At 37.8% G+C, this 72,089-nt stretch overlaps 3 protein-coding genes and 1 non-coding gene across 4 annotated transcripts; all 4 read left to right on the top strand.

The window, feature by feature from the left end:
* The first annotated feature begins 14,365 nt into the window (after positions 1-14,365).
* LOC113360251 (proline-, glutamic acid- and leucine-rich protein 1-like) lies at positions 14,366-16,219 on the top strand. Its single transcript, XM_026603781.1, has 7 exons — positions 14,366-14,431; positions 14,553-14,681; positions 14,868-15,116; positions 15,168-15,278; positions 15,378-15,601; positions 15,713-15,799; positions 15,985-16,219. Exons 1-7 carry the CDS (start codon positions 14,366-14,368, stop codon positions 16,217-16,219), a joined length of 1,101 nt encoding a protein of 366 aa, XP_026459566.1.
* Positions 16,220-22,497: 6,278 nt separating this feature from the next.
* Positions 22,498-28,822, top strand: LOC113357863. Its single transcript, XM_026601349.1, has 8 exons — positions 22,498-22,681; positions 23,389-23,441; positions 24,576-24,630; positions 26,805-26,890; positions 26,981-27,048; positions 27,145-27,233; positions 27,748-28,364; positions 28,531-28,822. The coding sequence occupies exons 4-7, from the start codon at positions 26,834-26,836 to the stop codon at positions 28,344-28,346; spliced, it is 813 nt and encodes a 270-aa protein (XP_026457134.1). The 5' UTR covers positions 22,498-22,681; positions 23,389-23,441; positions 24,576-24,630; positions 26,805-26,833; the 3' UTR covers positions 28,347-28,364; positions 28,531-28,822.
* An 18,425-nt stretch (positions 28,823-47,247) lies between these two features.
* Positions 47,248-48,823, top strand: LOC113357862 (elongation factor P-like). The gene is made up of 5 exons (XM_026601348.1): positions 47,248-47,547; positions 47,679-47,785; positions 47,966-48,043; positions 48,186-48,287; positions 48,383-48,823. The coding sequence occupies exons 1-5, from the start codon at positions 47,307-47,309 to the stop codon at positions 48,584-48,586; spliced, it is 732 nt and encodes a 243-aa protein (XP_026457133.1). The 5' UTR covers positions 47,248-47,306; the 3' UTR covers positions 48,587-48,823.
* A 127-nt stretch (positions 48,824-48,950) lies between these two features.
* Positions 48,951-49,022, top strand: TRNAH-GUG. The gene has a single exon. It is a non-coding gene; the product is annotated as a tRNA-His (tRNA).
* Positions 49,023-72,089: the final 23,067 nt, after the last annotated feature.

The following is a 72,089-nucleotide window of genomic DNA, read 5'->3' as shown; positions in this document are numbered from 1 at the left end:
ATATTCAAAAGTTAAGTCTACCATATGTCTTTATTGAATTGATAAAAGATAGAATGAACTTTTGACAACAAAAGTTAAGACTATTATGTCATTATGAAAATATTGATGGAAGATAGGATGAACTTTTGTTTGCAAAGACTAAGTCTATTATACATCTCTATGCAAATATTGATGAAAAATAGAATGAATCTTTGAATATTCTGTAGTATTGATCTTTCCCTGATCCATTTCTTATGAATATACTGTGTGTCTCCATAAGTTCTCTTATGTTGAGCATTTCAAATTAACCATGGGTTGTCTTGTGGTTAATTTAATTGAGTACTTTGGATCACAAATTCATGTTTTCATGTTATTTGTTACTATCCAAAGAAATCCTTCTTTTCGCGTAAACGTAAGGTCGCTCTTGTTGTTCTTTCGGAAATGACATTTTATGGGGGAGAGTTCTTCTTGAACTTGTGCTTTATTGCGAAATCTTTGTAGGAAGTGCGGTTGTGGAATATTGCAGGAGTTTTCTTGTATCTTTATAAACTCCTTGATGAATGCATTTAGTTTCGGCTATATGATTGCATCTAAACAAAGTTGATATGTTTCTTTCTTTCAGTCATGAAGTGTCTCTATGAAAATTTCATGAGGATCCCACTAGTTTTCATACCATTGCCAATTTATATTAACAAAAAGGGGAAGAATTAATGTGTAGTTCACACTACAAATACATATGGTTTACGGATAATTATGTAAAGGGGAGTGGTTTTCATGTCGAGATGGAGTAGTGACTAAAGGGGAGTGATAATATCACCATAGTATTGTTGTCAAAGTTTTGATACAATTGAACTTTGATGTTGTGTAATAATACTATGACACTGTATAACAATGATTGAGAGCAATTGTTTTATCATTGTTATAGCTACGGAACTTCAACAACTATGATGATTAATAGAACACCTTTAGAATCATGGAAGACTTGGAAGTGACGGAGATTTCGAGTAATGTTGAAGAACCAAGGAGATCAAGCATTTGGAAGAGAAGCTACACAGTTTTATTTATTTTGAAATCCATATGTATTGATAGTTATATCACTAAAGTTGACAAAGGAAGATATTGTTAGAGCACTGCTTGGTCGAACTCGCAAGCGTTTCTATCTCAAGATTGTTTGTCAAGTTTAGTGATCAAAACTATAAGTTTTGATTCTAGTCTACTTATAGTAATGTCTCGGACTAGGATAGATTGTGTAGTTGACCTTTAGACTTCACGGCGTTCATCAATTGAAGAAAAAGAACTACTAAGGAGAGCTTGTGGAACTTCATAGACAAAAGGTATGTGGACACTGAAACTCATCTATCACTCATAAAGTCTTTTCTACTCTATCTCCCTTCTTGAGACAAAAGTCGTATTACTGTATAGTATTCGATTATACACATTTGATATTTCGAGTTGAGTTTAACTCGCTTACATATTTCTTGAAATATGTATTGGTAAGCTTTCGCTTTAACCAAGTTTATCTTATATTCTTGAGTAAGTCAAAAGATGATCATGTGAAAATTGCCAAATAACATCTTACATGATTTATGTGATACAGTCATTTGATGTAGACTCTGAATGTTTCGTATTGATTATTTCAATATCTTGAAAATCTCTTTGATGCTAATAGTTAGTGAAAACAACTATTCTCATCCTCTAAGATAGTTTCAATGATTGAAATGGAGTTTAAAACGACTAACCATGATTGGATATAGCATAGTATGCGTACTTTCATATATGTTGTCCATATCCGAAACCATTGTATGCATACTGTTTGGTTTGGTGAAAGTCCGGGAACCATGGTATGCATACCCGTATACTACTCATTGGTTAAGTGAAGTCCAAGAACGTAAGTATGCGTACCGGTATGCGTACTGGCGAACCCAAACTCAGTCTGGCCACTTAGATATGCGAACCGGTATGCGTACTTGAGCTGGTTAATTAATTTCTAAAATCGGTTATTTATGAACTAATATATAATGCAATCTTTTGCTAACCGCGGCTATAATGTTCATGAATTGATTCAAATGAATCAAAATTGATTTTTCTTCAATTTTGTCTTGTATATTTCGACGAGATTATAAACAATTAAACAACTCCATAACTAGTTTAATTTGAGTCATTTGAACTAGTTATGATCAAGATGAATATGGTTAATATGAAAGTTCTCATATGGCTACCTTCGGTTAACTATTGTTGAACCAACCGTGTGCACATGTTTAGGTATGGTTGCCCTTATCTAAATGAAAGCATATTTCATTTGTGTGTAACAAGCTAAGACCATCTAAAGATGGAGAGATATTGGTTTGGTTTCAAGCAAACTTAGCTTGGATCTTAGATCAGGTTTCATCTAACGGTGAATATTGATTGCTTTGTTTCAAATCTATCAAACCCTGATTTGAAAACTTTATATAGGAGAAGTCTTGCAACTGGGAAACCTAATCCCCACACCTCTTGTATGATACTAGTTGCGACTGGAGTCGATTCTCCTTTAACCTCAGGTTTTTCATGAAACCCTGTAGGTTAACGACTTACAGACTTCATTGGGATTGTGAAGCCAGACCCAACTATTTTCTCCTTAGTTGCTTGTTCTAATCTTGTTGTTTTCTCTCGTGATTGAGTACTATCTTCTCTAAGATTTTCTCAAGATTTAATCTCTGATAGGAAAGATAAAAAGAAGACACAAACATCTTCGTCTCATCGTTTGTGATTCCAAAGTATCTTGTTTTGCTTCCATACGATTAAGATTATTGTGAGGTGATTGATATTTCTAGGATGCTCTTCGGGAATATAAGTATGGCATATCAATTGGTTAATGTTCACCTTGATTTATCAATAGACGGAACAAAAACTCTTGGGTATTTCTTTGGGAGACATATTTATTCATATCAATATAATTTTCTGTGTGAGACAGATTGGTTTATCAAGTCTTCTTCTTTGGGTCGTAGCAACTCTTAGTATTGGATGAGATCATCTAAGGGAATCAAGTGCGTGGAGTCCTACTGGGATTCAGAGGCGTAAGGAACGTGACTGTACCTTGAATCAGTGTGAGATTGATTAGGGTTCAACTACATTCCAGTCCGAAGTTAATTTGTAATAGGATAGCGTCTGTAGTGGTTTAATACAGTGTGGTGTTCAAATCTGGACTAGGTCTCGGGGTTTTTCTGCATTTGCGGTTTCCTCATTAACAAATCTTCTTGTATCTATGTTATTTCTAGCTTAACAAAAACACCATTCCGAGGCTGTAACAGTTGATGCTCATCTCAGTTGAAACTCCCACCACTTAAAAGACGAGGGTACCCAAATATACCTCAAGCTATTACTTTTCCTTCCTATAAGTCCTTTCCCCGAAAGCGATTGTCTATGGACTGAGTCGAGATAATACAAAAAATTTGTTCACACTTTGTGTGATCGTCTATGGATACGAGATCGAGACAATACAACGAAAAAGTGTGTTTACTTTATACAAAGGTTCGGACTTAACCAAACTCAATAGGATTCACATATCAAGTAAATAGGAATTAACGTTTGTGCAATTTACTTTAATTATAATAAAAAAATTATAATGAGGAAATATAAAGTAAATGACACATCAATATTTTGTTAACGAGGAAACTGCAAATGTATAAAAACCCCGGGACCTAGTTCAGAATTGAATACTCTCAGGATTAATCCGCTATACAAAATAATACCAATATCGTATAGTTGAGACCAAGCAACTAAACCTATAGTTCACCTAGTTCCGTCTGTATTCTCACGCCTCCAACCTGTAAACAAGTCACGTACTTGGACCAATTCCTTTGGTTCGTATTCCAAACAGTAAAGGAACAACAAATCTGTTTGGTATGAACTCTCTTCAACCAAGTGATATGAGTTGCGCAAAGGTTCCCTTGTTTATCTTAACATAAACTCCTTTGCCAGGTTCCAACATCTATCTTATGTTCAATCACCCAAAGGCAATCGTTAAGATTAAGCCAACAATACTCTTAATCCAAAGAATTGTGTTGATGCCGATCTTCCTCAATTAATCAATCCAATCTACCATAAGGATAAACCGATTACTAATTGGATCCTCTTTTTCCCAAACAAGTATTGTGCACACCAAAGATTATAAAAAACAAGTCAGAAATCTTCAATATCTTCTTTGTCTTCAAATCTTCTTAGATCTTCAATAAACACCTGCACACAACTACTTGAATCTCTTATGATTAATCACACACATAACGTAGTCTGTTAACAATGGATTATCACAAGATCGTCTTTAGATCTAACAACATTCTAAAGATCCCTGTCGAAACCTTGAACTAGTTTTAGTGAATCTTATACCAGAAGAGAAGATTCTCAAGCATAAACAAACTAGGTGCAATCAAAGTTCAACCACCGTTAGTCAATAAAATCAATACGAAAACTAAAGATAAACCGCAATATCTAGTTTCCCACCAACGGGTCGCGCTAGAGCTTCTCAAAGTATTTATAGACAAGGAAGTTTGGACACCAAGGAATTTCCAAAACCGAAAAAATATACTCAAGATATTTTTCATTACTATACCAAATTCGGTTTTCATAATTCCTATGAATGCACTGTCCAAATTAATGATCGAAATATCCTTGGAATACCTTTAACTAGTAAATGCACATTACTGATTCTTATTTTCCATTTATAATTAAAAACCCTTAATTAAAAATATTCTTAACTTATTTAAATTCGATCTTGGGATTTAATTCCTTCTTAGACGTTGAGGAATATCTTTGAACAATATAGAATAAGCATAAATGCACTGTGTTCAAAGTGTGTCGACATCTTACTCTTGCAAGTCCTTTTTCATACTTGCTCACTTGAAACCGATTTACCACGCTTCCAAAAAAGTTTAGAATTGGTTCATCTGACTTTCAAGAACTATGCGATTGATCAAGTAACACTCAATCACAAATCATGGGCTTACGGTTCTACCAAAACAAGTTTCGGTTCTACCTCCATGTGAGTACTGTGCATAGTTACACTAGCTTACCAAAGATACGACTGACTAGGTACTAGAATCGGTTCCCCACATATATTTGGTATCTAACTTGTATGCACTGCACATGTCCATAGGATCGGTTCCCCCTTCCCAAAAAACGTGTTGCACATGTTCATAGGATCGGTTCCCTTTTCTTCCATAAACCTTTTGCACCTCATACAAGTATCGTTTTCCCTTGTAATGCACTGCACCTCTTACTAGGATCGGTTCCCCCTCTCCTAATAAGTATTTAGACACTCACAAACCCGATCATACCCCAGGTGATTACTTAAGATCGGTTTCACTAATAAAAGTTATACCAATACATAAGTCAGGCCTCATGTGAATAGTTTTACCAAGAACACAAACAAGTCATGAGCGGTTATATTAATCCCACATATTGGTCGTTCATAAGATTTGCAATGAAGAACATCCCCAGTAACGCCTGGCGATTTCCTTTTCGGTTCACAACACATATCATGAACTTACTTCCTTAAAACACATGTAAAAATATTGTTTCCTAGGATGAAATCCTCACCTCATACCCATACATAATCACAATAGCATTCATACGATTATGTCGATGTATCATTTACAAAGTTTAATGGTTAAGTAAGAAACTTCATATTGTATTCCTTAATACTATGTCTATCTAGAGTGTTCATGCTTCGCAGTTTTATGTTTTCAATATGCACGACTTGAAAGATACGTTAGGGAATGAAACATTTCAAGTCAAATATCACTAACCTCAAGTGGAAGGATGATGTTTTGGTTGTAGCTCCGTACTTCTTCATTTCTTCAAGTCTTCGCAATACTTGTAATGTCTCATCCTAATACTTTCAAGCTAACCTATAAGAAGTTGACTCTAGTACATTTAAATAAAGCGACTCTTAAATGAGTTTTGGTTCACTAAAATATGACAACCAAACTTGACATACCAACGCTTGGTAGGTTCAACCGAGCAATGCTCTAACAACCACCACCTCTACAAATATAAGTTAAAAAGCGGTGGCCTAATAACCACACCGAATATTTCGCTTAGAAATGTGTATGGACTAACTCCGATATACTTTCAAGAGAATCAACTAGACAATTAGACTCAATCTTAAGAAAGGTATATCAAAGAGTTAATATCTTTATATCTCAATTCAATCTGCAATCAACAAATAGAAATATCTGAGACTGATTGAATATAAGAGATGAAAACTTGAATGCTACCAATGACTAATGTTCAAGAATCAATCAATTTCAATCAACAACAAAAGGTTAGATTTCACGATTGATCGATACAACGCAAAACCTGTGATATTTCAATTATATAACAAAATATAATGCAGAAAAGAAATAACACAGACACCAGAAGTTTTGTTAACGAGAAAACCGAAAATGCAGAAAAACCCTAGAACCTAGTCTAGTTTTGAACACCATATTGTATTAAGACGCTACAGACACTAGCCTACTACAAACTAACTTCGGTCTGGACTGTAGTTGAACCCCAATCAACATCACACTGATTCAAGGTACAGTTGTACTCCTGACGTCTCTGATCCCAACATGATACTACACACTTGATTCCCTTAGATGATCTCACCCACAACTAAGAGTTGCTACGACCCAAAGTCGAAGACTTTAATAAACAAATATGTCTTACACCTAAAAGTCTACGGTAATAGATAAATATGTCTCCCACAGGAATACCTACGAGTTTTGTTCTTTCTTTTGATAAATCAAGGTGAACATGAACCAATTGATAACCCAGACTTATATTTCCGAATAACAACATGGAATTATCAATCACCTCACAATAATCTTAATCGACTAGCGAAACAAGATATTGCAGAATCACAAACGATGAGACGAAGATGTTTTTGATTCTTTTCTATCTTGCCTATCAGAGATATAAATTTCAAGCCAATTCTTACAATTGAGCTTATATGATAGAAACAACAAGATCAGATCACATAACTACATAGAAAATAGTTTGGTCTGGCTTCACAATCACAATGAAGTCTTTAAGTCGTTAACCTACAGGGTCTCGTGAGAAACCTAAGATTAAAGGAGAATAGACTCTAGAGAACACAACTAGTATCACACAGGAGGTGTGGGGATTAGGTTTCCCAGTTGCTATATTTATCCTTTATATAGATTTCAAATCAGGGTTTGCAATCAATGTTAGCTTAGTAAAAAAGCATTCAATATTCACCGTTAGATGAAAACCTGATTAGATTCGAGCTAATATCTTTCAACCCTTAGATCGAACTTAGCTTGTCAGACGCAAATGAAATGTAACTTCATTTAGGTTTGAGTAATCGTACCTAAAAGTGTACACTTAGTTGGTTCAACAATAGTTAACCAATTGGTTAGCTATATGAGCACTTTCATATCAACCTTATATATCTTCACCACAATTAGTTCAAATGAATTCAAAAGAACTAGTTAAAGAGTTATTCAATTGTTTAGATCTTATAGAAGTATACAAGACACAATCGAAGCAAAATCGGTTTCATTCACTTGAATTGATTCATGAACTTTATAGCCACGGTTTGCAAAGATTGCGTTCCTTATTACATAAATGTTTAAGTTCATGAACGGATCGATTTTAGAAAGTAACACACTTAAGTATGTGTACGGTATGCGTACTTAAGTAACCAGATTTGAGTTTGTTTAAGTTTCCAAACTCAGCAGAAATTCACGGAGGTGAATTTCCGCCAGTATGCGTATGGATACGCTTACTTCGGTAACTGGATTGAGTTTGTTTCAAGTTTACAAACTCAGCAAAAATTCACGGATGTGAACTTCCGCCAGTATACGTACGGGTATGCATACTTACCCATTCTCCATTAACCAATTGTATACATACAAGTATGCATACTTTAGGTTCCCGGTTTTTGTACTTATATACACCAACGTGCGAACATACTATGCTTATATCCAAAGATGGTTACATTGCTAAACTCTCATTTCAACGATTCAAACTTTCTTAGAGGATGTTATATAATTTTTATTCACAAACTATTTTTCATCAAAACGATTTTCAAGTTATTGAAATGTCAACATGACTTTCGTCACGAGTAAAGATGAACTTGGCTAAAGCGAAAGCTTAACAACACATATTCCAAGAAATATATAAGCGAGATAAACTCAGCTCGAAATAGAAAATGTGTATAATCGAAGTTTATATAGCTATATGACTTTTGTCTCAAAATAGGAGATAAAATAAGTAGACTTTTGAGTGATATATATGTTAAAGTATCCATATACCTTTTGTCGATGAAGTTCCACCAGTTCCTTGAGTAGTTCTTCGTCTTCATATGATGATCGTCGTGGAGACTGGATCTCAACTACACTTTACTATCCTAGTCCAAGACTTAGCTATAAGTAGACTAAAAATCAAGACATATAGTTTTGGAAACTGAACTGGACAAACAAGATTGAGATAGCAACGCTTGCGAGTTCGACCGAGTAGTGCTCTAACAGTAAGAGCTAAGTAACTCAATGCAAATCCATTTGAAAAACAAAAAGTTGTACGCTATGAGAATGACAAGCTTCCATAGTAGTAACATATTGCAGTTGGTTGTGGATGTCACCGACCCCATGAACACCTTCTCGGCCACGACCATTTGTATACGAGGCCTGCAATCTTTCACACGCAATTGGAAATCAGGCCTTGTAAAATGGCACCATCAATTTCCATTGTCTTCTGAAGGATCAAGAATGCCCAGATATTTTCACCTGTCTGCGAATATTTCTCAAACAACTTACTATAACCACATGTTGCATCTTCTAAATTAAGTACTTCGAGCACCTGAAAGGATATTCTTGTACCATATGTATAATAGGTGCTTATAAATCGTCTCAACCAAGTACCATCATTCCCACCAAACATAAACATATGATAAAATAAAACCCAGTGTTGAAAATATGAGAACCCATAAAGAATGATAGCCAATATCTCTAGTGAAGGAACTTGCACTTAAAACCGCATACAAGCAATCGATCAAAAATATCTTCTGATATGCCATACACATCTTGCCTTGGCATATGGAGACTCAATTTAATGATCCAGAGAACATCATATTGTAGCGGCATTTCATCAGGTAGTTTTTTAGCATCACCACCATATGCATAATAATGAGACTTTCTTCTCTATCCAAACAACTTTCTTCTATCAATTAATCTTCCAACAAAAACCAGGACATCGTAGGAACAATCTTCACTGCTTTCACACATAAGAACCGACCCTAAATCCATGATTCCAGTGAACTTATGGGGAATATGAATTAAGATCAAACACGTAGCCTTAAAACTCTTCGAATGAGAACTCCACGGTATGGTTTCACCAATTTTAACAATCTCAGACACATTCGAGTACTCAAACAATAAGTCTAAAGGGTACCCAAGTTCACAGACACATTCGAGTACTCAAACAAAAAGTCTAAAGGGTACCCAAGTTCTGATTTCATCTTAGCAACAAAATCATCAGTGTATTTATCCAATAAATTAGACCCCTTAAACTCTTTTCCACGATCAAATATCAGCGGATCGAGTATAGTCAGTACTAGAATCAGTATCACACATAGAAGTAGTTTGAGTTAGGAGTGTGGAGTATATGATAAATTTGATGAAGTAATAAGGAATTTGATTAAGACTATCATTAGTGATACACTTCCAATTTTAAAACTGCGGAAACCCATTACTGAAATTCGGATTAAACAAGTTGAGATTATTTATCTTGCTACTTGTAGCCTTTCTAACTTGAAAATCCACATTGGAATTAAAAGATTTACTATAAAAAATGTATGGTTAACCTTCCTGATAGGCTAGAAACCTTCAATATCTCTTATGTTTCTAAATTGGAACCACATCACCAGCTCCATCGATCATATGAGGAATTAATCTGACTGCATTGGTGGTTAAATCGTCGTTTTCTTCTTCGAATAAAAACAACTAATTAATCAACTCGAAATTGAGAATTTCATCTTCGGCTTCTTCTGATGAATCTGAAGGGGTTTGACTAAAATCAGTTATTACTTCCTTTATGACAATCTCCTCTCCTCTATCTTCATAGCTTCCAGATCCCCAATTTCTGGTAGTGATTCCAACTTTTCCTCTGCGATAGAAATGAAAACCCTCATCTGTAGAAGATTTAAATCTCGATTTGGTGAGTTCCTATCTAAGAGTAAACGCATAGACTTCATTCTCAAATCAAATAATTAGGGGTATACTGCCTTCCTAGCTTCATATTGAGCTTCTTCTAAGATATCAATCCTAGTGATTAATTCTTCAATTTCTGCTTGATTCTTCATGGCAAGGTCACTCAGGAAAGAGTGCTCTCATACCATTTGTCGCGATCTACATGACAATTGGGTCTCAAGAAGAAACTACCTGATCTCTAAGGATAAAGATGGACTAGGGAAAACATAAGGTTTTAGAGAGAAATTATATTTTGATTACTAATTTTCATGAAAAGGAAATTACAGAAGATTGAAGCTTATAAGGGAAAAACAGCCTCAAGTACCGGCACATGCCACTCACACGCCTACTATTACTAATTTTACTAATTAACATTTGGTCTACCCTTAACGAGTGGGACAACCCATAGACGAGGCATGACAGGTTGATACCAAAATATGACAACCAAACTTGGCATATAAATGCTTTGTGGGTTCAACCGAGCTATGCTCTAACAAATGATGGAGGTCGATCTAGAGAAAATTAATTCTTAAGCAATATATAATACTTTTACAACTTAGTTAATTACAAAGGAAAAAAAGAGAGATAGAGATGATGAGTTCCGCTGTGAGGTAGGTAGTGAAGATAATGGAAGAAGATAGAGGGATATAAATGCGTTTGGCTCGTTTTGGTATCACTAATAACGAAGTCTTATTCACGATCAAACCGTCCATTCACCTTGATCACTGGCTCAAATCACAAGCGTTTCTGGCCATTTATGATTAAAAACCCAATTTTTCTCTAGTGATAAACACTGTTTTAAATGAAGCTTTGTTGCAAGAATGACGGTTGCTAACAGACACGAGTAATCTATAGGGTGCTTGGAGTTCGTGTAAAAATAATGCTTGAAGTTCAACGGATTTTATAAGTCTTTACGGTTTCCAGTAAGGTCCTGTTTTGCCTATTTCTATTAATTTTTAAATATTTAGAGATTTTATCTTCCCTTTAATTCTCTAAAGTGGGGCCGCCAATGGGTACCCATTACCCGGAACCGAACCCCTTCGATTCGGGTCCAGTTCTAGGTCCTAAAATTGGACCTAGTAACAACTTAGTACCCGACGAGTAATTCCCCTATTGGACCCTAATGTTGATGAGTCCAATCGGGTAATACTTACCCAATTATTCATCATTTTATTCATCTTTTAGCGAAATTATAAGTATTTTCCTAGTTTTGGTTTTTTCTTTCATTTTTCATTTTTTTTTAAATTTTATTTAGTACATAATAAAGAAATAATGATAAATTTTGTTAATAATTAATAATAATTTGTAATAAAGAATTTTGTTTATATAACAATAAGAAGTATTACATTAACTAGTTGGAAGCCTAACAAGCTAAGTTCCAACAATATACTACTACATTAACTGAACAGGTTGTTTTGCTAGCCTACCAGCGAGCCTCATAGATAACCTAGCCAAGGGAGCCGAAGCGGATGGTGGGGCTGAGATTGTGTCACAAGGGGGAAAGCTAACTCTACCTTCCATGTTAATTCATGCAATAAGGAAATAATAATAACGTTTTGTAAAAATAATTTTAATTCAAGCCAAAAAACGCAAGAAATTAAATTTTTAAGATTTTTTTTATAATGGGAAAAAACGGTTCAGTCCAAAACCCCCCTCAAATATACGGATTAGTCCACACCGATCCGACTAAGAACACATTAGTCCAAAGTTAATTTGAAAATATGTAAAGACGCTGCTATCCTTCACACGCGTCTCATAAAGCACACGTGCATCGAATGGAAACTATTTGGTAATGACACAGTTAACGTGGAAGAGACACGTTGGTTCGAAAAAGAAAACTGAAATTAAAAACTGAAGAAAAAAACGGAAATGTTAGTAATTCATTTAGCATAAGAGAGAAGATTAGAAAAACTCAGAGACAAGAAAAACAAGAGAGAACTTTAACCTAAAATCAAAAATCCAAAATCCAAACCCTAAAGCTTCGAAATCAAACCTTAAATTTTCGAAGAATTGATGAATACAGTAGCAGTAACATAATGGTGATTGCTAAAAGACCAGTTGCAAAGCGAAAATCAACAGAAGAATCTACTAATACACCAGCAATAGTTCAAGAAGATTCTTCAAAATTACCACCACCGAAGACGAGATCAAATCTGCAGCAATTTCAACATCAACTGTGCAAGAGGATTCTTCAAAAGCACCACCACCTAAGAAGAAATCAAAATCTGCAGCAATTTCAACAGCAACAGTTGAAGGAGATTCTTCAAAAGCACCACCACCTAAGAAGAAATCAAAATCTAAAGAAGTTTTATCAACAACAGTTGAAGGAGATTCTTCAAAACCACCACCACCTAAGAAGAAATCAAAATCTATAGCAGTTTTAACAACAGTTGAAGGAGTTGGTTCAAAATAAAAAAAAGGGTAATTCTACTTCAAACTCTTGTCCATCTATTATGTTTTACCAGTGTACAGATCTGTACACAGTCATGCTATATCAGGTTTATGTGTTCTGATGTGTATGTTTTCAGACTGTTGTCCATCTCTTGTTGTTGGTATGTAGAGATATATACACCAGCATGCTGTTGGAGGCTTTGTTTGACGGTTCTATCTATTTCTTTGCAATTTTTATGTGGTTTGTTGTTGGTGTGTATAGATATATACACCAGCATACTGTTGGAGGCTTTGTTTGACAGTTCTATCTATTTCTTTGCAATTTTATATGGTTTGTTGTTGGTGTGTAGAGATATATACACCAGCATGTTGTTGCAGGCTTTGTTTGATAGGTCTATCTATTTGTTTGTAATTTTTATGTGGTTTGTTGTTGTGTGTAGAGATATATACACCAACATGATGTTGCAGGCTTTGTTTGACAGTTCTATCTATTTCTTTGCAATTTTTAATTGGTTTGTTGTTGGTGTGTAGAGATATATACACCAGCATGCTATTGCAGGCTTTGTTTGACAGTTCTATCTATTTCTTTGCAATTTTATGTGGTTTGTTGTTGGTGTGTAGAGATATATACACCAGCATGTTGTTGCAGTGATTTGTGTTTAGATTTCTTGTTTATGTATGTATATTTCTAGACTCACATAGTGTTGTATGTTCAGATTTTCTTGTTTATGTTGTTTAGATTTATTGTTTATATTTAGATTTCTAGATTGTTGTGTTTTGTAACTGTTTTTTCCTGACTTGTGGTACCAGTGTACAGATCTGTACACCAGCATGCTAGTTCATCTTCATATTTCCTGACTTGTGGTTTGAAACTGATTTCTTTGGATTTTTGTACGAGTGTAATGTCTTTTACACATGTATTGTTCTTATTTGATTAGTGCTCTGTTAAATACTTGTGTATACATTGTTGTACACCTATGTGACTATTTTGTAGTTATGAGTATAATGAATGTATTATTCTTCTTGGTTCATTTTCTTAGATACCAACAAACCTTATAGGTCAAGTTTCCATGCGATCAGTAACTTTGTGAATACAAACCTTGAGGAAGATCAAAATGAACGAGGAAGAAAAGTATGGTTTACTGATTATCAATTACAGAAGCAAAAAGAAGGACCATTCTGTCCTGTTGTAGATATCTTTGTCCACAAAAAAACAGATCAGACAGATGGTAAAGATCCAACTAAAAAGAGAGATGATATATGGACTAGGAACCCAAACTCAAACTTGAAAATTGTGAGACAGTATCGCCATGAAATTTGTCAAGAAGGGGGACATTATTTCATGTTTGACACTCCCAATAAGAAAAAGAAAGTGGCAGTAAAGAGTGAACCTGAGGATTTCTTTCTACTTTATGGGATTAAGATGGTGGCAGGGGAACTTGAAAAAGGAAGATGTAAAACTGCAGCAGAAAAAAGATACGGTCCAATGATAAACAGATTGCCTCTTAGGAAATGAAATGAGCTGGGAAGAAAAGATGTGGAGGAGGAAATCATACGTATCATGAAGCTAAACCCAAAATCACAATTGGAGATTCAAAGAAACGCTGAAGACTTAGTGGTGATTTTTACTATGTACTTGTGTATCACTGTGGTTTTTTACCCAAGAAAATGGAAGTATGATTAGCAAGAACCAGTATGCACACTTTTTTGAGTCTTTCGATAGGATGATCAGGACTTGCTGGCCGGTTCATATACATGAGTATCTTATGGCGTGCATTAAGAAACATATCGATGCACCACTTAAAGTTAATGGTTGTGTGTATTATCTGTTGGTGAGTTTACATGTGCACACAGTTATACACCTGATATATCCATTCACCATTTTAAATAATTATGTTAATTGTTTGTTCCTTTATATTAAATTTCTAACTATTCACCTATTTTCTAATGCAGCATTGGTTTGCTGAACACAACAAAAGCATGCAGCTAAGCAATGAGGAAGGTGTGCCAAGGCTTCTCAGGTGGATCATCAACGACGTCAGTAATACAATCGAGAAAGACCTGAATGACGCCATGAAAAAGGTATCTCAAAAAACTTTCTCATGATAGTATATGTACATTGATATACACCTTTAATAAGGTGTACATGATTGTACATTGTTGATAGATTTTAAGAAATTTGTCTTGTGTACAACAATATACACTCTTAACATATGTGTAAAAAATTGTACATATGTGATCAATGTTGATACTTTGGCATGTTTTCAGATGCAACTAGGATGGGTAAAGGATTACACTGATGAAGAGCGATTGCTTTTGGATGAGTACCGGAGGCAGAAACAAGAAAATAGCATAGATGCGATGAAGGAAAAGCTGCGCATATCATATATGCAGAGAAAGGAGTTGGATGAGGAGCTTCCCGAAGTTCAGGAGAGGCGAGAAAGGATTCTTAATTTCATCGAAGAGAAAAGACAAAAAGTTAATGAAGTTGATCTAATGAACTTGACAGAAAGAGAAGTGAATGATTTTCGTAATCACACTTTGGATGAAATCTTTTAATTTGCAAAGGAAATACGGATTGAAACTGAGGAGGAGGAGGAGATTGAGGAGGAGGAGGTTGAGGAGGATGGGAAGGAGAAAAAGGAAGATGAGGATATTGAGGAGGAGGAGGATGACAAGGTTGAGGAGGATATGGAGGAGCACAAGGAAGATGAGGAGATTGAGGAGAAGGAGGAGGAAGAGAAGCACAATGAAGATGGTGATATGCATGATGATAAGGATGATGATGACAATGAGGGTAGCAAGGATAATGATGACAAGGAGGGTAGCAAAGGTGGTGATATGCATGATGATAAAGATGATGATGATGATGAGCGGGGTGGCAAAGGTGGTGATATGCATGATGATCACAATGACAAAGAGGGTAGCAAAGGTGGCGATGACGAGCATGGAACTGAATCTGAAAAGAATGAAGTTCCGTCTGAAACTCCTGAAAAGCGAAGGTATAAAATCACTTTTTTTAAATGTGGCAGTTATTTCTATTTTATGTGTGTAGATAGTTGTACACCAGTATGATACAACTCATACCTTTTCTCAAAACTTGCATCTTTTAGCACTCCTCTGTCAAAGACAAATGAAGAGAAGGATGGCAAGGATGGAACAAGGCAAGGTGTTGAGTCTGGATATGCTAAGAAGCCTAGGTATGAAGAAAATGATCTCAGCTCGCATTTCTTTTCATTTTCTGTATATGTGTATCAAGATGTACACCTTAATGATTTCTTGTGTGTGTGTGTGTGTGTGTGTGTGTGTGTGTGTGTGTGTGTGTGTGTGTATGTACAAATATGTACACTTTTGTAGAAACTAACAAAAAATGCATTTTTTTCAGCACTTCTCTGCCAGAGAAGTCAGATGCATATCAAGAAGACCAGGATGCCACATATACATCTGAAATTGATGAGGATACGATAATCGCATGTGAAGCCATATCTCAGCTGGACCCTAAAGACATGTTGCCGGTTGAAGAAGATGTGCTTTTACTCACAAAGGGAGAAGATCAACAGAATGATCCTTATGCATCAATTGAGGACCTTCTAGACAACTTGTCTGAAAGTTTTTCATAAAGCTTGAAAAGGTTGTTACAGAATGAAAGCATCTGACGTGAAGGAAAATATGGCAACCGTGATCCACGAATGTCCAAGCTTTCAACTGTTGAGCCAAGAAGATCCAAAAGAAGAGTCGTCGCAAAGATCATTATCCAATGAAGATGTACGAGAAAGGGTCTTTGATGAAGCAGTGCAGTTCATCCAACATCATGGAGATGCATTTTTTAGCAGTCAAGAAGTAGAAGAGCAGAAGACACCACCAGCAAAGAAAAGAGCTGGGAAGATGAAGGAAGCAGAGATGTTGAAGACAAAAGCAGCTGGCAGGTTGTCCAAGACACCACCAAAGAGAGCTGCAGAAAAACTTCCTCCTGATTTCACTGCCGAGGGTAAAAACAAACAAGTTAGGATGAAAGTGGATCAAAAAGGCAAGGGGATCCAAAAATAGGGAGAAGAACCAGGCTATCCTGCGCCAATAAAGAGAAAGGAAAATGAGTATCATCCTTTTCGTCCACTGCCAGATGTTCGTCAATCAGAACTATACCAAGCCATGGAACCAGGGCAGGACAAAGAAGGATACAAAAATTCTTCGACTATGCAAGCCTGGGGTAAGTTCATAAAAACAATACCTCGCACTATACGAATGATTGAATCTTATTGAAAACAAGTTATGTGCACCACTATGTACACCATGTTAACATTTCCTTTATGATTCTGCAGCTCTGTAGCTTGGGAACTAACAACGCTCCAAGATCCAACAGTCAGGGAAGAAATTCTGATTGTGGGAAAAGTACTTCGTGAATTGATGTTCAACAAGTATCTGGACCAAGAGGTACTGCAGTTCTATGTCCATCGACGTTGCAGAGCAATGGTCAGAGATAACATTTGTCATCCAGATGATCAAAAGTACATGGGATGTGAAGTAATGATTCCTACTGCATGCGTAAGTTTCTCAAAAACAAATCAAAAATGTCATATATAGATACTTTAATGATGTGTACATACTAGTACACCTGATTGGCATGGCATGTTTTATGTGTTTGTAGATTTCTTTAGGTGTGGACATAGATGTACACCAGTATTCTATATGATTGACACATGCTCTGTTAAGTGTTTGCATGGATGCTTGATTGTTAGATTTTAGTTAGGTGTGTACGTAGTTGTACACCTGTATCATTTTTCATGGATACATCTATGTCATACATCTGTTTGCAGGCCTAAAATGTTTGATATATGGTAGTATAGATGCTTCTTAGTTTTCTTGTCTAATTTAGGTGTACCTAATTCATTTTGTTGATTGCAGTACTATGTGAAGAACAATATCATGAGCACTGTAAAAAATCTTTTGGTTGATTTCATACGGGACATGCCTGACAATCTGGAAGTTCTTGTAATCCCCGTCAATCACTCTACAGAAAAAATGGCAGTAGGACTTCACTGGTCACTTCTGAAGTTTGATTTTGAAGCTGAAGAGTGGAAGTGGTACAACTCGTTTCAGTTAAATGAGGACTATAAAGAAGATGCACAACAACTGGCAAATGTGGTGCAGTTGGAACTCAACAAAAAGATAGCTTTAAATGGTGAACCACCTATAGAACCGCATGACATAAACATCATGCAATGTCCTGCTCAAGGAATCAATCCATATTGCCTAATATACACTTGCTACTTTATGAAACGAAGTATGAAGAAGAGAAAGAGTACTGAAAGAGATCAGAAGGGGGCCGAACACATTTGTCAGGGAATGAGAGCAACATTGGTGGCCAAGATGCCGAAAAAAGTCGGAGTGTATGAAAAGGTGTGGGATATAGCAACTGATGACTATCACAAGGAGTGGCGCTTGAGTAAAGAGATGAAACCATTGAAGAGGAAGAAGAGTTTATTTTAAGCTTCATTATACAAGATCACTTTCTGAATTGCTTCTAAACATTTTCTATCTTTCAGACAACTTTTCAAATTTCAGTTTTTATCACTTTGTTTATAACTTATCAACACCTTGAATTAATATTTTTATTAGTTTCAATATTGATGTTACAAGTTTATGACTTATCACTACCATTGAAGTGTATATTACAGGTTTTGAAATCTTAAGGTGTACCTGATTGTGGACATTTACTGACAGAGCAGAAAATGTTTAGAAGGTGTACATAAAGGTACACATGTACTGACAGATTTTCATACTTTATCAAAAGTATAAAAATTGAAGACATAAACCTAAAAATATTACTAAAATTTTTATATCATGCAAAACTGAAAACATAAAAATTGAACATCGCAAAAGTAATTACTAATTATACAGATCTGAAAAACATAGAATATTACTAAACAAAATAGACTAGTAGCATCCATTGTACATCAAGGTGTACATAGTGGTACACATGTAAAAATACAGGTAAAAAAAACTGAAGTTCACAGGAAGGTGTACATAATGGTACACATGTCCTGGCACTAATTATCCACGCCAAAGAAAATTGAAAAGACATTACCAAAAGTAAAGACCAAGCACATAGAAACTTTTGAACAAATGAAACATAGAAAAAAGCATAAAATCATGGGGCAGGTAGCTCTATTGTGGTGACCAAGCGTGAAGCACTTTGTGCACATCATATGCCTCTTTTTCTTCTCCCAAGCACCCTTGATACGTTGTGTTTTTCGTCTACCAGGTGGAGGAACAGGAATAGGAACAATAATTCTATCACTAGGATCATAAGACTGCGGCTTGTCATAATTGGGGATTGGAAAGATGATCTCCTGGTATATCCCGTTGTACCATTCAGTGGTGAAGTATGTCTCAACAAATGAATAAATGTCCTCCCTCGTAGCTTGAATGGCAGCACAAGCATGTGCACAAGGAAAACCATTTAATCGCCACCTGTGACACGTACAAGTTTTCTGCAATAGATCTACACAATGAGACCGGGGAGACTTGACTTCACACAATCTTTCCATGGATTCAACAACAGTCCAAGTACGACCAATGTCAATGTTTTCCTTTAGCATAACCTCGTATACGAGAGTGAGCCTAGTATTGAAATTCTCAAGACCTTTTACCCTTCTCTTAGAATTCATCTTCGTAACCTTCAAACTAAGATAATGAAAACACAAAACATAGAATCAAAACATGATATAGAAGAAATTCAGATAAAACAAGTATACAACAATTTACACATTAAGGATATCCATGTGTACAACAATGTACACACAGTTGCAGAATCACAGATATAACATGTGTAAAAGTATGTACATATCAAGGAAATCCATGTGTACGACAGTAAAAAGTAAATGAATGAAACACTAAACATAAAACTCACCATATCGTATCGAGAAGAGCAAAAGCAGACAGCTTTTTGAACTCAAGAATCCATTTATTGAATGACTCGGAAATAGATGAAGAATGAGCAGCATATCTGCATTTAGGGAAAAATGAATTTTCCCATTTCTCCTTTGAATAGTCCTGATATAATTAGAAACATGTCTACATACAATTGCATGCATTCCCCGCAAAGCTTCTTCAAAGTTCGCTGGTGTGTAAGAATATGCAGCTTTGTAAAAAAAATCAATAGCGTCCTTGTTATTCGCATCACCTGATCCAATATGGAGATTGCACTTGATGTGGTAAAAGCAATAACTGTGATATGAACCAGGAAATACTCTGGGAATGCCTTGCAAAAGTCCTTCGTGACGATCACCAAGGAAAACAATCTGACGATCATCAACCACTTGTTTAAGATTATCCAGAAACTAAAACCAATTGTCTTTGTTTTCAGAAGACACAATAGCAAAGGCATATGGGTAAAAACCATCATTTCCATTTACACATGTTGCATCCATCAAAGTATCCCTGAATCTACCAGTAAGGAAAGTGGCGTCCAAGTAAATCATGGGCCTGAGATACCTATAGCTATGCTTGCAAGCACCGAAACAAACGAAAATCCGCTGAAATATTCCGGTTTCTTGATCAACTTCAAGTTTCACAAAGCTATCAGGATTAGTTTGCTCAATGGATTTGACATACCAATTTAAATCGCTATACGAATTCTCGTCGTCACCATACTGTTCTTCAAATACATCTTCTTTCCCTCTATGGGCATGGTGATACTTAATATTGGACCCATAAGTCTTCTTAAAAAATGACATGATCTTTCTGGGTTTTAAAGTGGTATCACCATGTATATTGTCAGCGATCAAATGCTTACATAACTTGGTTGTCACCGCAGGACTCTTCAACCTCAAACCTACACCACAACTACAAAAAAAAAAAGCTGAAATAAGTAATGGCACCACAATGTACACCTAATAAGATCTCAAAACCAACAACACATATGCAAAAAGAAAGCACATACAAAGCAAGAATATGAAATTTACACCTAAAAAGTTGGAATAACTAATGTGCACCACAATGTGCCACCTAAAAAACCTACAACAAGTAATGTGCACCACAATGTACACCTAAAACAATTCTACATATTAAAGACTAAAAATAAATAACGTGGATCACAAAAAACAAGAATAAGTAATGTGGACTAATATGAACACCACTAACCTGTGAGCATTAGAATCTTTCAGCACAAACCGAGAAATGTCACCATTCACAGGGCCAAAGTGAATCCTCCAACCACAACCATCATCACCGCACATCGCAGTAAAAAGAGTCTTGTCATTTTTAAGAATAACAACCTTGTGACCAGTAGCCATCTTGTACTTACCAACAACAATCCTTACAGCTTCAACACCACCCATAAATTCTCTACCAATATTGTCAAAAATATAATTCCATTCATCGATAATGAGAGGCTTGGAATTCTCCGCATCATGATCGACCATCCTTACAATCTTAGGACTTTCACTTACACAAGAACGAGAAGTACTGGCACCAGAACTACTGCTACAACCAGAATTAGAACGTGAAGTATGCTTCAGAATCAAATCGACATTCAAATAGAAATCTTCATTGTTAAGATGAATAACGAGAGCAATTAAACCTTGCAGTTGTATATCACCTTGTATAAAAACTACCTGATCACTATCCATATAGGAAAAACGTATACTCCAAGGAAACAAAGACCACCACTGCATAGAGGCAAGATGCTTCAATTCATCAATGGTGCTCAAAGTATTAACATGAAAAGCAGTAGAATGCTCACCATGATTCAAAACAACATTAATAAACTTCTCAGACCTGTTTGATACCTCTACATATTACAAAAGAAATGATAATAAATATTTGAAGCTTCAAACAACAATTTCATATAACCTAAAAGTAAACGGTGTACAAGAAAGTACACATTTAATAGAAGCCAGAAACATCAAGTAACAGTAAACCTAGATAAAATACTCCATCAATTAAGCTCCAGAATCTTACTGGAACACATAATTGAATGAATCAGAAGCCTAGGATCTAATATCAGTTCGATTTCATATCATTCATCATAAAACTAAAAAAACATCATCAAACAACAGTAAACAAAAATTGAGTTGATCTAGTATTAACAGTAAATCATCATCATCACGAGAATCAAAAGCTAGTATATTACAAAATATGAACTCAAGATCATACGAATTGATATCATCAACTCATAAACTCAGAAAACTAAAAATCAGAAACCAAACCTAAAAAATTAGATGTAACAGATGAAATACAACCAAAGAAAACTAACCTGAGGTTGAATTCTGCTCCATTAACAATCAAATCAAACCTAACCTCTATGAATCTGTTAAATCACCTCTGAATTAAAACCTGGAACGACCGACCTCTCGATCTGTCGTGAATTTTCGATTTCAGAACACTTTCGAATGTAACCTGAGTTGAAATATGATGAAAAAACGATGAAATCCTATCTGAAACGATCAAATCCTCTCTGAAACTGTTAAACCGCCTCTCTGAAACTGTTTAATCTCTGATCTGCTACCTGTTTTGAATTTGAGATCCAAAAAAATCGATTTCAAAAAACGCCTTATATACACGGAATCGCTTCAAGGGTAATTATGGTATATCGAAAACTTGCAGACTTGGGAATCATACATGAATTTGGACTAACTCGTCCAAGTTTGGACTAGACTGTAACATCCGGGTTTTTTTGGATTAGAATGTACTGGACTTCAGATGAGTGGACTAAAGCGTCCAAATCTCACAAATTTTGAGACTAAACGTCAATTTATACCCAACGAATTCTGGTGCGTATCTAGGATTCTAAACGGGTTCAATTCGGTGGGTAAGATCGGCACTGGTCCGGTGGTACCCGGGAGGACCCGGATCCAAGACGGCCGTACTCTAAAGGGTCCGGGACTTGGCTAAAAGAAAAAAAAAACCATTTCCCAAACAAAGAAGAAACGGAGACGAAAGATTATTAGGGTTTTTAATTGGTTTGTTCGCTGGATTCATAGCTAGGGTTTTTCGATAATTCGATCTTAGTATTTCGTGAAGATTAAGAAGACGAAATTGGGGACAGTATTGAAGAACGAAATCATGGGTCGTGAAAAACAGTAAGTACATCAAACCCATCTATAATCCGCTTCGTTTTGTCGAAATTTGTGTTTTAAAAATGAAGAAATTGGGGTTCTGTAGTATATATTTGTTTAATTGAAGTATTAACATGTTAATATCATTATGAATGTTTAAAATGATTGGTTATGTTTGAAATGTGGGCCAACTTAAACATGTTTTCTGATTAAAAAAAAAAAATTGGGGTAATTGATTCGATTCGTTTTTAATGCCATGATAATTTGAATGGCATGAAATCTAGTGATTGTTATGGTTCACTAAAATTAGGGCTTACTGAATTGTGTTTCGTTGCTTTTACCGTTCATCACCAGTTTTATCTCCTATGTTGAGTGGTTAGATTTGGTTGGGACTTGGGATGTGGGTGGATGTTGTACATTAGGGTTTAGGAACAAAGGAACAGGTTATCTGTTGTTCTGTTCATAGTGAATTTTTCAGATTGGTTATCTGAAATGTAATCATGTTCCTTCAAAATTTCAAATTATCAATGACTTAGCCATTTCCTTAACGAGGGGTAGATATTTCTTCAGTTTAGCTTTAGAGCACTAAACAATGTGACCTGAGCACGGATATAATGCTTCTGCCTTATTTTTTATCGACTCCAGATGTTCTTAAAACGCTTATTAATATTATTTCCACTCAAAATTATTCCAATACTCATTGCACCTTAATTGTGTTGAAATTTTTGCAGGTGTTGAAGAGAGTTTGGAGTCAATCACTGCAAGGAAACTACTTCTTCCCAAGGTTTCTATCTCTCCTGTGAAATGATGATTTCATCACCTATACCGTGAAAACATAAGAATACCAACATTGTTTTGTTTTATATTCGAGTCTTCTTTTCTATTCAAACATGCTCTAGGCAGGATACGAAGTTAATGTCACTGAATATCCCAACTCTTATATTTTTTGGACTATTCAAAGAAAAATTGGCTTCCTTACTCGGGTTGGTTTCATGGTTCCTCTAATTATTAGCCAACTCATTGCCTAATTTTAACACTGGTCAGAATCAAATATCCGACTTTTGTTCCATGCTTTTGTAATGTCTGATTTGCGTTTCAGTCCAAAGTTTCTAGCTCGACAAAAAACGAATATAAACAGCTAGAATTCTTACTTACAAGTTCCCAGATTAGAATTGCAACTAACTAGGAAATTTAGTTTTGGAAATTAGTGTTTCCGGAGAAAACAACAAGAGAGTTTCTGTATTCGGAGCATAGAGTTGACTTGTTGTACCTTTCATACCAAGTATTCAACTAATTTAGTTAAAGGTTTGGAGATTATGATGCTAGAAGCACTTTTGGAGTGTTCTGTTCTTTGTAACTCGTGCTTGTTGGAATCTCATGGAGAGATTTTTGCAGTCATGAGATTATGGTGATTTTAAGCTAATCGTTGATGAAAAGGATGTTGCTTCAGAAAATGTGAGAGAGTTGGATAGTGCTACATTTTTGGTTGGTCTCCATTAAGTTCCTGTTCTTGTTTGAATTTTACGAGAGGGACTGGAATATTTCCTGGGCATAGTTCTAAAAGGTCGGGATCTCTGTCCGTTCATTTTGGCTAAATGGCCACGTTTCACAATCTTATGCCCCCAATCTTTCACAATCTCATGCCCCCGATCTTACAGCCCTTGGATTGGATAATATGTCCGCATGTTGCAATCTAAATGATTAGGACATGCTGGTAATTTATAAGGAAGAACATTTTGTTTTAGTAATTTTTAAGTTGGGACCAAAGAGTACGTTATTTGTTACATGGTTACCTTTTTACTTTTAGGATCAGTTGCTTTGCTGGTTCTTCCTTTATGATGTGGAGTGAAAATACTTGAGTGCAACTGTAAGAAAATGCAGAAATTTTAACATTCTTCAACCATGTGTATGGTTTCAGGTTTTCTGACTTCCAGGTGAGAAGGAAGAGGGAAGAAGATTATAGCTTTCTGAAGGTACAATTTTATCTCATGTAGTGTTTATTTAAGAAATTGGGTTTGTTCTTTTTTGTGCATATGGTCTAGAGTCTATTTCTAACTACTATTCTGTTAGATAATGTTGATTTTATTTCTATAAACCAAATCATCTTTTCATTCTACTTATCAACGCGTACAAATATTTACATGTTATAAGTTATAAAGCAAACAGAAACTATATGAATGAATGGATGCGGCAATGAAAGGGACCTTGTCCTTAACCACATTACAGGAATTTTGTGCATGTAGCTACGTAGAAAGTTCAATGATTCATATGTCCATGTCAATGAGTTCGACCGGCTTGACCTAGGGATAAAGTAAAGTGCACTAGACTTGGATATTACATAGTATACTAGATGTTGCAATCACTATTGTCACCTTTTGACCTTTGCATCAGATGCAATATTAGGCAAGTTGTTTTTAGAAACTCATTTGTCATCGGTAGATATTGGAGTTGTTTAATAGAGACGAGGCATTAGATAATTTTATTTCGCATTTTTTCGTACTAATTGTTTAATAAAGATTCATTTCTTATTCGGGAGTGGGATATCTTGTGACTTACTAAGGAATTCCCATCTGTGTATCTGCCACAAAAGGATCCTCATAATGATGAACTAGGGTTACTCGCTTCATCCTTGGAATAAACAGGTCTGTAGGTGAGCGTAATCAAGCCCTGTGTTGTGTAATTTATATACCTATACAGTTGTCGGCATAGGGGATAGTTAAGTTGTTTTACTGATTCATAGATATTGATGGGCAAGTTGGCATACAGAAAAGCTTAGGTTCTATCTCAAAATAAATGGTCTTTTCAATCCATTGTATCCTGTTGGGACTGAACTGATTACAGAGCTTTTCATACATGCCCTGGTCAACTTTGACTTTTAAGCTAGAAATAACATTTTACTACAATAAATAAGTAGAGCTTCATGATTAACTTGGGATTAATCTTCCCTGATGAGTAAGTTTTTTTTTTGTCACCTTGTATTAAATGCAATATTCGGCAAGTTGTTTCTAGCATTGGTATATATTTGAGATGTTCAGTGGAGACGAGATATTAGACAATTTTAGGTTACAATTTTTTCCCGTACGAATTTTTTTCTGGCTTAGTGAGGAGTTTCCTTCTGCGTGTCTCCCGCAAAAGGATCCACATAGTGATGAACTAGGGTTTATTACTCTTGCTTCATTCTTGGAATGAACAGGTCTGTCGTGCGAGTAGTCACGCCCTGTGATGTGTAGTTTATATGCCTATACAATTGTTGGCATAAGGGAGAGTTAAGTTGTTTTACTGAATCTGTAGATATAGAAAAGCAAGTTGGCATACAGAAAACCTTAGCTACAATTGCAGAATAAATATTCCTTTCAATCCCTTGTATTCTGTTGGAATTGAACTGATTACAGAGCTGTCATACACGCCCTTATTGTGATGCATATGCTCAACATATTCTTTCTTAGTAGCTATCAATATCTAGGTTACAAATTATACATAGATTAACATGACACACGGGTCAGAAACGTACTGTTATTTTTTTATGGTCCCATCATAAACAACAAGACCTCTATCATTCTAGATTCTACTGCAATAAATAAGTAAAGGCTGTAGAGCTTCATTATTGATTGGGTATTGATCTTCCCCGATGAGTTATTGATTTTCATCCATTCTCTGCTCATGTTAGTTTGAGACAAGGCACTGAGCAATAGCATTGTCAATTTTCTGTTCGTGTTGGATTAGACTATTTTTCTACTCTGAGCAAATTGATTGCCTCTTGTAATTGCAGTTTATTGTCATGGACAGCAAAACTGTCAGATCTTTTTCTGACAGTCTTTCTGACTCTGCGACTGTGAACAGATGTTCAAGTACTCTCAGTCAGGTGGCAAAACAATGCTTAATTCGGTAGACTACTAATCAGGCTCTTTGGTTCGCAACGTATTTTTATAACAAAGATTGTCAGGCACCCAGGCTTTCAGCTTAGAACTAACACTATAGTATGGGTGTTAAATGCAAGACCCACTTTTGCATTTACTGTGTTCTCTATCTCTCAACTTGTTACTTGTTAGGGTTAGTATTAGTGTTGAGTATCCAGAAAAATCCGTATGATTCTTTTGGTTCCCTGGCATTTTATATTACTATCTTTGACATGTTTCGTGAAATCTAGGGAGACTCGAAGCAATCACTTCTCAAAGCATGGAACAGTTGGCAACACTACGTGAAAATGTTGAACGCCTTACGAATGAGATTGAGGTAACAATTCTGTTCTTGTTTTACCTAGTTTATCAGTAATTTTATTTTCCTTATTGCTCTAAAAGAGTTGTATTTATTTGATTTAATCAGACCGACTCCATAGCCACACAACAAATAATTGGTAGACTTCAGCATATGGCAGTTTCTCTCAAAAACTTGTAAGATTTCTTTATCCTTATTGATTAACTTAATCTAGTAATAAATCACGAATTCACGATAAGATTATGACCATACTTGGACTTACTTTTTTTCAGGGAGGAGAGAGAGAAAGAGAGAGAGAAAGAGAAAGAGGCTGAGAAAGAGAAAGAGAAAAAGAAAGAGGCTGAGGAAAAGGCTAAGGAAGGTAACTATATTTTTCTCTTTCACTCGAGGCTTAGTTTTATGAATTGTTAAATGGATGCTTTTTGTTAAGAGGATATATCAAATTTCATTTGTTCGTGTAACTGTGGATCCTGTAGAACAGAAAATGTTGGAGAAAGTTAATATACATGCTCTATAGAACCCAAAAATGACTAACACAAATGTATGTCGGTATAGTTGGGAGGTTGAGGAATTAGTTCTAACTGGCCTATTTGATCAAATGTGTCGTTGCGTCCAGCTTAATTTGTTAAGAGAATGCTTATAAATACAATGCATTTGCTTACTGCCGTGATTTTTTTTGGATATCTGAATACTGAATAAGGACTTTTTCGTCCATTCAGTATTATTTAAGCGGCATGTCTCTTCATTGAATTAGTATGACTTCGCCACTGTCTGACATACTTGTATAATTATGTTACTAAATAAGATATTTTTTTTTAGCTTATAAGGAAAGCTCTATTTAGTAAGAATCTCTTTTTATTTTAATATGTTTTCAGATGTTGAGAAAGGGTTAAGGCAACGCATTAAGAATGTTAATGAGGATCTGGAAAAAATTGATGAATCAGAAATTCAGTTAAGGAAAGACACAAACACGTCTTTGGATGATATCCGATTGAGGAATATGATGTTTGAAAGCTTCGTGTCTCTCTTGTTTGGTTTAATAGCTGGTCTCGATCCACAAAGATGGTGGACTTTATTTTCCATGATAATTACTATGGCCCTTCGCTCCATCTGGGTTATACAAAAGGTTGGTTTCGAGTTATTGCGTTTTCGAAAGAAATTCACAGAGCTTTACAAGAAACAGAATAGATTGTATGAAAGTGGAGAAGAGTTGATTATGAATTGGAAACTGTCTAAAGGTAAAGATAAAATTGGAGCTGAATTAAAAGAAGATTATTCAAAACTTCACAAATCAGTCACTATGGATAAAATACGTGTTGAACCTATGGGATGGACGTATTTGGGGAATTATGTCTTTTTCTCGTTGTTCTCTATTGCAGTACCAGTTTTGTTATACTTTGTTCTGATGGCGATATCTGCGAAATATGCAACTTCTCCTACGCATCCCCCTTCTATTCATTGCAGCTGTCCGTAGGATTGTTAGACCTCTCAAGTAAGACTTATTACTCCTTTTACTTGTCTATTATATTCTTGGTTTAAACTTATTCTCGGAGTCTCAAACGTTTTGATGAAAAATATGATGATTCTAAGTTTTCATTTATTTTCTTGATTTTCATCTTCCTTGCATATATGACGCGTAAGTTTTCATGTTTTTTTAGGCGTACCAGTAAGAAGCAGAAATTTAGTGCTTTGGATTTTCACGAGGAAAAGAGTTTCTGGTGTTGGAGCTAGTGGCAGTTGAGGCACGAAGCTTGCGACGGCAACACTTTGTTTTAGAATGAGAAAGAGATGTTGTTAGTTCAAGTCATTGAAATTTTTTTTTTTCTTGCTTTTGATCCTTGTTCAATTGCTTCCAGATTTCTTAAATTGATCCCATAGTCAACACTTGTTTGGAATACTGGTTTATTCTCTGCACTTTAGTAATATAACAGGCCAGGAACTTAACTATTACTACCTGTTTAAATAACGTAACTGGTTGGAACCAAATCTACAGAATCCTCTACTAGATTTGAAGTTAAGACTAGACGAACACAGTTGACAAGTTACTGTGTTCACAAGATGTTGCAGTACAGTGATGATACCAGTGTCCTCAGTTGACATGTTAGCCAAAAAATGTAGATATATTTTTTAACCATACTGCACTAAATCTAAGGGGCTCGCAGTACCTGTAGTGACATTTTATCTACGGTCCTCTCTGTCATCTTCATGGTGAATTTTTACCACAAAACTACAGCCTCGCTGCTAGCCGTTGAATAAAAAACAAATCATTTCTTGTCATACTGATTCTAATATTTCAGGATTGAGATTGAAATCTTTAATCCAACCAATCAATCCTTTCTGCGGCATCAAGAGGACGTCTGAACACTGGGCTATATACCGTCCATGATATTAGCCCACTAAAGTTTAGTAGTGTAACAATATTGGCCGTTGCCTCCTATGTAATCCAAAAGCGACGTATAAGCGGAGGAGAGACAAAAACACACTTAACAATTCGGGTAGAGGAGATACATTCGGAATTGGATTACCAGATACTACAAACGGCCGTAAAAAACCAGCTGCAAGACCCAACAAAATTTGTACCAAAAAAAATTCGAGCGCAGGTCTCCAAGGCCACAGCCTAGAATTCTTACAACTAAACTGCAACCACTTTTGTGTCACTATTCGGATTATCTGAAGTTGAGACAAAATTAACACCGACAACCATTGGGATTTTCTGTTGCATGAAGTGCATTTGAGGCCCAGTACACAAATTCATCACAATATACAAAGTTAAATAAGGAATCATTTTCTGGGACCTATGTTTTTTTTTTTGGGAGGGGGCATTGATTTTTAAGGCCACCTATCCTACAATGATAAGGGGTGTCCTAAAATCATGAGTTCTCTCTCCTAGCATTTGCTCGCAGTTCAACTAGCAGCGAGATTGAAGCGTTGAATGGTGCGGCGCTCAAAAAAGTTACCAAAACGCCGAATGGTTCGGCGTTCATGAAAATCACAAAAATCTAACGGCTGAGATTGAAACACCGAATGATGCATGCGGCGCTCAAAAAGTAACCAAAACGCCGAATGGCTCGGCGCTCACAGATGACGTGGATGGCCAATCTAGCTGCTAGATATCTCTCCCATAAGACTTAGGAGGTTGCCCAAGCTGACGTGGATGGCCAATCTAGCAGCTAGATATCTCTCCCATAGGACATAGCCTTAGTGAATGTTGCTATAAATGACCTAGAATATCTTCAAAATCAAAATTGTAACAAAAAAATTTCAACTGGGTCAACAAAGTTTGGTTATATTATATGAAGAACATGTAACCGAACTCTCTGCAAATGCAGTTCGGTTAATAAATCCAAAATCACAGGCAGCTTTAGTGGAGTTTTTGTTTGTTCGGTTAGCTGATGAAAAATCAAATGTAACCGAACTACTATGCTTGGGTTTACAGAGTTTTGTTCGGTTCAGTCGACTAGACCACGTTGTAACCGAACTTTAAACAACATAGTTCGGTAAGTTCGCAGAATTTTGTTTTTTGGGATTAAACCGAACTCAACATTTGACTATATAGAGAAGAGTTCGATTTTGAAATTATTTTTGCGAGTTAACCAAACTCATTTACAGAGGTAAGTTCAATAAAATCAGACTACAACAGTACATAGAGACAATTTCATGTTGCAGGGATAAGGCTTTGCTGCATATTGGAAGGACTGATAACCAATAAAACAACGTATTCCAAAACTCGCCTTTAAATTGAAAATTTTGCATATATAACATTTACCAGATTTACATAAAGACGATGCATTGTCTGCTCAGATCTACCCAGTACAATTACGTCGCCACTATATAAATTTAACTTACAAAGGAAGAAGTAGGGGGCTGCAGTATCTTACATCTTACGACGGAAGTGCGGTGGTATCAGAAACAAAGGAAGAAGAGAGTTCCTGACAAGAGACCACAAAAAACAAGACAGAAAAACAAGACTAGATTGGAGGGCAGAATTAAAACAAATAGAATTCCCATATAAAGCAGTGTTGAGTTGTGGATGGACCAGAAACATTGTTGAAAAGATAATTTCCCATCTAGTCTAATAATAAAAAAAAAGAAAAGAATTTTGAAAATTAATTAACTGATTGTTAGAAACGACCGCTAAAGCTTATCTATTGCATGCACACTCTTCAGAGGAATGTGCACAAAATTGCACGCTGCAAAAGCTACAAACAAATTTGTAAATCAATAAACTGATCTTCCTTTTATTCTTTGTAAAATCTATAAATAGTGCACAGCTCCCATTATGTAAAACAAAGAAAGAAATATCACTGAATACAAAAGTCTTTTTTAATTCAAAATTTCTGCACAGATTGAGTAAGAGATAATTGCATCATAATGATTGGAGTGTAGCTCGGCCTAATTGCTTATGGGTACAGTTGGAATTCATGGTTAAGTAGTCTTATAATACGTCAGTTTGGTGCCAAATCTGCACTCGGATACAAGTCTAGTAAATCTGTAAATGTGTTGGTTAAACGAAGAACAGGCATACGAGGACCCTTCTCAATTGCTCAAATTTTATTTTTTGCTCCAACTTCGGGAAGAGTTTAGAATAAAAGTTTTGTCTATCTAGTAAGAAAGTTGATTACCAATTATGTTCTCAGCTCTACCACTGTATTGGTATGACTGAATCCGCAGCATCCAAAGAGACAAGACTATGAGTATGAATTGCTGTTGTGTATTCATCTTTTTCAGATGTCTTCCGTTTAAACACCTTCCAAGTACCTAAACGCAGAGTGTAAACATACCATTCGTTATTTAAGCTGTGCCAAGGACATAGAATGAATTCGGCTGACATCTTAACGTAGTCAATTTCTCTGAAAGACTCCCAGTCCTTGCTAATCGGGGACGACGTCATCAAGCGTTTTTTATCCCAACGCTTGGCATTGTAGTTAAACACCCATATGACCGCCACTTGAGGGTCAGTAGACGACAAAGGATCAAATAGGCCTAATTCGCCATCCAAATCAAAAAGTTTAAAATCTTGGTATCTTGTATGCACGGGAGACTCATTAGATGGCTTAACGACTTCCATGGTATTAAATTCCTCGGTTTTTTAAATTGAATGACAATATGGAGTCTGATAAGCTAGGGTAAGCATCATTCTCCACCCAATACACGGCACGGTTGACCATCCAGTAAAACGTTCCGTTAATAAATACAGGCCATCTTCTTCTACATGGAGGATATGAGCAGCTACCAACACTTCTTCCCTGCTTAGTTCTTAAATTAAGAATCTGATAGGCCCAAATCTTCGCACCAAGTAACAGACGTACACAAATCACTTCGTACTCCTTTTTGAGTGGATGGAAGTAAAATCCACAAACCCATGTCTCGGGGTTTTGACGGATTGGCCCCAATACCCTAGACTCTGGAATAAGACACGGTGGGGAAGTCACAATTACTTGTTCTTTTGTAATCGGATTCCAAATACAGAAAATTGGCTTCTTGCAACCGTAGATCGTACTAAATAAAAGAAACCCATCATATGAACCGCAGATAAAAATTGGTCTCCTGCAATTCCATGATCTAAGATTCAAGCTTGTGACCTCCTCAATATTATTGCAATATTCGGTACATGGAATACCATCAAAAAGGAAAAGTTTGATGTTATTGTCAATGGATTGTGAACTAGATTGGGCAACAATGGTCGGAGTAGCTGGGCGTCGGTCTAGGTGGGTAAGCATGAAGTACGGATCGTGGTTAATTGATATAATAAGCATTGTTGATTAGTTTGCTGCCAGAGCTGGAAGATGGACTTTGCTGGAAGTCGACTAAGTATGTTGGTGACAATATCAGAACGAAGATGAAGGAAAGCTAATAAATTTCAATACCAAAGATTAATTGTTTATTGTGGCACCCTTATCTTTGAATTTGAAACCACCACATATCTTATAGTTGTGCACTATCAAGTAGTACTATGACCATAATCATATCACTCACTTCCTGGCATCCTAAAGCATACTCCACTGCCCTGCAATAGCCATGTTGCATGCATTGATATGCTTTCAGGAAAGAGGAATCATAGAAAAATTGTTCCCATGATTATCCATGAGACAAATTGTCGTATATTTTCTATAACAAAAGTGCTCATGGAGTGGGCAGGAGAGAGACTAATGGTTGAATGAGATTATGTAACTGAGGTTGGGTTAGTATCATAGCTCCAATCAGAAGTGCTTCTAAAAGAAACATAACGATTATACGTACAAATACTAACTCAGTTCAGTTATAGTTGATCTTTGTCTCTTTCGTTGCCGCATTTTCAGTTCATCGGGTGCACTATTTTTCAGTTGCATACTCCTCAAATCATCTGTCAAGTTAAAAATATTGATTTAGAATTAATCATACACCACAAAAACATGGTACATTTCGTTGATAAATGGGACAGAGTAAGCTATAAGGGATATACAAATTTTTCGTATTTGACATCCGAGTAGATACAATGAAATCCCCTTCTTGCAGGTCATTGGAACGCGCACAATCCCGTGTGAAAATACAATTATGAATATGCTAACAAAAAAATTCATTATTGTTTTTCCTGCTCTACACGGTCAGCTCATAGAGGAGGTAGGTGGCAACAAAGAAGGATACATTTAGATTTACTCGTTGAGAAGTGTGAAAGGCTAGATTCCACCCCCTAGGTAACAGTAAAGTAGAATCTTAAACCATACAAATGTAAACCTGTGATGATTGAATTTATATAAAATTAATAAGTAACGTTACAGGTGACAACCATGTTAATCAGCCATAGCACATTTGAGACGTGGATTATCCTAAAATGGTTCCAATTTGGACGTTGAAGTACCTCTATATGAATTATCTTACCTCCAGTTTAAAGCCAATGTAGTTGTGAAGCTCACTTCTCCCCTGACCTACCTTAACATAAAAATACGACCCCTTATCTAAAACCACTTCCATATTAAAATCCAATGAAAGAAAATCACTGATTTTATCTAAACCGGCAGCATAATCAAACCGAAGCGGCGCTTAGAACCTGAATTGAAAATTGAAAGGAGCTTTATACTCTTCTTAAGAAGTGCATAAGTAGTCCCTATATTTTGATACAATAAATAAACGCATGAACCTAAATCCCACTGCAAAAGAATCACCGTATTTTAGTTTTCTTCCATCTCATTCCTATGCGAGTTGTAAAGAGAGAACTTACTCCTAAAATATGGAGGTCCATATCTTTAACAAAATTGGGAACAATCATCTTTCGTTTGGTGGAGATACTTTACGTGTTTGATAAAATCAGATCATCAGAGACCCAAGTATAAAGGTCGTCATTATTTTAGTTCTCAAGTGCAAGCCCTATAGAAAAAGAGATACTCTTCGGATCATAGGCTATGGATGCAAAATCAAAACAAAACAATAAGGAAAACTATTGACGAAATCAATTTTAATCAAAGCGCACAACAAAAATCTAAATACTGACCATGCTAATACGTCTAATATCACCACCATGGATAGCACCACCACCTCCTAAGTTACTTATATCGTCGACATAACAGGAAAAAAAAAAAAGATTAGAGTAAGGTTCCAGAAACTTACCTGTCAAGAACAGATAATTTGTGTAGCATAAAACTAGAAGAACAACTCTCTCAAAAATCAAAAATCAAAACGTAATGAAAGAATCAAAGGCTACTTTTTTGTGACATGAAACGCTAACATGTTCACATGCAACATATTTAATCTTGTTTGCCCCTTCTATAAGACTGGTTAGCCAAGGATTTACGTATTGTTTTTCGTACAGATTTCCTAGTACGAGTTCTTAATTGGTTTCCTAATATAGTTTTGTGCCCAGTTTCCTAACTAATAGGGTTTTTTAAGTAAGGCGATTTCCTTAATAACACGATTTCCATAATAAAGCTGGAAACAAATAATTTCAAGATTTCCATAATAATTTCGTTTCCTTGTTAACGAAAAAAATTGGATCTTTTGTTATTGACATGACTTTGTCTTGGATTTTTTTTTATTATAGTTTGACGGAAGTATTGTTCAGCAGAATCGGTGTTACTAACATGCAGTTAAGTATTTGGTGTAAACACGATGTAACGAAATTAATTAGGTTTAAACTCTGACGGAAGTGTTTTCCACCTATCTTTTTGTAGATGTCGTTACTAACGACCGGTTAAATACTTGATGTAAACAAAGTATAACCCATGTTTTAAAATTCCGACCAACAGAATTTCGCCAAGTGTCCTCACTATAGCTTCTGCATTAGAAAAGATCCATTTCGACCAATAAGAAGCGAGGATTTCATCACCGTTCAACGTGGAAGCTTATTTTGTCAAGACATTTAAGGGGGAAGATTTTCACATCATCCATGCGCATTACACATTTTGGAATCCGGAAAGCGAACAATTTAGTCCATGATTCAATCACATTGTAATCTTTCATCACCCAAACATCAACATTATACCTACCGTATGATCGTATCATGCAAAGGCACCCTCCTAAAGCACCCAATGTCATCCCGTCATTATTACAATCATATCAAAAGAAACAATACATAATATCTCCGACGGAAGTCGTAGCCTTATCCAGTGAAAATCTCCACCAACATATATTACTTCCCCAGCGCACATATAAGGAAAGAGTCTGGGAAAGGTTTTCCATGAGTTCGATTCTGATGTATAAACATGAACCCTACAACCATGACAAACATTCTGCGAGTAAGCATAATTGGAGGGATCTACCACAATATTTTTAATCACCGGTATGGCAATTATAGTCAACCCCATAAACAACATTGTGTGCCCAACTTTGATAACCCGATTGTCCATATACTTTTGGAAATGACTGATGAAGAATTGGCTCGTAAGATTAAGATGGCATCGAAATACCCATCAACAAGTCTTAAGACCTTTATAAGTATTTTAGAGTTGTTTTTATTATTTTAAGATCACATTATCGAATCATTCTATTAATTGTTTGTTGGTTAATTGAAAATAGAAGGAGCAGTTGATGACCTTTGTGAGGGTGTTGTGTTGCAAAAGTATGAGGAGAGCCTTTGTCTATTGAAGAGAAAATCAAACACAATGACTATGCTTGTAATATTGAAAATGAGGATTCCCATGCATTGTTCAAGCAAGCTAATGCTAAAGTAAAGATGGAAGAAAAAGCTAGGAGGGAAGCATAAACCAAGATGAATGCTGACAAAAAGAGGGCTCGTAGTGGTCGTGGTGGTGAAGGTAGTAGTAGTGGTGGTGTTCCAAAATGGGGATGTGGTCGTGGTCGTGGTGGTGAATGAATGCATTTCTAGTTCATTTATTTATGTTGTGTTGGACAAATATTAAGGTTAATGGATGGACAAATGTTTTTTTAAGGTTTATGGGACATGTTTTCGTATTTTGGACAACAAGTGTTGGATTTCTCGCTATTTAATGAATGGTTTGTTTAGCTACGTAAAGTTTCAATACTTATGCCGGCATGTTATTTTTAAGTTACACTGTCGACCAAACCAGGACAGACAAGGTTTTGAAGTGTCAGACTGCCGGCCCTGACAACAGAAAATGCTTGCATACCAGGGTCAGCAAGGTAATCAGATCATTACCAAGCCGACTGTTATACAACTGGCGGTGTATTCTGTTATAGAATATGTCGGCCATTTGTTGCAAAAAATACCTTGTCCTGATGCCTAAAATCATCATAAGGTCGGCGTGGTTATAAATTATGTTCCTTGCCAACCGTATCATAGCCGGCACGCTAGTGAACAAATACCGTTCTGACGGTTTAACAAAAAATTGCATGAACTCTTGATGCCTAAAAGTCATAAGATCGGCATGGTAAAAAAATTTATACCCTGTCGACCTTATCATAGCCGGCAGGAAAATGTCAAAATACATTGCCGGTGGATACACATAAGAAAATATTTTCCTGGTGCCTAAAAGTCACTAGGTCGGCATGGTAAGAAACTTCCCACCCTGTCGGACAGTCTTAGTCGGCATACTGTGGAAACAAAAACCTCGCCGGTGAATTCAAAGTTCTAATTTTTGCAAGTAAAATTTCATTTTGATTGACTTGTACTTGGGAACTATAACGGCCAAATTTGGCCACCATCCCATAAATACACTACTTCTCTTTACAAAACAACACACAACTATTTGCATATATTCTCCAAAGCTCATACCATCATACACTCCATCTAACTCACCCAATAGCTCTCTACATACAACAATGGTATCATTTGATTCAAATGAAGATTTGGAAATTACTAAAGCTTGGTATGTGGACACTAGAGTTAGAAGGCAGTCCTCCGTAAGGGTGGATGTCGTAACCTTTTGGGCTAGGGTATACAACAAATATAGGCAAGAGTTTGAGAATCCAAATGGAAGAAGTGTTGAACAAATTCATGCTAGGCACCTAGTCATAGAAAATGCGATACTTGTTTTTTTGGCTATCCAAAAACCGATTCTGAATGCTAGCCACTTTGGCTACTCCATTGAACAATTTGTAAGTATTTTTGTGGTTTATTTTAAGTGATCCATGTTGTTTGATCTTCCTACTAAACACCACTAACAAAGTACGTTTTTTTTTGTAGCAGTAAGTCGTCAAAGCGCGCTACTTGTAGGAAAAGGGGGAAGCATTTGCATTCGATGCAAGCTATGAATTCATGGTCTCCAAAATCCCGGAGTATGTCCCATATCTCATGCATGCCGGAGATAAATGAGACTCGGATTCCTCCGGCGAAAATTGATGGTTTTAGTGTAGGTTTTGTGGGTAGATCTTTATGTAAACCCTCACGAGACTATAACTCGTCCACTAGGGTCACATAGGGGTTCAAAGGCTTGATGCACATGCTAAGTGCATTCGTTTTTCCGTCGACAAGAAGTTATGTTTTATGTTTCAATCAATGTAGTAACCAAAATTGCATGAATAAAGTGAATTACATCTTCCCATATTCTGTTTTCTGTTTGGTTTAACTATAGGTCGGCAGGGTTAGAAATCCTTAACATGCCGGCTACATGTCAGCCGGAAGTGCTATAAATTATATGCATGCCGACTATACTATAGCCGTCATTGTAGGAAATATTTACATGCCGACCGTAAGATTGCTGCCCCAAGAAACTCGGCATAATCTTCATTCAAAGACCCTTCCGGCCAATATATGGTCGGCGTTTTATTCATCCAAGGACCATGCCGGCTAAAATTGGTCGACGTATTATTCAAACGCAGACCATGCCGGGTAGTTTTTGCCGGCACCTTATTCAAAAGTCGATCTTGCCGATCTTTCACATTTTCAAAACCAATTTTTTTGATCGAAACCGAACTCATAAGACGGATCAAAGGTTTAATCTACTGAATTTTCATTTTCAAAATTTTAATATAAATTCAATTAATAAAGCTAATCAGATTTTATAATGTTAATTAAACAAGAGCAAATTAGCCATTTTGAAAATATATGATTATGGAGTCACCACTTTTACTTCAAAATGATTCAGATTTGTCTCATTTGGTATACTCCAATTAATCTGGGTATACCCCAATCTCACCTAGATGATAAATGGCTTACATATTCAGGGTTCTTAATTGAAACTAAAATTCGACCGTTTGGATTAGTCCCTAATCAAAGTGAATGTTGGGGCGTGATTTATTAATGATTTAGAGATCCTGGGTCCCGTAACAATAAAAGAGGCTAAATCCATTTTTCTATAAACCCTTAGGGGTAGTAACGGAAATATGATCTTTTGGTTTCTTGTAAACTGATTTCACCAGCTCCAACAAAATTTCATGAAATCAATGTATAGTATTAAAAACAAAGACATGTCTATAATTTAGGCAAAACGTCTGAATCTTACCAAGTATTTTTTTTGTTAATCTGTACCTTACGTAGATGAATCTCATCCTCTCCCATCCTGGTTCACTGAAGAAGATCTCTCAGCTTATGCTGCTCTATATGAGAAATCCGGTTTTCGTACTGCACTGCAAGTTCCATACAGGTAGGAGGAAGTCTTGGGTGATTTAAAACTCCAGTTGGAATTTGATCTCCAGAGACATTTTTCAAACTTTGAATCTAAAATAGTTTTAATCGTGCATTTTATGTGTAGGTCAATCTCAGAAGGGTTCCCAATAACGGATCCAATCATAAACACTCCAGCACTATTGATCATGGGTGGGAAAGACTACTTTCTGCAACTTCCAGGGATGGAAGGGTATATAACAAGTGGAGCAGTGAAAGAACATGTACCCAATATAGAGGTCAAATTTTTAGCTAACTAGCATGTAACTAGGTACGTGGTGTTGAAAGCGATCTTTGCTTCACCGACGCCAAACTCAGGCCATCCTTTCAAATGATCAATGTTTTACATTGCTTGGCTTTCGAGTAATCAAATTTATTAGATATGAGCCTGCCGTGGATTCTGTGGGTGCTGTGCTTGGTTTGAGTATGCAAGTTTTTCTATTTACTATCGAGTTTGTTAAGATGTGGCGCCATAATATTGTCAAATGGGGAGCGCTCCTGCTAACATTTTATAGACAAAAACATTCTGATATGTTTGATTCTGTGGTACATGTGATAGTTAAGTACCAGGCCTTGAAATCATGTCAATGCATCCGACATGGCTCTTGCAGGGAAGTCGAGTGTGCTTTAGGCAGCCAGGCTGGAAGCTAGATGATTGCGGATTGATTTTCTTTTTTAAAGAAGAGGTAAGATTTCAAAGTCCATAGGTATATATCTTCGGGCCGTGAAGATGTAAGGGCAAGCGATCCGTATGTTACAACCTTAGCCCGCGTGGTCTCTTATTTCGAAACCAACTACCATATGATCTGTTACTAGATGCAAACTGCCAATGTTGGCACAACCAGGGAATTCCAAGATATACTGCCAGCCCTAATTAACTCCAAAAGAACACGGGACAACAAGCCAATGATTTTCTTATTTTGGGAACTCATAAATTTACTCAACGAAAACTAAAATTTAAACTATCTGGCTAGCAACTAATCAATTTAAATCAAGTTTGACTTTTCTGGGTTAACTCTCACCCTATAATGCAGGTGATCAAACTAGCTTGCAAGAGATAAACACTCTAAAATCTCAAACATGGTTTCGGTTGGCAGCAATAATTGGAAGATTGATTTTAAAAGAATTTTTAGTGGCCTGGAGGTTAATCGTCTTGCTGAACTTCTTTTAGTGATTGCTGATAATCCTCCTATTTTAGATTCACTTCTGGACACTAGGAGGTGGGTCTTTAGATCGTAATGACTCATTTTCTATGAAGACCCTTTACTCTAAACTGCTGTCAGAAGATGGTGTCGACAATTTCCCGTATGCCTTCATTTGGAATCCCGCCATTCCTCCAAAAGTTTGTTTCCTAGTCTGGTGCTTACTTCATTGTAAACTGAATTATAGACATGCTGAATCGTAAAGGAACGAATATATATAATTGTTGTGCTTTATGTGGAGATGATACGGAGTCGCAGGATCATTTATTTTTACACTGCAAAGTTGCACGCAAAGTCTGGACTATAGTTTCACCTGGTGGCAATTGGTGTTGGGTTTTTCCAAGTTCAATGAAATCTTTAGCCTACTGTTGGGAGCGATCAACATTATCCAGATCTAGCAATTTCATTTGGAGTCTTATTCCGGCGGCCGTTGTTTGGATTCTATGGACGGACCGAAACCGCCGTATTTTTGAGAAGAATTACAACTTTATGAAGGATATAGACTTTGGAAATGATGTTAAAACTTTGGTGCTTAGTTGAGCAGCAGCTGCTGGGAAGAAATCTTCAGCATTTAGTTCATTTTTTTCAGCTTTCAGTTTGTAATTCTTTGTTCTCTTTTCTACCTCTGGTAGTCTTCTTTTTTCGTAAATTCTATTCTTCAACATATTTTCATCTTTCGATCAAAAAAAAAGAACAAAAAAATCTCATAAATCATTGGTACATTTAAAATTTGTAGAATTCATCCTATGCATGGGATAAATACATACACATGCAAAATATATGCAATTCAATTTACGATGCATGAGATTTTTCTACTAAAAGAAGCGTTTATATGTAAATGTATGTTCTCTAAGTCAACATTTAAATGACTGCCGACCCGGGCACATCCTCACCTTACATTCATGAAAACATCCAACAAAGTAAGCCAAAAAAAGAAAAAGGAAAAAAAATTTATAAATATAAACTGACCAGCAAAATAACCTAGCATTTTTAGGGACGACCCCAAAAGAATTAGAGGCGACACAAAAAGACAAAAAAAATTACAATCGGGAGGTTAATCCATAATCTGTAGATAACATTACAATCCCGTTTTTTTAATGGTCAAACTACCTTATACAATCGGGAAGTTAATCACAATAGGGAGTCAACTTAGTTTATATAACTTCCGAATATAAAGTATCCCCAAAATAAAATCTTCTATATTTTGTATTTTGATTATCCTATAATCGGTCGTAAACAAATTTATCTTGACTCCCGATTGAAGTAGACCTTTGGATAAAATGCTACCATAATCGGTAGTGAATTTATGTTATTTAACTCCCGAATATAGAGTAGCCCCAAAATGACATACTGCCATCCAAGTTTCAAGAACCCCATCGATAGTCTTTTTGACGTGCTATATAGTGATGCTATGGTTTTTGTTTCATCGACTATTATTATCCGCGATTCCGGACCTATCATTTATTAATGTCGATAAAAGAAGAGGAGCCATGTATATATGTTTTTTTTTCTCTTTTTTTTTTTGTTTTTTTTTCGTCTCACTCTTACGAGTGTAAGACAATTGTCTATGGGGCTTTTATATACTTAGCCAATGATTACCTTGTTACAACATCCACGACAGTATCAGGATCCCACTAAATCACTTTAGAGAAACATAAAACTGCAAAAATAAAAAGAAAGTGATTCAGTAATGATTAATTGCGAGGATGACTCTTTCAAACGACTACCGTAGATTAGTTTCGCATTCAATTATGAACGTATAAATTTAAGGATTGTAGAACGAAAAAATGGAACTCAATTTATAGCCGTAGGAACTGTTTCAACCTGAAAAGGTTTATAGTGTCTTCCTAAATAGCTCATAATTAACTCCAAAATATGAACTCTCAAGAATGCAAGAAATAGAAGAGTATTATTTATTTTTTTATTTTTATATACAAACCAAATATTCTTAACTACTCCCCCACACTTAAACTCATCATTGTCCTCAATATTCAAAACCAAAAATTCTGATTTCTGACAGAACATCCCTGAAAAACTCAAAAACTGTACAAACGGGTAGGGAACTAGGAAAAACATCATAAATGAAAGTTGTTCGCCTACGTATTTTCTATAAGGTGTCAAAAGGTAACAGTGTTTCGACAAACGGTATGACTTTGATAGCTTCTGGACTGACTGACATGCAATCTGAAAAAGTTCTGGAAAAATACCGAAACTCAAATGTCCAGGCCTATCGCTCCAACTTAACAGACTTCGAATTCATATTTTCTTTTTTTAAAAGAAATGTGTCTGTCCTCTTTAAAATTTAGGGTCAAACACTCAAATTGGACTTCATATGAAGTCTCGAGAGTTGTTTTCGTAACAAGTGCGCAGTCATAATTTTTCTGACGAAAATAGCTTCATCAAAACTTTCATTATAGATATAGGACTTTGTAAAATCTAAGATGGGAATGCAAGATATTATATGAAAAACTAAGAAAACTAAAAACAAAAGGAATAGATATACAAAACCGACGGGTTGCCTCCTACGCAGCGCTTGGTTTAACGTCGTCAGCCCCACGTTATTGTTATCTTCCGTACGCCAATAATCTGAAAATTTGGTAGTCCTTCCAAATAACAATCTGCAATTCAAATAATAGCTTCAAAAAAACATTAGCACAAAATATAAATATTGAAGCTATCACTTTATTGAAGTTTCCCCCACACTTAGTTCATTCTACATTAGGAAGTGGATAGAGAACATAGAATTCAGGAACTTTAATAGGTTCCTCAGCTTGGTGAACCCGCACCATACTCGAATCAAACACATCAAGTGGTGGATAGTTAGAAGAAAAATAATCTTTTAAAACTTTGAAAGCACACAACTCCAATACTAATTGAGGTATTTTCTCAAAAGTTGGGTTAACAACTCTTTTAGAATCTACTTCAATTGGATGGAAAGGATCAATAGATATAGAATTATACAAAGGATTAGGCAAACCTTGTTTTGGATCCTCATACGTAATAATCTCTAGTGAATTATTTACCTCAAGTATATCGTTATCCTCTATTGAACTATTATTATCTATCTCAATTGGGTCTTCCACGACTTCAATCAAATTGGTTTCATTCTCAATATCTATCTCTTTAACACTCCCGTCATCGGAATCGGAATCCTCGCCTAAAACGTCTAGTTCATTGATGCAACTCATAATTTCTTCGTTTGAGTACGTTACACCATTTATAAAAATAGACATGTCATACCCAATCTCCTTCTTTTGAATAGGCGAAGAATCGTTATTATGATCCGGAGTTGGAATAATTGTATCATTGTTACAAGAACTTTCCAAAGGTTGCCCATCTTCATCAGAATCTTCGTCAACCTCGTCATTTTCCATATCCCAAAGGCGTTGAAGTTCAGTTCGTGTGGATCTATCAATTTCATGAAGAATCTCTTTTGATGCTCCATATTTTTCTAGCTGCTCATATTGCTTAAAGAAGTTTTCTGACATTAACACGCCTAGTCCGTACTCTTTTTTTTGAAAACAGAGAAGGAAAAGCACGATAAAGAGGAGTATGTCTTGATTCAGTATCATAACTTTTTATTTGAGAAATCTCGTCATCTGCACATTACTAGAAAACAATTGATCAGAAGCATAACTATCCTTTCATCCTCGTGATTGTTCACTTACATTCCCGTAATAAGGTTGTTGACATGTACGATAATATCAATAAGGTTCCGTGGAATATTTATCGTATCCAAAAGATTGGTTTTGATTATACCCATAGGATTGTTGGTAGTTTTCATATGTATGAGATTGAAAACCATATTGATTACCATTGTTGTATGTGTAATCTTATGCTCCGTACATGTTATTTCCGTAAGGAAACATGAAGACTCACAAGAAACAGAAAATCAAAACAAAATTCTAAAAACAAAAATAAAAACAAGCTAAACAAATAACAAATCAATTAGCGACTGCTACCGGGCAGCGACGCCAAAATTTGTATGGGCTATCGTAGCCTCAACAAATTAATAAATATATTTCCTACTAATTAACTTGTAATATAGAGGTAGTAAGAGATCGTTCCAACAGAGATCTGTGTAATTGATAGGTTATTTGAAATAACAAGATAAAGTAAATAACAAATGGGGGTTTTGGTTTATAAGATAAATATAAATAAATACAATAATAAAGAAAAGATATGATTAAGGAATCCTTCGTCGTTATCAAGCGATTACTGGATTAGAATTCTTTTCTATCTTCCGTTAGAACCATTCATCATCAAACCGTAGAATAACAGGTACGCTTTGCTATCCCCAAAACTCCTTGTATCACCGGATAACAGGTACGCTTAGTCACCAGATTCTATTCAACTGAGCCGCCTTGAGGTACGCTTACAAGGTGTAACTCAATCGAACGCTTTAGGTTTTGTGAATTTAGGTTTGATTCCAGCAGTTAAACTCAGTACGATCGGTTCACTTACTGGTGTTGTTTCGACACACGATTGCTTTACAGAATCCCTATACAAGGTCTCATGCTTTCTACTTGTGTAGGAGATGCACGACAATTACGGATCGTTCAACTCTCTACTAGCAATAGAATGATCAATAGACTAATCTAGTTGCGCACCCAAATCAATCTAAGAATCAATCATAAACCCTAGATATAATGAAAACAAACAATGATTATTAAAACCTCAAATAGACTTGTATTGTTAATAAAGCTTCACTCTTGGAAAATTGAATTCATCCTTAATTAACAAAAGATTTAGCTACTCATATTACAAAAAAAATGAAGAATGGTGGTTTCCCCTTAAAGGGGTAAACCCTAGGTTTTTATGTAGAACTTGTGATATGCGATGATGATATTTTATTTTACATGACCGAGTACCTTTTATAGGTTTACATTGCTTGGTCTCCAAGTATTTAGTTTGGTTCAAGAACTCGACCCGAAATAACGAATCCAAACGTGCCCATAGGATTTCCAAGGTGTAAATACACGTTTCCTACTACCTAAGTTTGCGAACCTAGTCCGCAAACATCAAATTCCAGCAGAAATTTTCGGAATTAAGTCTATGAACCCAGTATGCAAACCCAGTTCGCGGACTTCACTCTTCGGTATTTGATAGAAACTGTTTTGGCCACAACTTCTTCATCCGAACTCGGAATGACGTCATTATTTTTGAATTATTTTTATATTTAAATTGTATTCAAGATTGTGATAAGAAATCCTTATTTTGAATGAGTTAAGATCGGTATTTGGACCTTCTCTTGATTTTGAGCGTTTTGCTCCTTTTCGTCGCACTTCTTCCATTTCTCTTGGACTTGGTCAATTGGATAATTGGAATACTCCTTTTCCTAGCTCTTTTCAGAACTTTGTAGCTCCCTTTTGGATGATTCACCTATTATAGACAAATAAGAGAAAGCAAGAGTAATAATACAAACACATGCAAGAATAATAACTTAAACAAGTATGGAATGGATACTAAAATCATATGAGTTATGCACTTATCATCCGTCGAGAACGATTAAATAGCCAGATTTGTTTTAATAGTCTTTATATGTCCAACTATGTAAGAAGGTTTTCATAGCGTTCAACCCGTTAGAAGTTGTAAAAAATGTGTTATATTCATTTTTATAGATTTTTCGAAATAACATTTGTCAATAGATTTTAAGTTATCTCCAATATTGACTTTTGATAAAACAGATAAAACATACGTCTCTTTAACGACTTCTATAATGGTTGTATTAATGAAAGTCGCAAGTGATTTTTTCTTTTAGATTTGTGGATATAATAAAATAATACTGAAAGCATCAAGAAACTCTTGTTGCTGTCAAAAATACCTATGTGCATATTTCTTAATAAAGTTGAGTTTTCTTAAGAAAACAAATGATCAGTAATTTGGTAGCATTCAAACAATTTAACTAGATTGATCGGACTTTTATACTACAAAATAAAAGTTGTTTTTACATTAGTGAGACTGTCGGTTTGATATTCTTTCCATGTCATATATGTAAACTTATTTTTATTTTTTTAAAAGACTGTGACGTAGGATTTTTTGAGATAATATTGATTAATTAACCTACCCAATGAGCAAACATTCCAAATAATTTTTTTTATGAAACCTATAATCTTCTTCTTGGATCAAACTTTTCCACCTGATCCGAAACTCTCCGCATAACCTAAATTTATGTAAACCCAAAACCTGGCGATGTAATTCAATATCTATTTTGTTACACAAAAACTTGTGATTCAAATGCAAGATATACCACTGCACCCTTTGTCAACTTGATCAAATTCATCTCCACAATAAGTACCCGTTATTCTGAATTTCATACAGTCGATTATAAAATCTTCGTCGAGGCCGAGTAATATTAACTAAATTAGTATGTTTTAGAAAAACCGAACCATTAGGTATATTTATAAACTTATTAAAGTTGTAATAGTTTTTTTTTAATGAGGAATGATATTTTATTGTAATTAAGATACCCAATAAGTAAACGCCTGCAAATAAAATTTGTTATATAAATTTTTTCGTGAATCAAACTTTTCCGCATTATTCAAAACCATCCCCATAACCCAAAATTTATATACAACCAAAGCCTAGCAATGCCATTCAACATCTATTTTGTTACACAAAATCTCATGATTCAAACATCTGCGTTTGAATCTAAAATATACCAATGCAACAATTTTTTTTTATATTCATAATAACTACTCATTACTCAAAATTTCATTGTCAAATCTTCGTCAAGGCCGAGTATCATTAACCAAATCAGTAAATAAATGTCAGTTTTACCCATTTTTAAAAAACTGAATCAGTAGGTATACATATAAACTTATCAGAGTTGTAATGGTATATGTTTTATAAGAAATGATTTTTTCATGAAACAACAACTCTAACCGAGTAATCTAACCATTTGAAATATATTTTGAGGCATACTCAAGGTTCGGCTGATAACTTATGTTTTTGCCTAGGGTCGGATGATAACTTTTCAGTCGAACTTAAACAAAAGTATGCCTCGAAACACTTGAGTATGCCCCAAAACAGTTTTCGACCATTTACCTAGCCAGGGAGATCCGGGGAGCGATTTAACCTTCGAGGGTCCAGTGGGCCGGGTATAATTTTGGGCCTCCAACTAAAACACATAAATAAAAAGATCCACTTCATATTCCCTTCCATCCTTCCTTATCAACTCAGTTGATTCATGGTCCTCTCGAATTTGACGAGAGAGTAGAGAAACAAAATTCCAGTGATGGCGGGAATCACTACATTCAGTACTTCATCATCATCATGTCTTCGTTCTTCAACATCATCAGGAGCTGCAGCAACACTTTCATTATCATCTAATAAACCATTCATTCTCCCAATGCGTTTATCTACACCTAAATTCACTCATCTCCGTTACAAATTCACCAAAATTCTGTCTTTTACTAGTAATGATATCAAAGTTGGTGCTAGTATTGAAGTTGATGGTGCCCCCTGGAAAGTTCTTGGTAATTTACTTGATAACATTTCATTTTCATTTCTTTAGGGTTTTTCAATTTCAATTACTATGAATTTAAGTTCAATTTAGGGTTTTCCGATGAATTTGTTTGATTTTGATAATGGGTTTTTGTGTTTGTAGAGTTTCTTCATGTGAAACCAGGGAAAGGAGCTGCGTTTGTGAGGACCAAGATTAGGAATTATGTTACTGGCAGTACTGTTGAAAAGACTTTTCGAGCTGGAATTTCGGTAAATTCTTTCGTTTTCTTTGTATATTTATTGGGATAGTATAGAGATTCCAAAGAGTTGTAGAATAGTTATGTATGAATTCATTGTATTGGAAATTTGGATTGAAATACGACTCAATTGTGTTGTTTGATGACAAAATACTAGTTTTTGACTCAATTTTGGATGTTCGTCTAATGCCAGATGAGTGAAGCTGATGTCGCGAAGGAGACTAAGCAGTACACTTACAAAGAGGGTGCTCAGTTTGTGTTCATGGACCTGGTATTGCACATAACTGTTGTTCTTATATATGCTCTTGATTTCACTGAGACCATGCCGCTTATTCGCGTTAGAGCTTAAGGCTTAAGAGTGATCTGTAGCGAAGTTGTTTATTAAATTTTTTTGGTTGTTGTATGAATGGAAGACTACGTATGAGGAAATTCGTTTAAATGACTCTGATGTGGGTGACAAGAAGAAGTGGCTGAAAGAAGGAATGGACTGCATTATGCACTTTTGGAAGGGAAAGGTAATTTGTCCTTGTAAGTTACTAGTTCTTGATTGTACGATCGGCTGGATTATATGTTAATTGAAGTATTCATGATTGTTGTTACTTCAATGCAGTGTATCGACTTTGAACTTCCAATCACGGTCAAGATGAAGGTGATTCAAACTGATCCTGGCCTAAAAGGTGACACTGCACAAGGTGGATCAAAGCCAGCAACTGTTGACACTGGTGCTACTGTGAGTGTTCCTTTGTTCGTTAACACTGGCGACGATATATTGGTGGACACTAGAACCGGGAATTACATGGGCAGGGAGAAATAGTTTTGAAACTTCTGGTTTTTCGTAAGCACCCTATTTTGTCGCAAACATTTACCTATTTTTGTTTACCCATACGCAAGCGAGTAGTAGTATAACAGAGAGAGAATCCTACTTATGTAGTTCTTCCTGGTACTAATGAGACCCATACTGAACAAACATTCAGAGTTCGGTTCAGTGTTATCTTCGTTATATATATGAGTATCACATTTCTTAAAGCAGTAAATGAAAGGCATGGATTGCTAATTTCTTGTCCTAAAATTTGAGATTATCTTTTCATGTCAGAAAAGCTGGTCAATGGAAAAGAAATTTTTAAGCATTGAGATATTTCATTGGTTCTGAATGATTTATGCAGTTTGTTGTCAACAATGTGGCTGTAGTTTAGTGGTAAGAATTCCACGTTGTGGCCGTGGAGACCTGGGCTCGAATCCCAGCAGCCACAATTTTGTTTTTGCACTACATTCTCCTTGTTCACCTGACAGAAGAGTACAGTGTTGCTTTTTTTATTTTGGCAATCAGAGCTGATCTTTATAGTAGTCTTACAACATTTTTTCTCAACATTGTTTTAGCCAAACTTGATCTTCTTTGTTAAATTATTTTTGGTCCCTATCTCATCAGGAAAGATCCTTGCGGAGGGACCTTTTCTCTAAGTTCTGCAGTGAGTTATCAGGTGGAACTATCACCTGCACTTAGTGAACTTCAGTGTTTAATAAATACGACCTCACCAATATATAACAAATCTTGAGTGGTTGATGTGAACACGTAGATCAATGTCATCTGGGTATTCATAACCAATACGAGCAGGCTTATGATAATACAATAAATAGGCTGCGCCTGAAGGGAATGTATTGGTTATGTCGAGTCCTCGACTCAGAGTTCTAATACTCTTCCTCGTCTCATCGATTACAATCATTGTCCTTGGCTCATACAATAAGATAAATAATGGACGAAATATAAGATGTACGAACATGATGTGCCGTAAATAACGAATTGAATATATAAAGTATAGACATGAATATAGACGAAACGATTAACTTGTATGACTCTCTTTCAGATCGATCTCTGGGATTGGGTTTTCATTATATGTGTGAGAGTTACAGGAATAATCGAATGACTTTGAAACCAATATAGGTCTGCGTAGCAGGAGGAATCTTACTTACTCTTTTCTCTCTCTCTGTCTCTCTCCTAATCTCCTTTTCCAAAATCCCTCCCCTCCTCACTTGGGAGAGAGGGGTATTTATAGGGTGGTTACCTGGGATCCACTTCTGAAGCCCGTTATAACCTTATCCTCTTGTGTCTTGTGCCGCTTACGCAGAGGTCTTCGTGTTCTCGGTTCTCTCTGCGTGCTACGTTTGAATATTCAGTGCTATTTGCGCTCCCTCCACAGGATGACTGACACGGACGCTGTTTGAGGGTACTTAATGCGGGTAGTTGAGATGTCTGTCCGTGGTAGGCAGCTGTCCTCTGCCCCTGTCTAGTCCGCGTCAGTCTGACTATCCCCAGCCGAAGATCTTAGATCTTTCTGGGGATAGGATAAAGTGACTCTTGGGTTATCTTCCAGTGCTTCGCAATGTTCTAGTGTTTCTTCCTCCTCGATCCTCTACTGTTGGATCTGGTGGATCTGGTGGGTGGCGACGCCATCTTGACAAGGCGTCTCTTGGCTGTCCACGCGTGACATCATATCTTGATGTTCTCAGTCGTATGTCGTGTCTTTATAGACACGTGGCGGAAGATGAAATGTGTACCTACAATTTTCCCCTTTTCATCCTACGGGACTGTTATTCGAAGTGGGAAGAAAAAACGTGTTACCCTCTTCATCTTCTCTTTATTATTTTCCTAGATTTTAGGGCACGTTCCACACTATTTGCAATAACTTCTTCTTGGGTGGTGGGACGGTTTTATTTCTCTTTGTATATATTTATGAGAAGGAATATGAGAATTCTCTGGTCATAAATTTCATTCCTTCTCTCTCTCCTCAGAACTTTTGTTCTCTGCTTTTGTTTCCTTGTTATTAATTGTTGTTGCTGCTGCTGTTGTTTTTGTCTTTGTTGTTGCTGCTGTTGTCGTTTCTCGGAGCTTTTCTGCTGTTGCTGTTGTTGTTCCTCGAAGCTTTCTTTACGACCTTGATTTTTCCTTTATAGGTAAGTGGTTCTACTGTGTTTATGTTCTGAAAAATATGTTCGTTTTCTGTTGCTGCTATATGTGTTTGTGATGAAGAACATGTATATAGATGTGTGTATGATTGCCCCTGTTCGTCATTATAAACAGTAATGATATCGTCCTTCGTGCATGGTTGCCCCTTTTTGTTATTTCCTCTTTTTATTTAGGTTTTGTTCTTATTTTCCATTTGGTTCATGATTATGAAGAACTGGATGAAATTGGGTTTTTTGATTTTCATTTTGTATCCGCAGAAATCTGAAACTTGTTTGTGTACTACGCAGACATGGCTGAGCTTCCGCAGGTATCTTATCAAACTCCATCGCCTAGTCCGCGTAGGTCTCTCCGCGTAGGGATCCTGATGTTTCTCCGCCTGATGGAGGTTCGTCTAAATCTTGCCAAGGTGATTCCCGCGTTCATAGGGTTTCATCTTCTTCTAGTCAGAGGCGCTTAACTTCTAAGAGGAGTGATTCGCATAGAGGGAATACGCAGAAGGGGGACCGGCCAAAAGAGGCTCCTGGCTCCCGGTATGCTGTTTCTCGCCCCTCAGCTAATCCGCGTGATGATCCTAAGAGAACGCGGGATGTTCTACCTCTTCAGTCAGTGGCGCCTCCTTCTGCGTCTCACTAACATCCTCTTCCTCCTCCAGTGGCTCAACCCAAGGGGAGGTCTTCGAAAGAATCGGTTTAGAAGATTGATGTATCTAAGGTTCAGCCCAAGAGAAAAGCTTCTGATAGAGACCCTTCGAAGGATTCTGTGCCTGATTCCGTGGAGGAGGATGGTGTTTCTCAGGAGATAAGCAGCGTCGCTGTTGGGGAGAAGAAAGTGACCTTCAAACATGTTGATCTGGAAGTTTTCAAGGAAAAACATGGTCTTCAACTATTCGATGTTCGTTTTTACGCTGTTGATGATGACATTACCTATGAGATGATATCGACGTATAAGTTTGATAAATTTCATTTGCTGACCACGGTGGGGGCCTTTGAAGCGGGTCTTATGCTACCCTTGTACAAGTCTGGGGATTCTTTCTATTATGATGTGCTGGCTGGTCGAGAGGGTTCGTCGAAGAACACTCACTGTCGCTCTATTTCTCAACTTCATGGGAATTATCTTCGTGCACTGAGGGAGTGTTATCTTCGGACCAAAGGAGAGACGATGATGACTCTTTATGTTCCCAACCCTGAGGAAAAAGAGTGGTATACGCCTGAGAATTTTAACAAGTCTTTTGGTGACTATGTTAACAGTAGGAATCGTAAACCGTGGAGTGTGAGTCTTCGGAGTATTTCCGCTCCTCGTGGTGAGATCCGCCTTCTGAGTGAAGTAAGTGGTGCTAAGGTGAAGTACGTCCCTGGTACAGAGAATTCTACTAACAAACTGGTGTTTCCTACTCGTGAGCGGATCAATCGTGATCATGACTATGAATGACACGCCACTGTTATTGAGGTTGTTGGTACCTGGGCTTGGGGGTGGGTTCCAGGTCCGCAAGGATGGCGTCCTACCTCAGATAGCCATATACGTACGGCTCCTTTTGCTTGCTACGGGAGTTTTCGTCCTTGGCATTTGAATTTTGAGGGCATGAATTTCCAATATTCCCTCGATGTTGTTGATGGGGATGACAAAGAGAGTTTTGATGCAGATCTTCAGGCGAAGAATGCTGCGGTTGTCAAGGTAAGATTTCCATATGCCTTGTCCTTCAGGGATTTTTATTCTTCGGGGATTTTTATTCTTGTGCCTTGTCTTTTCAGGCGACGAAGAAGAGGAGGATAAATCCCAAGCAGTCCACCACCGCAACAATTGAGGAGGCGGAGGTTTATGAAGAAGCTAACAGTCCCGTGACTGAGCTTGGTGAGGATGAGGAGGTGTCTGACATAGAAGAGCGTACTGATACATCCCCTCCCGGTCATGATGATGATGAATTTGTTGAAGGGAATACTACCGCTGGTGGCAGCGGCATTGGTGGTGACATTAATCCCGCAGGGTGTCATGATATTCGTGCCGAAGCTATTCCTGCGGGTTGCAGTGATGCTGGTGATGATGGCACTGGCCTTGGTGATGAGGGTGTTGGTGGTGAAATTCCTGCTATGTCTCAGGAGTTTTCCTTTGGGCGGATTTATTCTGCGGAGGATGGGTTTGGCATAAACGCTGCCCTGGGTCTGGCTTCTGAGTTCAACCTGCTTTCTCCTAACGATGATTGGGATATGCTTGGTAATTCTAACAAAGTGGACGGGAAGGGTAAGGGAGTCGTGGATGCTAGTTATGTTCCAGAGGGAAGCGGTGATGGAGACCTTCCAGATTTGGACGCGGGAGTAGTCGCGAATTCTTCGGGTGCTAAATTCATGGACGTGGGCAAGGCCTCGCTTGGGTCTTCTGGAGATGATTTTCCTCAGTCACTGATCCTGGAGGGTGATGATGCCATCTTAGATTGGTTCAAGAAGAAGAATTTGGTGTTCGTACCCAATCCTGCTCCCGTGGTGGAAGGTGAGAAGAAATTTGATGCCTATACCCGTAGGATGATGCAGTTGTCTCCCGAGGACCAGGTTGTAGTAGCGTGGGATAAGAATCTTCGGGCTTCGAAGGCTGCTCTAGTAGTCGACGCTCCCTATACTGTTGCTGATATGATGGTGTTGGCTGATGGGTATCAGTATGGATTTCCCCAACATCGGATGTTAAAGGTGAGTTATCTTATCATTTTGCTTGGTATCATTTTTTAGAAATTTTTAGAGTTAGGTTGTTCTAATCTTCTGATTCGCAGATGATGAGGAGTTAGAATTGCAATCACACGTTGTACCAGTTTTTCAAGGCTAAATACCTTAAGTTGGAGGCTAAGCTTCGTCTTCAGGAAGAGGAGCTTACTGCGGCTGAGACTGTCATCGCTGATAGGGATAAGGAGATATGTGAGTTGAAGATTCTCCTCAAGGCTAAGGAGCAACAAAGTTATGGAGGAGGATAAGCTTCGTATGGATCTTGCTATGGTTCGTAGTGAGTTGGAGGAGGTCAAGAAGAATTCTTCGGTTGTTACATGTTTGATTATCTATTCTCTTCCTTGCTGTTTTCCTTTACCGTGATTAGTGTTCTATCTGAGTCTCCCTCACCCACCCTATCTTCAGTGGGTGGAGTTCCTGAGTTAGTATGTCTTCGGAAAGAGCGGAAGCGTCAGAAATCTCGCATCCCAGAGTTGGTAGAGAAGATAAAGAGCGAGGCTGATAAATGGAATGCTCGTGCTGATGAACATAATGCTCTGGCAGAGAAGTGGCGGGTCAGACAAGTCCAAATGATTGATTTGCACAATCAATATAACAGTGATCGTCGTTTGTTTGATGGAACGTTGTTGTGGACGCGTGATAATCTTCGTGAATCCCGAGAACATGTCTCATCATTGGAAGTTAAAATCAATCTCTTGGAAGAAGAATTGCGTCAAGCTCGTTCTTCTAAGTCTCCTGATTTCAAAGATTACCTTCAGCGTCTTGCTAGGGAGAGAGATGACGATAGGGCTGAGGCTGGTGCTCTTAGCAAAGCTTTACCTGCGTCTAGGGCTGATGTGGTGCGCCAAGCTGAGGCTGAGAGGAATCTTGAAGTAAATATGTATCGGCTCAACAAGGGTCTGGAGGGTTTAAACAATGAAGTCAATCATCTTCGTCACTTGGATTCAATGAAACAGGTAGAATTAGATGCGAGTCAGTACGCCCTTTCAACCCTTCAGGTGGATTATAAGAAGTTGTCGGATGAGTGTGATTTTCTTGGTGAAGTCCGTGATGCTGCTGTTAACGAATATGAAATAGCTTCGGCGAGATTCGAAGGTATATGCTTGTATTATCGAGTGTGATTCTGCAATTTCCTGGACCTAACCATCTGCGTTTTCTTTTCCATGCAGAGCTCCAGGGACATCTTCGCACTGCAAATGAAGAGCTTGCGGAGGCTCAATCTCAACTAGTGCATCAGGAAAGTCAGATTAATTATCATAAAGGGTTAGGTACAACAAGGGACGAGGTTGCCCAAGCCGCTTCAAAGGAAGTGAATCGCCTTTCCTCGTTGTTGTCAAAGGCTAAGATGATGAATACTGTTATTGCGTACAAGGCTCGGTGCCAACTAGTGGAAGAGACTAAAAAAATTCTGGATAACATTGAGTATGATCTGAAGACCGAGCATGGCCTTATCAGGAGCTATCCGCGCCGTGAGAAACCCCCGCACCCTACATCTGGTTCTTCAGGTCCTTCCTAGGGTGGGAGCGTACCTTCGACGCAGAAGGGGAAGATTGCTAAACCCGCTGGTGGTGTTGAACTATCCAAGTATATTTTTGTATAGAGTTGTTATTTGTTGATTATGAGGCTTCGTAAGATTTCTTTTGTATTTTCTTGTTTCCGCGTACCACTGCCAAGCCTTGTAAACAAAATTGCCAAGCCCTGTAATCAACTTTTAATGAATTGATTAATGTTATGGTTATTTTGGAATATAACTAACTGTAATCAGGGATAGTGAAATGTTTGGGTGCGAACCCGAAGATATGTGTATCTTAGTGAATGTTTTGAGACCTGTCACCCCGCTGGCTAATCCTGGGCAGAGGATTCCAGACGGTGGGGGTCGGGGCAGCGTTCTAGGATATGAGTTTGGAATGTACGTTCATTCCGTCGACCCGCTTCCATAAGTATAAGTGGAGTGTTTGAGTGCGAACCCGAAGATATGTGTATCTTCGTGAACGTCTTGAGACCTGTCTCCCCGCTGTCTAATCCTGGGCCAGAGGATGCCCAGACAGTGGGGGTCGGGGCAGCGTTCTAGGATATGAGTTTGGAATGTACGTTCATTCCGTTGACCCGCTGCCATAAGATTGATTGGGTATATCTTTCTGCTGGATGCCTTCCCCATGTTCCTACACTTGTAGACGCTGATACGGGAGTCCCGAGAGATTGTAGGTCACTACTTTCCCCAAGTGAGAACAACAATTAACACGAGTGCTTACGTGGTTCGACAACATAGTGTCTACGTCCATGGGTGAAAGAAGGTTAAAGTGTCTATTCAGTTTGTTGAGTTACATTTAAAAGAATTCCATGGATGGAACCTTTGAGGTATCAAATAGTAAAAAATTACCAGGAGGATGAAGTATTGACGCGGAGGCTGTATTTACAGGTGTAAGGTTCTCGTGTAGTTACTATGTTGCTCCATGTATTGACTATTTTTTTCCAAAGGTTTGCTTGTTTGATAGGCTGAGGTTTGCTATTCCTCTCTCAGAGATAGAAACATGTCGATCGCAAGCGTCGTTTTCTTCTTCTGGTGCTCTTCACACAGATGCAGGTCTGCGTTGCCCTCTACGGGTAGTATGCCTTGAGGTATTTTGCATTCCATGGGTGTTTGAGGATCTCCCCTTTTAGGTTGCGCAGATAATAAGACCCATTTCCTGCAACATCATGTATGACGAAGGGTCCCCCCCCCCCCATGTTGGTGCTAGTTTGCCCCACTTCTTTTCTCGTTGGTATTGGGGAATGGTCTTCAGCACATACTGTCCTTCTACGAAATTTCTAAGCTTAACCCTTTTATTATACTCCCTTGCTAGTTTCCTTTGATAGTTTTCCATTTTCTGTAGTGCTGTCTCCCTCCTCTCTTCTAGATCATCTAACCTTTCCAACATCATGTCCGCTGTGAGGTTCTTCTCCCATGCTTCAGTCTTCGTTGTTGGCATGACTATTTATGTTGGGATAATAGCTTCGGATCCATAGGTGAGTAAGAATGAGGATTCTCCCGTGGATGATATTTGAGTTGTCCTATAAGCCCACAAAACGTTGTGTAGTTGCTCACACCAACGCTTCTTGTATTCGTCCAACTGCTTTTTGAGGATGAGTGCTAAGGTTTTGTTTGTGGCTTCTTCCTGACCATTGCTTTGAGGGTATATTGGTGTTGACTTGTTCTTTCGAATTTTGAAATTATCGAAGAGTAAGTCGATGTTTTTTCCCTGGAATTGCTTGCCGTTGTCAGATACAATCTCAGCTGGTATGCCAGACCTGCAAATGATGTTTTGAAAAATAAATGTGAAGACATCTGCGTCTCGAATCCTTGTCAGGGCATTAGCCTCTACCCATTTGCTGAAATAGTCTGTCGCCACGATCAAGAATCTTCTCTTCCGTGATCCTTCGATTAAGGGACCCACGATGTCTATGCCCCATTTTGAGAATGGTCAAGGGCTGTCTACTGGGTTCAACATTGTTGCGGGTGCGTGGATTTTTTTGGCGAAACACTGGCATTCTTCGCATCTTCGTGACATTCTTGCAGCGTCTCGTATCATTGTTGGCCAGTAATATCCTTGAGTTTTCTCCTTATCTGCTAGGGATCTCATTCCACTGTGATTGCCTGCGTCGCCGCGGTGTATGTCTTTCAAAATCAAATGTCCTTCGGATCTGGATATGCAACGTAATAATGGTCCGAGAAAAGATTTTTTGTACAAAATTTCTTTTCTCAGATCATATCTTCCTGTTTTTGAATGTATTTTTCTGGCTTGCTTTAGATCCGAGGCTAGAATTCTTTCTTTTAGGAAAAGGTGAATCTCAGATCTCCAATCTCCTTCTTTGCTGAAGTCTTCATCTTGATATGCCTTAGCCATTATGTCGTCTTCTTGGAAATCATCCGCGATGAATTCTCCCACGTCATCATCTGCAATATCTTCTTCTGCGTGGCTCCTCTGCTGCGCAACACAGAGTTCTTGAATAACAATTGAAGGTTCGTAAATCCTGTTTACTTTGATTGCGTTGACGTCCTCGTTTCTGAGCATCGATGATATGTAGGCAAGGGAATCCGCGTGCTTGAGTTCCTTCCTTGCCAGGTGTCGGAATTTGATGTTTGGGATTTGTGATGCCAGTGTTTGCACCAATTCCATGTATGTTGACAATGTCCTGTCATAAACATTATATCGCTTGTCAGACGCGCGTTAGTTAAGACCATTTTTATTATCAACTGAAGGGCATGCACCACTTCTTCATACTTAACTATGTTGTTGGTATGCCCCTTGAATTCTAACCTGAAAGCATGTATGATCCTGTCTCTTGTTGGGGTGGTGATTACGATGCCTATCCCCGCACCTTCTTTATTTTTCGACCCATCTACGAAGACTTCCCATTGCCTAGGATTTTTTGGTTCCAAGACGTCTATAGGGTCTTTACCATCGTCCATTTCTGGTAGTCCTGCTGCCTTTCGTCCTTCGATGATGACTTCTTCGCAGTTATCCAATGGTAAGTCTGCTAGGAAATCTACTAATACTTGTGACTTCTGAGAGTGCTGTAGATCATGGATGATATTGAATTGATCTAGGTGAGTATTCCATTTTGCAATTCTGCCTAATTTTCCTGCGTTTTTAAGGACTTCTTTTAGCGGAGCTTTGCATGGGAAGCAGACATAGTGAGTCAAAAAGTAAGTTCTCAGTTTCAGGGTTGCCCATACTAACGCCAAGATGAGCTGCTCGATCTTCGTGTAGTTTCTTTCTGCTGCGTTCAGAGTCTTGCTGATGTAATAGATGGGCTGCTCTATTTTCGTGTTGGTTTTAACCAACACTGCGCTGGCTGCATCTTCTGTTGCTGCTATGTATAGTGCCAACACTTCATCAGGATCTGGTTTTTGTAATATAGGGATCTCAACCAGGTATTCTTTGATATTTCAAAGAGCTTCCTCGCACTCTGCCGTCCATTCGAATTTGCTTCTTTTTTTGAGAATGTTAAAAAAGTGCTTACATCTATCCGAGGTCCTGGATATGAACCTCCCCAGCGCATCCAGCGAACCATTGAGTTTCTGAACCTCTTTTAAATTTTTTGGGGATGCTATTCTTACGATGGCTTCGATTTTAGCGGAATCGACTTCAATTCCCCTCTTCGTCACCAAATATCCGAGGAACTTTCCGGAAGTGACACCAAAAGTGCACTTCTATGGGTTTACCTTCATGTTGTGCACTCTCATTGCCTGGAAAATATCTTTCAAGTCTTGGTGATGATCTTTGCGCAGCTTGCTTTTAACCAGCATATCATCCACATACACTTCCAGCGTACTTCCAATCCATGGTCTGAAAATTGCATCCACCATTCTTTGGTAGGTTTCCTCTGCGTTTCGCAGTCCAAAGGGAATTCTTACATAGCAATAGAGGTCGTGTGGTGTATAGAATGCTGTGTGTTGCTGATCTTCTTCTTCTAGGAATAATTGATTGTATCCAGAGTATCCATCCATGAATGACATTTCTTCGTATCCTTCAACTGCCTCGACAAGTTGATCAATGCTTGGCAGTGGATAGCTATCTTTAGGGAAAGCCTTATTGAGGTTGGTGAAGTCGATGCATATCCTTAATCCGCCATTTTTCTTCGGTATGATGTCAATCTAGCTATCGAAGGCATAATCCTAGCACTGATAACAAAAAAAGACATGTGATAAGAGTGTAAAGTGTATCTACACATGTGTAAAGAAAGATCTGAAGTTATGACTACTAATCACCAAGAGATAGTTTCTCAGGCTAAGAACTGAGGTCGAAATCTAGCTAGCTGTCCGGACTTTACGAGAATTGTGAATGAGTTGGAGGTATTTCACAATTACTCGCGTTGTACATCAATGGCATACACCCTCCTTGCTTATTACAACAAAATGACTAATTACATGACTCTTATTTACATTGACTACTCTCTTTTATTTTTGGAACAAGAGACGATGGAATTGAACAATACTTGATTTTTTGTATTTTTCTGATATTTTATTCTGAAAATATACATCGTTTTTTTTTTTTTTTTTTGGAATTTTTCAACATAAGGAAACACTTTTGATACATAACAAAAAGAAACAAAAGATTACATGACACTTTGCAAGAGGTAGCCCTTTTTGATGCACCCAGTTAAATTCGATGGTTGTCTTTCTTAATGTAACCTCCACCTTCTATCCCAACCAACCAAAGAACAAGCTAGTCAAGTTTCGTTCAGTATTCTAAAGTGATTGGCAATCGTAACTTCCTATCAAACACCTTGAAGATCGAGGCCATACATGTATTGGTAGATCGTGCGCGTGCAAATTTCTTATCACTATGTGAATTGTGCTAGAATCAGGGTGCCTAAATATCTAGACTAAGACTCCTAATAAAAATACATATTTGCACAAGAGTCAACATTTCAAGGTAAATGAGCTCCATTTTTATGATTTTTTTTCAATTTTTTAATTTTTTTTTTGAATTTTGATTTTTCAATTTTTTTCAAAAAGAAGAGGGAGTTCGTTTTCAATTATAGCATATTATCATGGTATCTACTCTATACCCCCAAACCTAAACTAAACATTGTCCTCAATGTTTCAAAATATGGAAAGAATTAAAATGCAACATATGGAAAGGAACATGCTGAGTAGAGTAAAAGAAGAGAGAATACCCGATTGTACGGCGAAAGCAGAATTAAAACTCCGTCATTCAAGGCAAAAATCCATCATATTAGGAGTCACAATGGATGAGCACAATATATACAAAAGGAAATTTAACTAACACATTATCTACAAGAAAATTTTGGTTTTTAATGGGATTGGACTTTTTGGAAAAAATTTGGTTTTGATGGGAAAAAGACAAATTTTGGTTTTTAGGGAAACATTTGGAAAACTTTTTGGTTATTTAGGGAAAGAGTGGACAAGTTTAGTCCACATAGACTGGGTCCTCCAGGTTGGTTGTTTCAATGTCGGGTGGAAATGGCTCAATGAATGGCTTTAATCTCTTCCCGTTGACTTTGAAAACGTTCTTGTTGGAGACATCCTCCAGCTCTACAGCTCCATGAGGAAAAACTGTGCGTACTAGGTACGGACCCTTCCATCTGGAACGCAGTTTTCCTGGAAAAAGATGTAATCGGGAGTCATACAGCAAGACTTTCTGACCAGGAGTGAAGGATTTGCGTAGAATACGCTTGTCATGAAATATCTTCATCTTTTGCTTGTACAGCTTGGCACTGTCATAAGCCTCATTTCTCAATTCTTCCAACTCGTTGAGTTGAAGTTTCCGTTGAATTCCAGCTTCGTCCAGAGAGAAGTTCAGCTCTTTGATTGCCCAGTAGGCACGATGTTCTGATTCCACAGGTAGATGGCACGGCTTTCCATACACTAGACGATAGGGGGACATGCCAATTGGTGTCTTATAAGCTGTTCTATAGGCCCACAAAGCATCATTCAATCTCAATGACCAATCTTTCCTGGACGGGTTGACCGTCTTTTCCAGAATGTGCTTAATCTCCCTATTAGACACTTCCACTTGTCCACTAGTCTGAGGGTGGTACGGAGTAGCAACCTTGTGAGTTATGCCATACTTGCGTACTAAAGACTCAAAGTACTTGTTACGAAAATGTGAACCGCCGTCACTGATGATAGCTCTAGGGGTACCAAAACGTGAAAATATGTTCTCCTTTAGAAATGAAAGTACCACCTTGTGGTCATTTGTTCTGGTTGCTATGGCTTCTACCCACTTAGAAACGTAATCAACTGCGACTAGGATGTACAACTTGCTGTCAGACATGGGAAATGGACCCATGAAGTCTATCCCCCAAACATCAAAAATCTCCACAATCAAAATGGGGTTCAATGGCATCATGTTTCTCCTCGAAATGCTTCCTAGATTTTGACAGCGTGCACAAGCAACACAATAATCATGGCAATTCTTGAACAATGATGGCCAATAGAATCCACACTGCAAGATCTTTGCAGCGGTTTTCTTGGCACTGAAATGGCCTCCACATGCTTGGTCATGACAGAAAGATATCACATCTTTCTGTTCCATGTCGGGTACACATCTCCTAATGATTTGGTCTCGGCAGTACTTAAACAAATATGGGTCGTCCCAAAGGAAATGTTTAACTTCAGCCAAGAACTTGGAGCGGTCTTGTCTCGACCAATGTGAGGGCATTCTACCTGTAGCAAGGTAGTTAACAATGTCGGCAAACCAAGGAAGGTTTGTCACAGACATCAATTGTCCATCAGGGAATGATTCTCTAATCAGCTCAGATTCATCAATAGACTCACTAGTTAATCGGGACAAGTGATCAGCAACCACATTCTCACAACCTTTCTTATCACGGATTTCGATGTCGAATTCCTGTAATAAGAGTATCCATCGAATAAGGCGAGCTTTAGCATCCTTCTTAGAAAGAAGATACTTCAAATCCGCATGGTCAGTGTATATGATGATCTTAGATCCTATCAAGTAAGATCTAAACTTGTCTAATGCAAATACCACGGCAAGTAACTCCTTCTCGGTAGTCGAATAGTTGAGTTGATTATCATTAAGAGTTTTACTAGCATAGTATATCACATATGGTAGTCTATCAACACGCTGTCCTAAAACAGCGCCAACGGCGTAATCAGAGGCATCACACATGAGTTCGAACGGTAGTTCCCAGTCGGGTGGTTGGACAATAGGAGCTGAGGTGAGGAGAGTCTTGAGTTCTTCCCACGCCTTCACACACGCAGCATCAAAGTTAAAGACAACATCTTTGGAAAGTAGGTTACACAAAGGGCGAGAGATTTGGCTAAAGTTTTTGATGAATCTCCGGTAGAATCCGGCGTGACCTAAAAATGATCGAATCCCCTTCACAGAGTGGGGTTGGGGTAAATGTTGAATGAGGTCGACTTTAGCTTTGTCTACTTCAATTCCTTTTTCCGATACGATGTGTCCTAGAACTATGCCGGATTTCACCATGAAGTGGCATTTTTCCCAGTTTAAAATCAGATTCTTTTGCTTACATCTTGATAGCACAAGGACTAGATGGTCCAAACATTCGTCAAAAGAAGAGCCAAACACAGAGAAATCATCCATAAAGATCTCGAGAAAACTATCTATCATGTCTGAAAAAATGCTCATCATGCAACGCTGGAAAGTAGCAGGTGCATTACACAGCCCGAAGGGCATACGTCTAAAAGCAAATGTCCCAAATGGACACGTGAATGTAGTTTTTCCTGATCTTCCGGTGCAATGTGAATTTGGTTATAACCGGAAAAGCCATCTAGAAAACAGTAGTGACTGTGTCCAGACACACGTTCTAGCATTTGGTCTATGAAGGGAAGGGGGAAGTGATCTTTTCTTGTTACTGTGTTCAACTTCCTGTAGTCGATACATACTCGCCATCCTGTGGTTGTACGTGAAGGGACTAACTCGTTCTTTTCGTTCCGAACTACAGTAATGCCTGACTTCTTAGGCACAACTTGAATGGGACTAACCCATTTACTATCTGAAATCGGATATATGATACCCGCATCAAGTAGCTTCAAGATGTCACTCTTAACAACGTCTCTCATGTTAGGATTAAGTCTCCTTTGCATTTCCCTAGATGGTTTGGCATTCTCTTCAAGATTAATGTGATGCATGCAAATGGTGGGACTTATCCCTTTGAGATCTGAGATGGTCCATCCTAAGGCTTCTTTCTGCTCCCAAGTACTCCTAACAGCTTGTTTTCCTGTTCTATGTTTAATCGTGAAGAAATGATAACAGGTAAAGTATCAGAAGGACCTAGAAATGCATACTTCAAAGTATCAGGTAATGGTTTCAATTCCTGTTTGGCCTTAGGAGACTCATCCGAAGATATAACAGACTTCTCAGAAAGTGGGAGTTGTTCCACTGTAGTCTGCCATTTAGTGATGTCCATTTGAGGTACAGATTCGAGCAAAGATTGGACTTCACCAATGTATTCATCATCATACAACTCCAAGTCAACATCTTCCAAACATGCTTGCAAGGGATCTTTTGACATAATGCCAGTCAATGAATCTTGTATCAAACTCTCAATCATATTGACCTCATGTACATCCTCATCATCAAGATTCACATGCTGTTGACTAACATTAAACACATTCAGCTCGACAGTCATGTTCCCAAAAGACAGCTTCAACACTCCATTACGACAATTGATGATTGCATTAGATGTCGCCAAGAAAGGACGTCCTAAAATGACAGGAATGTGACTATCCGGGTTTTGTACAGGTTGAGTGTCTAAGACAATAAAGTCTACAGGAAAGTAGAACTTATCAACCTTAATTAAAACATCCTCAATTACACCTCGAGGGACTTTGACGGATCGGTCCGCCAATTGGAGAGTTATGGGTGTTGGCTTCAATTCTCCAAGACCTAACTGCGCATAAACAGAATATGGAAGGAGGTTCACACTTGCACCTAGATCTAATAAAGCTTTACTGACCATGTGGTTTCCTATAGTGCAAGAAATTGTTGGACAACCTGGGTCCCTAAACTTAGGTGGAGTTTTGTTCAGAATGATGGAACTCACCTGTTCAGCTAAGAAAGCACGTTTGTGCACATTAATCTTGCGCTTTTGAGTGCACAAGTCTTTGAGGAATTTGGCATATGCAGGGATTTGCTTAATTGCCTCAAGAAAAGGAATGTTGATGTTGACTCTTTTGAACAGTTCTAACATCTCATTGTAGTGGGTGCTTATCTGTTGGCGAACTAACCTCTGAGGATATGGAGCAACATGAGCATTAGGAGTTAGAGGGGTATTCACAACAGTGGGATTGTCGGCTTCGCTAATGTGCTCAGGTTCCTTTTCTAAGTTGGAGGTGTTCTTTGGTGGTGTAGGCAATGATATGCTTGGCTCAAATTCATTTGATTGTGGTATGCCTACATTGTTCTCAACAATCTTACCACTTCGGAGAGTGGTGATGGAATGGGCTTGATCGGGTGAGGTTTCATTGCAAGATGATGTTCCTGCTTGAAATATCCTCTTTGGATTTTGTTGGGGCTGGCTAGGAAGTTTACCCTTTTCTCTTGTATTCAGTGCATCGCAAATTTGACCCATCTGTAGTTCTAGAGCGGAGACTCGTTGATCAGTTGCTTTCTCATTCTTCATCAGATGTTGGGTCAACTGATTGATACTCTCTTCAATGCTAGAAAATTTCTTGTCAGCAGTGTATTGAGGGTACAACTGCTGTTGAGGATTTTTAGGGTATTGATAGCCTTGATTGTTTTGATAGCTTTGAGTGGGTTGAGATGGTCCTCCTTGAATGGGTCCTTTAGACCATGAAAAATTGGGATGGTTCCTCCATCCTGGGTTGTAGGTCTGTGAATAAGGGTTATGCTCTTGTTTTTGAAACATAGCATGTGCCTGTTCTAGCCTAGATTCTTGGAATGCATGCATTTCCGGACAATCACTGACCTGATGGTCAGAACCGTTACATATATCACAGATAGCCATTTCGACATGTTCACAGAAAGCAGTGGTAGAAGGTTTTACGTTTTTCTGAAGTTCTAATGCTTCTATTCTTCTTGCTAGTGCTGCCATTTTTGCATTTTCCTGAAAATTAGACTCAATTCTATGGACCTTATCTACAGGTGTAGTCTTTCTAGGTTCACGAATGGACTCCCATTGTTGAGTTTTTTCAGCAACTTCAATTTGGAAAGCCCAAGAGTCATCAGCACTTTTATCTGTGAAAAGTCCATTGCACATAGACTCTACAATTGTTCGGGTGGAGACATCTAAACCTTCATACAAAATTTGCACAAGTCTCGATTTCTCAAAACCATGATGGGGACACTTAAGCAACAATTCATTGAATCTCTCAAGATATCTAGCTAAGGTTTCACCTTCTAATTGTACAAAGCTGTTCAGATTTTGACGAATTGTCGCAGTCTTGTGATTAGGGAAGAACTTTTTGAAAAACTCTTTTGTGAGGTTGTCCCATGTCCTAATTGACTGTGGATGTAAGGCATACAGCCATGACTTGGCCTTTTCCTTCAAAGAAAAAGGGAATAGTCTCAATTTTAGGGTTTCGTCAGACATCTGAGTGAAACGTATAGTTCCACAAATCTCTTCAAATTCTCTCACGTGATGGTAAGGGTTTTCATTTTCAATTCCTCTAAACACGGGAAGCATTTGTATTGTGCTCGATTTTAGCTCATAATGACCAGTAGCTTCTGGTAAAACAATGCACGAGGATTGGCTTGTCCTGTGGGGTACATGTAATCCTTGAGGCTACGGGGTTCTTCCATTATCTCAGGTTGGTCCGGTGTGTTTTCCTCAGAGGATGTGGGTATGTCAATTGGGTCTATTGGATTGACTCTAATTAGTCGGTTTGATTGGTCTCTAAAGGTCACAACCATATCCTAATAAGATCATTGATCGATGAAATAACATCTAACAAGCCCACAGTCAATGAAAAACACGACCTAAAATTTGGTTTTGTTGGGTTTTGGTTTCACAATGGGTTTAGAGAAATTTTGGATTAATTGGGACAAAGCCCAAACAACTAAAAAGGCTTTTGGTTCTTGGGTTCTTTGGAGAATTTTGGTGAGAAAAATCTTAACTCACGGACCAACAAAATTTCTCCTTTTTTTTTTTTGTAAGGTTAGGAGCCCAATGGTTGGGATATAAACCTATAGTCCAAAATAAAGTGCAAACCCACAAAAGAAAAGAAAAATAACAAACAAATAATTACAAGCCTATAAAAGAAAAAGAAAAAGAAAAATAAAAATTATTACAAGCCCAAATAAAAATAAAGAAAAAGAAAAATAAAAATTATTACAGGCCCAATTATAAATATTAAAATACAAGCCCAGATAAATTTAATGAGGCCCAGTTGGGTTAGCTCATGGGTTAGGCTTACTTGATTTTTGGAGGGAGCCCAAATTTGTGCTTTTTATCCCTTTTTAGTTGCACAGCCCAGTTGGGCTTTATGATCGTCCTAAGCAGCTCAGTTGGTTCAAGCCCAGCAGCAAAGGTTGCACAAGCCCGGCAGCAACAGAAATAGGCGAGCCCAGTTGACAGCTTCAGTTGGCAGCCCAGTTGGCTTGGCAGCAGCAGCAACAGCAGTAGCTCCACAGCAACAGCAGCAGCTCCACAGCAACAGCAGCAGCACAGCAACAACAGGCTTTGGCTTTGGCTTTGGCAGCAGCACCAGCAGCAGCAACAGCAGCAGCAGCAACTGCAGCAGCACAGTCAGTGCAAGGTAGTGCAAGGCAAAGCACTTATTGAAGCAAAAACAAGATCAATGCAAGAGCAGGAGCATACAGAAAACAGGAACAAGTTGCAGGTCAGGACAAGTAAGTTTTAAAAAAAAGAAAACAGAAAACAAACAAACCGCTACCGAGTCCCCGGCAGCGGCGCCAAAAACTTGGTGTAAAAGGAAAAGAACTACCTAAACTAGCCTGCAAGTGCACAGGGAAGTTGAAGCGAGAAAGAGTAATAAGGGTTTGTCCACAGGGACTTGGAGGATTTGCTAAAGTTTTCTTTGGGGAATTTCTAAGGTTATCTGAGTTCAAAGGAAGATACTAAGGCTTTTGATTCCACTACTTGACCCTAGGCTAAGGAAATTATGATGCAATGTATGTCTTGTTCTTTCATGAAAGACTACAATGAAGAATAGAGTAACTAACCTAGCTAAATTACCCCTAGCATCAGCTGTCTTTCAACAGCACAACTGATCACAAGTATTTAGCTCAACTAGTTAACTGAGCTTAAGGCAGTCTCTCTAATGGATTAAATTCTTACAAACTGACCTAGCTGCACTCCTAGCATCAGTTGTCTTCTAACAGCACAGCTGATCACAAGTGAGATAACCCAAGTGGCAATTCATCAATCCTAAGGCAGTTAAATCATTCCAAGACAATACATGTACACTTACTATCCTAGCATATGATCAAGAGCTTCCTCTAAGCCCTAGCAAATGAATTAGAACATGGACATGGTTGTAATCATGATATTAACAGATATAAACATGCTCCACATTATAACAGTACACAATTTCACTTTCAAACTCACTGGATATGTAACTGATATGTGAAGTAGAATTGAAACTTAAACATGTGTTCACTGGCTAGCCCAGGGATGATTACAACACACCCACACATCATATTTATACCCAATTTATAATTTTAGGGTTTATACCAAAAAAATCCCCAATTTGAAAACAGTGAAATTAGGTTTTTCAAATTACCTAATTTGATGGGGTAATCAAGTGGACCCACTCCTTCTCTGCTTCTTCTGCTCCCTATTCTGCTCCATTTGACGCCCTAAATCGAAGTGTTGTATCAAACCCACACCTAGGTCAGTGAGATGAGTGTGGGTTAGGTATAACAGCTAGATTTAGGGAGATGGGATGTTGGGGGAAGTGTGGAGGTGATGTTTAGGGTGGTAGGGTGATGATGGTGTTCGTTGTGGTGATTGAGGCAGTGGAGTTGGCGGAGTTGGTGGTGAAGGTGATGGTGGTTCTCTGTGACGGGGTGGAGGAGAAGATGGGTTCGATGGAGAAAGGGGAAGGGTGCGTTTGGTTTGATGGGATATAGGGTTAGGTGTTATAGTGTGTGTCGGGATCATCAAGGTTTGATGTATCGCAAAGCAAAACCGTGGGATGATAACTTCTGAAACGGATCTAACGGAGAAATTGAGACAGATCATGAGCGACCGTTGGATACAAAAATACAACGAAACTGACGGCTCAAGATGGAGTTAGGTGCTGTAGTGTAAGGCGGAGATATCAAACTTCGATGCACAGCAAGGGAGCGACCGTCGGATGCTTCTGAGAACTGATCTGATGGCTGAGAATGGAGGCGTTTTTGTGTGTAGAAAATGAGGTTGTGCGCACCATTCTTCGCGGCTTCCTTGCGTGATTTCTCCCGGCTTTTCACTACTTTTATGCTCTTTTTGCTTCGCAAGTCATCCAGACTTTATTTATTACCTAAAAATGCAAAATTAATTAATAAAAATATTTATTCTTGAAAACAATGAAAATACAGAATATGGGATAAAATGTAGAATTACTGCACAAAAGATGAGTTAAATGCCAACAAAAAGGGATAAATATATACAATATTTGGCACTCATCATGACCGTTGAAACAGTGATATTCACAGTATTCCTTGGATTTTTATGATCTAGGAGGCTGCTTTCCCTTGGACCATGGCCAATCGAAGTTCTCCCTCCCTTTGATCTCTCTCAGGATGCGCGAATAACTAGTATTCAGCTTGGTATAGACTTGATCTTCAAATTTTCGATCATCTCTTCGTCTATCATCCCTTCGTTCTTTCCTTTCTGCGTTGGGATGTTCTTCTGTGATTCCTCTTTTGGACCCGCTGGCTTGATCCACGGAATTTGTGCGTGCGGGCGTTGAGTATGAGCTTTGGGATTTTCACGCTGAATTTCTTCTAACCTTGCATGCTTTTCTATGATTATCCGGAGATCTCCTTCGGTGGTAGGGATGGTTCCGTGGATCTCGAAAAATAAAGGACTCATCCTGTCCATCCCCCATTTGTAGCAGTTGATACTAACCACAGGATCTACGTTGCCAATAGATTGGAAAATCTTGTGCCATCTATTAGTATATTCTCTGATGGTTTCTTTGTATTTCATGTCCAGCGAGAATAGTTTGTCCATGCCGGTATTGACAACCTTGTTGTACATGTATGTTGCTAAGAATTTTTCTGTGAGTTGGTCGTAGGAATCGATGGAGTTTGATGGCAGGTTATCGAACCATGATAACGCGGACCCTTTTAGACTTTATGGGAAGTATCTGCACAGTATGGAGTCTTCGTTATTCCAACGGACCATCATTCGATTATAATATCGAAGATGAGACGCAGGATCGGCTGACCCGTCATAGCAATCGAAAGCAGGAACCGAACATTTTTGTGGTATGGAAGCCCTGTCCAGGTGTGGTGTCAGCGGGGTAGTGTTTGCTTCCTTCATCACTTGTTCTAGTCTTCCGCCTCCCTGCCTAGTTTTTAGCTCCTTGATTTCTGCCAGCATCTCAGCACGCAGATTTTTCATTGCGATCTGGTGCTCTTCACGAATGGTAGATTTTGCTCTTAGGAGGGTGGTATCGTCGTAGTAGTCCGAGTTCTCGGGATTGTACTCAGGGTCTGATCTTTGGCTGCTCCTTGCTCCTCTTCGGTTCAATGGAATCGGGTTGTTTGCAATCACCATTCTTCTATCTTGATTTGTGCTACAGCCTTGGAGTTAGCTTCGTCGCGTTGGTTTTCTACCTCTGCGCTATGAATGATTCTTTCCTTGAGCGTTTGGTTCTCTTGCGCTAATATCGCCACAACATCTGCGTATGCCTTCTGATTCTTCCTTAGTTATGCCAGCTCGGTCATCATTTGAGCGGAATGATTTGACCCTTGATTTGGTATTCCTGCCCGCAATCGCTCATCGGCGGCTATGGTCTGTTCCTCATCCACGATCTGTATTAATGGCTCTGGCGGATCTAACCGTGCACCTTGGGATGCTGACGGTTGTTGTGAGGGTTGTCCTGCTATTAGAAGCGGTTGCTTGGTCGGGAAAGGTATGTTCTGTTTGTTGGTTAAGGGCATCCAATAGAGGGGTTGTTGTATTCCTGACTCTGCCACGACTTCCTGATGTTCTTGTAGTTGAGCATTGGTTATTCGGGGAGCTCCCACCTTGGATCCGCCAGCTCTTGAATCTCCTGCTTTGTCTGCCACGACACTTACTGCGTTTGCAGCGATGATGTTGGCATTGGTGGGAGCCGTACTCTCTGCATTATCCTGCGCCCTATCCGCTGCCTTCATCCTTTCACCTCTCTGCTTACTCCTAGTTACCACTGGGGTTGTCCTTGGCATCTCTTTTGACGAAGCTTTTGCCTTCCCGATATCTTTTCTTTTCTCCATATTTTAATATTTCCCTGAAAAAGAGAGAAAAAATCACGAAGAAAATGGGTCCCACGTGATATTTATTAGCGTTTTGGGTTCTCAAAGGTAAAAAATCTTGGAGATACGAAGGGCACCCATTTATGTAGGTGTGAAAACTTAGAAAATGCATGAAAAAATCAGATCCACTTAGATAAACGCAGATCTGTTCATAATTTTAGTTTTTAAAGGTGTGAAAACTTAGAAAATGCATGAAAAATCAGATCCACTTAGATAAACGCAGATCTGTTCATAATTTTAGTTAAAGGTGTGAAAACTTAGAAAATGCATGAAAAATCAGATCCACTTAGATAAACGCAGATCTGTTCATAATTTTAGTTTTTAAAGGTGTGAAAACTCAGAAAATGCATGAAAAATCAGATCCACTTAGATAAACGCAGATCTGTTCATAATTTTAGTTTTTTAAAATCATGAACGGAAAAACCGTAGTGTTCCATATATCGTTATTTTCAGAAAACAAAGCCTGGAACAAGTCACAGGGGAAGATAAATCTTTTACCGGGATGAACATCCCAGTTTCTAGCGCCATATTGTGAACACGCAGATCAATGTCATCTGGGTATTCACAAACAATACGCGCAGGCTTATGATAATACAATAAATAGGATGCGCCTGAAGGGAATTGATTGGTTATGTCGAGTCCTCGACTCAGAGTTCTAATACTCTTCCTCATCTCATCGACTACAATCATTGTCCTTAGCTCATACAATAAGATAAATAATGGACGAAATATAAAATGTACGAACATGATGTGCCGTAAATAACGAATTGAATATATAAAGTATAGACATGAATATAGACGAAACGGTTAACTTGTATAACTCTCTCTCAGATCGATCTCTGGGATTGAGTTTTCATTATATGTGTGAGAGTTACAGGAAAAGTCGAATGACTTTGAAACCAATATAGGTCTGCATAGCAGGAAGAATCTTACTTACTCTTTTTTCTCTCTCTGTCTCTCTCCTAATCTCCTTTTCCAAAATCCCTCCCCTCCTCACTTGGGAGAGAGGGGTATTTATAGGGTGGTTACCTGGGATCCACTTCTGAAGCACGTTATAACCTTATCCTCTTGTGTCTTGTGCCGCTTACGCAGAGGTTTTCGTGTTCTCGGTTCTCTCTGCGTACTCCGTTTGAATATTCAGTGCTATCTGCGCTCCCTCCACAGGCTGACTGACACGTCCGCTGTTTGAGGGTATTTAATGCGGGTAGTTGAGATGTCTGTCCGTGGTAGGCAGATTTCAAATGCCCCTGTCTAGTCCGCGTCATTCTGACTATCCCCGGCCGTAGATCTTAGATCTTTCTGGGGATAGGATAAAGTGACTCTTGGGTTATCTTCCAGTGCGTTGCAGTGTTCTAGTGTTTCCTTCCTCCTCGATCCTCTACTGTTGGATCTGGTGGGTGGCGACGCCATCTTGACAAGGCGTCTCTTGGCTGTCCACGCGTGACATCATATCTTGATGTTTTCAGTCACATGTCCTCCACGTGTGTCTTTGTAGACACGTGGCAAGATGAAATGTGTACCAACAGTTGAATCACTTTTTAAAGAGGTAAAAGAATTTTCTTAAAGCAGTTAAATGAAGCCTGCTGGATTGGTAATTTGTGGGATCAAAATTTTATGATTTCTGTTGTCAATCGGATGCGGTAGAAGTCTCATAAAGCAAGTTCAGGTGTATCTTCCGAAATTGAGATTTGTCCCTTGTAAGAAAAGCTCTGTGCTTTGGCA

Source organism: Papaver somniferum, chromosome 3 (genome assembly GCF_003573695.1).
Source record: "Papaver somniferum cultivar HN1 chromosome 3, ASM357369v1, whole genome shotgun sequence".
In the NCBI taxonomy this organism is placed as follows: domain Eukaryota; kingdom Viridiplantae; phylum Streptophyta; class Magnoliopsida; order Ranunculales; family Papaveraceae; genus Papaver; species Papaver somniferum.
Note: the sequence above shows the minus strand (reverse complement) of the source record. Positions and strands in the feature narration are given on the sequence as shown.

Bases quoted from the DNA above. Each gene is read 5' to 3' on its own strand.
- LOC113360251 (XM_026603781.1), top strand. From the start codon at position 14,366: ATGGCGTGCATTAAGAAACATATCGATGCACCACTTAAAGTTAATGGT. The intron at 14,432-14,552 runs GTGAGTTTACAT...TTTCTAATGCAG, and splicing joins GTTGTGTGTATTATCTGTTG to CATTGGTTTGCTGAACACAA. The intron at 14,682-14,867 runs GTATCTCAAAAA...GCATGTTTTCAG, and splicing joins TGAATGACGCCATGAAAAAG to ATGCAACTAGGATGGGTAAA.
- LOC113357863 (XM_026601349.1), top strand. From the start codon at position 26,834: ATGGAACAGTTGGCAACACTACGTGAAAATGTTGAACGCCTTACGAAT. The intron at 26,891-26,980 runs GTAACAATTCTG...TGATTTAATCAG, and splicing joins GCCTTACGAATGAGATTGAG to ACCGACTCCATAGCCACACA. The intron at 27,049-27,144 runs GTAAGATTTCTT...ACTTTTTTTCAG, and splicing joins GCAGTTTCTCTCAAAAACTT to GGAGGAGAGAGAGAAAGAGA.
- LOC113357862 (XM_026601348.1), top strand. From the start codon at position 47,307: ATGGCGGGAATCACTACATTCAGTACTTCATCATCATCATGTCTTCGT. The intron at 47,548-47,678 runs GTAATTTACTTG...TTGTGTTTGTAG, and splicing joins TGCCCCCTGGAAAGTTCTTG to AGTTTCTTCATGTGAAACCA. The intron at 48,288-48,382 runs GTAATTTGTCCT...ACTTCAATGCAG, and splicing joins TGCACTTTTGGAAGGGAAAG to TGTATCGACTTTGAACTTCC.